Raw genomic sequence first — 72,089 nt, forward strand, 5'->3', positions numbered from 1 at the left:
TTTGGCTCTATGAAGAATAAGACCAAGTGTACCAAGTTCCTTTGGGGCAAGGGCCATGCTATTTGCCTATTGTGCCCACACACTGAACTCAGTGCCTTGTACATGGTAACACATTGAGCTCATATACTGACAATATTTAACACATGTTTCTTCCATTCACAATCTTCTATTCTGGGTTCTTGCAGGGCTTTAATCCTATCTGAATAATGCATTAATCCACTCACTTGTTTATCCAACTGAAACAGAATATTTTCTAGGTACAAAGCCCTACACTTTGGGGATAGATATGGGAATATGACAGAGTCTTGCCTTTTAGGAAGCTTACAGTCTAATTGGCAATTCAGAAAGGAGAGGGGATGATCAGACACTCCAGTGGAGTCATCTTAATCATCCCTAGACAGAAGGCTACTGGTAAACAGGGCCTCTCCAGTGTTACTTGTCTCTGAGCAAGAGAATAGAGCATAATTGCTGATTGTGCTAATAATTGGGCCTGTTCTTCCCAGATAACTAAACTATTGAACTGTTAGACATTTTCAGTTTTTAGAAACAAACAAACAAACAAAAAACTCTTCAGGTCAAAGAGTCTAATCCATTACCTACTGTTTTATTTCATTTTATAATTGGTTTTGAAGAGACAAGAATGAGGAGACAAGTACTTTTATATACAGAAGCAACACATGGAAAAGGATGATTTTAAAATTACTATTTAGATGTGGTAGAGATGGAGATTTAAAAGCTATGCATTCTAAGGAAGTCTATGTTCTGAATGCTGGCACATCTATTGTCATGGTGCCCATTCTGTACTACTACAGATAATGTGACACACAGGTCCCATCCTGCTTTAGCAAACATTATGAAAAACTGAAACTTTTGCCTGCTAAAACAATTCTCTAGTCTATAATTCCTTATCCACACAACAATACTAATAAGTGATTGTGGATAGTTTGTTGAAAGTCACCGTGGTCTTATATATCTCAGAATTAAAACTACTTTAATTGGGTGCATGTGACAATTCTTGCAAGTTCCTTTGGATTAGGTGGCCATGCAAGCTGGTAACAGATAAAAGGGAAATATTTAATGCATTCACTATGAATATGCTCAACTTCTAAAAGCTCTTCAGACCACTTTGACCACTATACTATTGAGAATAAGTTGCAAACATTCTAGATATAATGAATATCATCAATTTTTAAAACATTCATTAGTTTCTGTACTACTGCTCAATATCTTGTTCCCAACAGCAGAGTCAGCACAATAGATTATCATATGTGGTGTGGTTGAATTTTCAAATGGCAGAGGCCATTCTCTCACTACCTCTTATGTTAGTTTGAATGTAATTGGACCCCATAATCTCATATGTACCTCATAATTTCATAATCTCATGGCAAGAGGTGTGGCTTCATTGGAGTGGGTATGGCCTTGCTGGAGGAAGTGTGTCACTGTGGGTGCAGGCTTTGAGGTTTCCTATGCTTCGGATACTACCCAGTGTCTCAGTCAACTTCTTGTTGCCTGCAAGATGTAGGACTCTCAGCTACTTCAGCTCCACATCTGCCTGCATGCTGTCATGCTCACCATCATGATGATAATGGACTGAACCTCTGAGCTGTAAGCGACACACCCTGATTAAATGTTTCATTTGTAAGAGTAGCCATGCTCACAGTGTCTCTTCACAGCAATAGAAACCCTAACTACAACACCTCCTATTCAGCGATAAGTGAGACTCTGCAGCCCTGGCACCATGAGAGCCTGGAAATCTCTATGAACTTATGGAGTTTTTGTTTTAAATAACTACATGACAAAGGCACTCATTCTATTACTCTTGATAAGGACAAAGACAAATGACATGAATTAGGCTTTGAGTATTCAGAGAACACCAACTCATTTTATGCCCTTAAAACTAAGCTTGTCAACATCTGGTAAGGACAAGGATTGAATCTATAGAAGCCATGCTTATCATATTGATTAGGATGGGGAAGATTCATGTTGAAGCCCTGGAGACACAAATATAAGATGACACAGTGTGTCTCTTTTCCTTATGAGCTATGTCACCTCAGGCTGTAGGCTTCACCTTCCTTTCTGCATCCCAGGCAAACAAGCTGTGAAAAGGAAAGCATCACATCTGCCACTCAAGGGCACTGGAAGAGGTAAGATTGTGCATCTGAAGCAATCCAGGGAGCACCTGACACAGGCTCAGGAAATGGATCTTTCTTCCCCCTCGGGAGCACTCTGACCACATGCTCTTGTGAAGTCTAGGAAAGTCTGAGGGTTCTGTTCAGGGATCTGTAAAAGAAAGGAATCATCTGACTGGCTGGGGGAGTGACTGATCAGCTCAAAGCACTGTGATTCATTATGAAGGCCAGGAGAGAGATCGCTGTGATGAATTGTTTGACTTCTTTCTACCTTTACAGTTTGTTTTTTTTTTTTTTATTTGTCAGCACAGGAAGAAACAAACAGAGAAGCTCCTGTGTGAGAAGGGACCTCTCTTAAGTTTTGGTTCAGCAGGATGTTCTCCTTGAGAGAATGGAGAGAGATGATTTCAGTTTGGGTCTGAGTGTGAGGACAGTCTTGCCATAGTGAAAGAGGATAATGGCTACGGTAGCCTCAGGGTTTTGTCTCTCCGTCTTCAGACTCTTAATTCTTCCTTCTCTTAAAGCAGGGTGACAGGAAGAAAAGAGAGGAGGGGGGAAATAAATGAAATAATATTTCACTGTTGAACTGTGGTCTAGGTTGTGACTTGGTGTTGTCACTCAACACTCCTGCCCCTCCACTCCTGCGCTGTTAGGCACTTTCCTCACTCTCCTCTCACCAAGGAACCCTTTCTATCACCAAATCTCAGCAGCAAACTCTCTATGTTGCTCTCAGTAAGGTAACATTCTAAGCCCGTATTCATCACCGTCCTCTGAAATACTGTCATTTTTGTCAGCCCATTTTACAGGTGAGAAAGCAAAGGCTGAACTCACATATTGTGAGATTGGAGCCATCTGGGATTCCTACCAGGCCTTTGAGAATCAGAAGTCTTGTTTTTGTCTACTCTGCTTGCTTTATGGCTATTCAAATTTAATTCCAATTTGATTTCTGAGAGGCCAGGACAAAGTTTTCTTCCCATTTTAAAAAGCCATGCATGAATCTGGCAAAGGCTTTCAGGAATGATGTGTCTAGTCTGGAGAGGGTTTACTATGTACATTTATTGGTCACTCATTCACCCATTTTTTTTAAAAAAAATGCTAATTCTGTATTTCCTGTAGAAGATGGATTCCTTAAAGGCCCAGTGTCTTACCCTCAGTGACTAAAGCATAGTGATGTCTCTTACTTCCCCCAAGTTCATCCTTGTCATCTGTATCCCTGTCTGATCCAGAGTTCATTATCATAAGGTTCCCAGGGTGCTTTTCCTCTCTTCTCTGTTGGCCACAGGAAGATACTTCTCAGAGCTGCACAGAAATACCCTTGTGTTCAGAGATCTGAAGTCACATCATGGACAGCCAGACTTCAAAAGCCTCAGCACAGCTGTCTGTCATTGGTAACCAGGCTGTTCATGACAACGATGTATGTCAAAGGGATACACTTGCACTGCAGCTGCATGTCCTAGTAAGTACATGTCTATCCCACACACAGATGTACAGACACATTTATACACACATACACACATAGTCACTCATTTATTCACACTTCTCTTACAATGTTCTGACAGCTATACACTTACACACAAATTTATATGCAGTCAATATACGTGAAAAGAAACATACCCTAATGCACACGAACACACACTCACATACAGCCACATCTACTCACAAATATCTTACACAGAATTGTGCAGTTTCACTCATGGTTTTCAAATTCATGGGTAGAATCACTGACCATAGCGGGAGAAGAGAAACACATGGCTCCCTAACTCCCTAGGGAGGCGGTGTCCTGACCCCTCCCTCCACCTTCATGTCAAGGGAACAGAGTAGACAGACTTTGGGATCAGTAGATGCCATTCTGATTCCCTCCTAACTTCCTGGCTTTGAGATTTGGGCCAGCCTCTCCTCCTTTTCTGATTTCAAATTTCCTCACCTGTAAAATGAGCTCATTCCCATCTGAGGTTAGTAAACAATGAGGTAAGGGATGGAGGAATGCCAACTCCAAGACATAGGACTTCATCAGCTCTGAGCACACCCTCTCCTTTCCTTCTTCAGCCTTGTTAAGTCTTCCGTCCAGGTAGCCCGCTCCTGGGCCTGGGTCCCTCTCATCTGTCAATCAACCTCCCCTTCAAGACACAGGCTTTCTCTCGACAGGTTTGCACCCCTTGACCTAAAATTTGACTGTACTAAAACTTTACTTCTTAAGCCAGTCAATGGTGGCACACACCTTTAATCCCAGCACTTGGGAAGCAGAAGCAGGATGATCTCTGCGAGTTCGAGGCCAGCCTGGTCTACAGAGCGAGATCCAGGACAGGCACCAAAACTACACAGAGAACCCCTGTCTTGAAAAGAAAAAAAAAAAAAAAAAAACTTTACTTTTTTTTTTTTTTTTTTTTTTTTGGTTTTTCGAGACAGGGTTTCTCTGTGTAGCTTTGCACCTTTCCTGGAACTCACTCTTTAGCCCAGGCTGGAAAACTTTACTTCTTAAACATGCCTCCCTGACAACACTCCTCTCAGCTATTCACCCTCTTTCTTTCGTTTATAATATTCACACAGTGTTTACATTGTCACTCTTCATCTCCTCTCCCTAATTCCTCCTCCTTTGTCCTCTGAGACCAGACTTCCACATCCAGGACCTCCAGCACTGAGTGGCATTCACTCCTGACGTGTGTGGGGTCTTCATGCCCATTCCAGTGACAAGGTCTCAGTACTGCCACAGATCTGGCTCCACAGATCTGCCTGGTCCCTCAGGCAGTGGAATAACGGGTGTGGGGCCAGAGGCAGAGAGCCTGCTTCAAGACCTCAGCTACTCCCAGCCAGACAACCTTGGGCATCTCACTCTCTATAATATGAGACTAGGAGGAGTACTCACTTTTCCTGGGGTGGGTGAGGACTGAATGAGATAATGCACGTTAAGCTTTGCCATGTGTGTGGGGCTTAATAACCATGACTTCTCAGTTCAGTCCATATATTCTTCTCCCCTCCCTAATCCTGAGGACCCAACATTCTTTGCTATGCTTCCTGGCACTCACGCATGGTGTTTCTCCAGAGCTCTGTCCTCGGGCTTTAGAGATGCTCTAAAAAAATCTTACCAGTTGCCTAGCACAACGGCCTCTTGTACAAGACAACCCCACCTCCATGCCCTTCCCCAGTGCTTCCCCAAGGTCTTCATTTGTACTGTGGTGGGACTTCTGAGCATTTCTCTGTGGACAGGGATTCCCACTTCTGAGCATCTCTCTGTGGAGAGGTGTTGAATGGCCCAGATGTTCTCCAGTAAGAGGAGGCAGCAAGGGCGGCGAGCCACAAGCTAACAAGAAGACACCTACCAGCAGAGCAAAGGCTAGGGGAGCTGTCCCTGAGCATGTCTTGTTAGATCTAGAGGTCATTCTGTAAGGCATGAACCTGATGCCCAACAGAAGGGATGGAGAATAACCTGCCTGCACATCCTCAGTCCACCTGTCTCACCGCTCCTGAGATAGAATCTCTTCTCAGGAGGCTTCCCTGCAGACACTGTGCCAATTTCCTCACCATGTTAATCTTTCTAGTGACCTCAGCCTGGAGTCATTCCCATTTTACAGGTAAGTAAACTGATCTTCGATGAGCTTCTCCAAGTGTGGCTAAGTTTGATTCAGTTCAACAGATGACACGAAATACCTTGTCTGATGGCCGAGCTCTCTTTGCTTCCTTCCCCCCCTCCCTTTGTCCCTGACACATTTCCGACAGACACAAAATAACTGAGTTCTGAAGAGTCTGGTTTCTTGGAATAGGGAACAAGCCAGGGACAATCGCCCATTGGTAGTCCTGCTGAGAAACTGATGGAGAAACTAAGTCCACAAGAGGCACCTTTAACACCAAGGCTCCATGAGAAAACTAGATTTCCAGGCTACATTATTTTTAGGACTATCCCAAGAACTCTTCGGTCCAAAAGGCAGCTCCCAGTTTTATAAGCTAGTGTGAGGTGTCATGCTTTAGTGAAATCCTCCACAGATAATAAAAGATAGGTTCTGAAGAATGTTCTTTGTTTATGAATCACATACTGCCTGGATTCCTCTAAGCAACAAGGCTTCTGCTTCCATAGAAATAGCGGAAACAATGAAGAGGTTAACGCAGGGAGCTCAGGTTTGCTTCTGATAAATGTGAGTGACTTTCAGCATAAGCATTGCACCCAGAAACGTCAGATTTGGGTAAATTGGAAACAAATGGTTGAGAAGAAAAAATGCTATACCAGAAAAAAAAAAAAACAGCCTGAAAATAAAGCCCTTTTGCACACACTGAATGAACAATCCTCTGTAGAATAAGAGTGACACTAATTTTCCGTAGTTCCTGAGGACACATTAAAACACTCTGAATTTTTTCCTAATAATATTTTTGGGAGGACTACTTCACACAGTCACATAATTCAAACATGAAATTATATACAGTGAAAACATTTCTTGCCCCTTTATTTCCATGTATAATTCCCATCTTTCCAGTAAGATTAATCTCTCTGGTTTGTTCTTTTATAGATGTGCTATGTCTTCTGGTAACGAGGCACTGGTATACTAACACCATCCACCCCTTTGTCTTTATATAAACTGTAGCACACTAGACATGATTTCTGTACTTGGCTTTTTTTTTTTTTTTTAACAATAACACTGCTAAGTCCTTCAAGTGGTGCACAAATGGGAGAAACTATTCTACTGTTAAAAAGTTTCAATAATGTAGAATAGTAATTATGATGATTAAGTCTTTTTTTCTTAAAATTTATTTAAAAAAGAGGAAAGACTTTGATACAGAACACTTTGGTTGCTTTAATGAAAAAGATGCTATAGAATCCAAACTTTTCAAAGTTTAATTTAAACAATTCTTAAGTCATGAATAGTTAATTAGTGAATACAACTCATAAGCAAAGGCTACTTTTCCATTCCATCCTTCAGCTGAACAAAGCTGTCTTGAATCCACCATGTCTCTGGAACTACACACATATTCTTTTTTAAGCTTTCTTTTTATTTATTATTTGTGTCTTTTACATCATGCATCTTGATCCCATTTATCTCCCTCTCCTCCCATATCCACCTTCTACCCTTGCAACTCCCCCAAAATAAAATAAAAATTGAGAGAAAATAAGAAAGAAAGAAAGAAAGAAAGAAAGAAAGAAAAGAGAAAGAAAGAAGAAAGAAAGAAAGAAAGAAAGAAAGAAAGAAAGAAAGAAAGAAAGAAAGAAAGAAAGAAAGAAAGAAATATGGAAGGAAGGAAAAAAGGGAGGAAAGATCTCATCATGGAAAGCTGTAGTGGGACACAGTGTGTCACACAGTATATCCTTTTGTCTATGTATATCTTTACTTGCAAGTGTTAATTGCAAAGAGTCATTGGTCTGGTTTGAGGCCTTTGGTTTCTGCTGCACTATCAATACTGGGCCTTCACTGGGGCTTCTCTTGGATACCCTGTTGTTCTCTCCCTCTCCCTCTCCCTCTCCCTCTCCCTCTCCCTCTCCCTCTCCCTCTCCCTCTCCCTCTCCTCTCCCCCCCCCCCCCCCCCCCCCCCCCCCCCTCCCCCTCCCCTCCCCCCCTCTCTCTCTCTCTCTCTCTCTCTCTCTCTCTCTCTCTCATGCTACCCCATACTTTTGCTCACCATAATAGTGCTGGACTGCCCAGTGCCAATCTCCTCAGGTGCCTAGAGTGGACTGCTCCTTGTCCTGCTCAATCCATGATGGTGCTGAGCAGGGCCATTCTTTCTCCTTAATGCCTGAGTACACACACATTCTAATATGTACTTTCCTGACTCTTCTTTTGGGTGCCTTGATTATTTTCTTTTTGTATTTGATAACAATTGAGCCCTAAAGAAAAAACATAAAAACCTATCTCTTTTCCCCCTACATTTTAATTTCCATAGCAAATTGGCCCCAAGAATGCAATGCTAGTTTCATGTATGGATTTATTAAAAGAAGACACATCCATTTTCAAGCATTAGAATCAGCAAGTCCCAACATCTTCTGTGGTACCCAGAGCCCTCTTTCCAGCCTCTAGCCTGTTGGTTTTCAATCCCGAGTGTACATCGGCATGTTGGCAGGGAGGGTCTTGAAAAATACAGATTTTGTATAGGACCATAATCCCAGAACAGGGCAGAACACAGCTTAATACTTTGTATTTCAAATACATTTCCAAGTGAGGCTCACACAGTGTTAAGATTGTGAGTACTCAGGTGCCAGGAGCACAGGGGGCTGAATCGATGAGATGCTCCCTCAGAACTGCCCACAGCTAAGGACAGCATTCTCTTCCAAAGTCATGGCCCTCCTGAGGACAAACTGCTTCTGAAGACATTCCCTACAGAGGTATGAAGGCCCTCAAATCTTGCTTCAAAGCTGAACAAGGCCTCTTGGAATGGGGTGAAATGTGGCTGCCAATTATCTTGGTTCAAAACTCCACGTCTTGCCCAGTCTAACTTCTTTTCCTCTCTAGGTTGAATATCCTGAGAACTCCCCAGTAAAATCCTGTAAGCAAATGTCGATCCATTGTTTTGTTTTCTTGAGAACCTAGCCTAAGATATGTTCTCAGATTTAAACATTTACCCCTGAAAATACATAGAGAGCCTTGAAAACAGCCATGTAAGGTGGCTTTTAGATTTAGTGTTGTCCTTGTGTAAAGGACTATTTTAAATCGTGTTTGTGTCGTTTTTTTATGGCACACGGAAAAGGCCCTAGATAACACGCAGAAGTTTGTGCATTAGTCCATGGAGCAGTCTCATCTTACATTGATAGGCTTTCCTAGTGAGCAGCATTATCTTTTCAACAGTGACATTCATTTTCACCTTAAAAAAATTAAGTAACAGAAATTACCTTCCTTTCAATAGACATTCATTGAAGGTCACTGGCCCTAGTTGTATGCTGTGTGATGAAGTCATGAACCATACTTACAAATAAGCAAGAAAATTCGTATCAAAGTTTCTAAAAATTCACTAACACAAGTGATGGAATGTTAGGTGATGCCTGGGCTTGAACTGATTTTGATATCCAGGAATGTCCCTGAGGAGGTGACATGATGATGGCTCCATTTTAGATGAGTGTAGGCCAGGTGGTGGTGGCGTACACCTTTGATCCCAGTACTCGGGAGGCAGAACCAGGCAGATCTCTGTGAGTTTGAAGCCAGCCTGGTCTACAGAGCAAGATCCAGGACAGGCACCCAGGCACCAAAACTACCCAGGGAAACCCTGCCCTGAAAAACTAAAAAAAAAAAAAGAACAAGAGTGTGATATGTCAGATACCAACTATGGGAGTTCTAAAGGGTAACACATACACAGTACCCTAGAAATAGAAAGGTAAGGGATTAAGAGAGACATGAGAGAGCCTGGCTGGACTTGCAGACTTTAATATAATGGAATGGGGCCCATTATAGGGTGAGGTCATCAGGTGTCATCAGGGTAAGGTGAACCCTGATTTCTGGGTGAAAAATGAACTGTAGGGGTAATGGAAAAGCAGAGACATAGAGAGGTTGTTGCAGCAATTCTGGTGGAAGATTTTAGGTTTTCATTGTGAAATAGCAAGTTTGTTGCTTGTTTCTCCTTCTGACTATAAGCAAATATGGACTCATTTATATTATATAGTAACATATATCTGCTGTGGGATGTAGCTAGAGTTTTCCTGCCTTGCCCACAGTCAGGACAAATCTTTGTCACCCACCAGTCCCACAGCCACTCAGACCCAACCAAGTAAACACAGAGACTTATATTGCTTACAAACTGTATGGCTGTGGCAGGCTTCTTGCTAACTGTTCTTATAGCTTAAATTTATCCATTTCCATACATCTATACCTTGCCACATGGCTGGTGGCTTACTGGCGTCTTCACATGCTTCTTGTCATGGCGGCGGCTGGCAGTGTCTCCCTCCACCTTCTTGTTCTTTCTTTTCTCCTCTCTGTTAGTCCCGCCTATACTTCCTGCCTAGCCACTGGCCAATCAGTGTTTTATTTATTGACCAATCAGAGCAATTTGACATACAGACCATCCCACAACACTTCCTTTTCTTTTTTAAAAAAGGAAGGCTTTAACTTTTACACATCTCCAAAGGCAGCTTGGTATATTTGGGAATTTGGGCGTAGCTTCTCTTACTACTTCCTGCTGGAGAGGGGTGCTGTATCTTATGGGGACACAAAGAAAATTTTAGGATTATGGAGTAGTCCATGAGGGTGTATCATCTGAGCCAGTTGCCTTGAAACATTTCTGTATGTTGGATCATCTGGGCCATGGTGTCATCAGAGACCTTTCAGGTGGTCTTGGCTGGTCAAACCTGGTGTATCTTAATCTGGAATAAATCCATAGCCTCTGGCTTTCTGTGGAGACAAAAGCAGAGCCTCCTTTCCAAAGCAACATATCCTTACATCCAAATTTTGAAGTCAAGGAACCTTTAAAATATACATTTTGGCATAACTCAACAGCTTTTGCAATCAAATATTTTTCTTCAGTTACGAATATCAAAGAGAACATAATCCAGATTCTCTTTGTGGTAGCCATCTTTACGTGGCTTATTTTTTATATTACCTTGAGCCTATTGCTTTAAATTGTAGCTTTCTAAGCCTGAAACGGCCTTGTGGCTGCTGGCTCCACCCACTTCAGCTTCCCAACATGGCAGAGGTACATTTTCTGCCAGCTCTGGGAGCCATCAACTCTCAGAAATAGTGGGTCTATGCTTCTACCAAAGCAGCGTGTAGCCCAGAAACCTCTTTTTTTGTTTTGTACTAGCAAAGGCTAAATTCACGACACAGCTTAATGTGCCACTTGCAGAGGCCTCATTCCCGCCATACTGCAGGTCCAGCGCTGCTGTGGGATGGTCTGTATGTCAAATTGCTCTGATTGGTCAATAAATAAAACACTGATTGGCCAGTGGCCAGGCAGAAAGTAGGTGGGACAAGGAGAGAGGAGAATTCTGGGAAGCGGAAGGCTGAGGGAAGGAGACACTGCCAGCCGCTGCCATGACCAGCAGCATGTGAAGATGCCAGTAAGCCACAAGCCATGTGGCAAGGTATAGATTTATGGAAATGGATTAATTTAAGCTATAAGAACAGTTAGCAAGAAGCCTGCCATGGCCATACAGTTTATATGCAATATAAGTCTCTGTGTTTACTTGGTTGGGTCTGAGCAGCTGTGGGATTGGCGAGTGACAAAGATTTGTCCTGACTGTGGGCAAGGCAGGAAAACTCTAGCTACACAGCGCACACGCCAGGAACGCGCCATCGTAGCTTAAACATGCAGGCTGCCACTAGCTTGAAAGAGACAACTAGAAACTGTTTTTAGCTCTATTTTAGAATCTCTTTTCTCAGGTTTTAGGTGGAAACTCTTGCCAACACATTGGGCGCCAGATGTAGATGTAACCAACCATCTTATTAAATAAAAAACACAGAACCGATGTAAAAGAGAAAGCTGAGAGGTCGGAGCTCAGAGCTAAAATCTTACCCTTCCTCCTGCAGTGCTCCTAGCTTCCCGAAAGAGACCTACTTCCTGTGTGTATGTCTTTAAATAGTTTTTCTGTTTTGCCTTCTCATTGGTTATAAACCCAAATACATGACTGCCTCGTCACTGCCTGTAAGTACAGCCCTCCAAGTCTTAAAGGCGTATGTTTCCAATGCTGGCTGTATCCCTGAACACACAGAGACCTACCTAGCTCTTCTACCAAGTGCTGGGATTAAAGGCGTGTGCCACCACCGCCACACTCTTGCTATGGCTCTAATAGCTCTGACCCCCGGGCAACTTTATTTATTAACATACAATAAAAATCACATTTCAGTACAATTAGAATACCACCACAGTGGTACGTTCTGTATGCTGTGAATCTATGTTGCTCTGATTGGTTGATAAATAGAATGCTGATTAGCCAGTAGCCAGGCAGAAAGTATAGGTGGACTAAGCAGACAAGGAGAATTCTGGGAAGAAGAAGGGTGAGTCAGGAAATGCCAGCCCACTGTCTAGGGAGCAGCATGTAATGGCACACAGGTAAAATCACGGAACATGTGGCAATATATAGATTAACAGAAATGGGCTGAGTTTGAGTGTAGGAGCTAGTCAGCAGTAGGCCTGAGCTAATGGCTGAGCAGTTTTAATTAATATAAGTCTCTGTATGTTAACTTGGGTCTGAGCAGCTTTGGGACCAGGCAGGACACAGGAAAACTTACAGCTACATATATCAAATCTTTATTTATACTCTCCTTGGTGTCATGCTTAGGAAAGTCCCTTTTATTTGATTATATTTTTTTCTAGCACTATAAGTTTTCTATAGTCAACACTGAATTCTTTAGCCTGCCTAGAATTCATTTTGGTGTTACTGTAAGGCAATATTCCAGTTTTCACAAATGGTTAGTCAACTGTGTTAACAATTTACTAGATAATCCAACCTTTCCCGAGGCATAAAAGCCGACTTTATATACCTAAATTTAAATGTAATTATACCTATATTTTGGCTCTATTTTGTTCAAATAAATTGTCCAGGATAAGAAAATTACTCTGAGTCCCAAAATACTGACTTTCAAACTACTTGTTAAAGTAAATGTACTCAAATAGAAATAGTATGGGATTTAGAGGCAAAGAACATCAGAGAGCACGTGACATTCAACTACTCGTCTCAGTGTCTTCAGTAACAAAACAGAAAAAGTGGCATTTCACTATTGCTGACGTATCCTTCAAGCTCTCTACTCCAGGCTGTCTGAACTTCTTTGTACTTGGCTTTCTTATACAGCTGTTCATGTATTGGCATGTTTCCTTTGTGTTTTAGTCAGTTTCCTTTAGCTAAAGCAAACTACTTGAGATAATCATGTTTGAGAGAAGAAAGGTTTATTCTAGGTCATAGTTTCAAAAGTTTAAGTCTGTGATTGATTGGCCACCATTTGGGCCTGTTGCAAACACAGGGCAGGAGTACAGGGCAGGGTCCTTGCCAAAACTCATCACCTCATGACCAGGATGTGAAAGAGAGATGAAGAGTTCAGCAACCAATATCTGCTCCAAGGGCAATAGCCAGCTAACCTAACTTCCTCACACTGGGCCTTGCTTCTTAATGGTAATTACCACCTCCCAGTAGTGACCAAGACTTTGAGGGATACTTACCAAAACAAGAGCACTCAGCTTGGATAGTGTTTTCATTTTGACATTTTGGCAAACTCTTGTTCATTCTTCAGGACAGATACCAATGTCATTTCCTCTTAGTTGGGTCTCCCAGACTCACAGACTCTTCTCTTCCAATGGCCTGTGTTCATGTTTCATTGTGCTATAGTTATTCATTTGTGACTCTTTCTCTTGTGGTTGACTTTAAGCTTCCTGAAGATAAATCTTTTATTCCATTGTTTTTCTCCAATCACTTGCACCAGATGAGTGAACAGGCAGGTGAATGGCTAACCAGATGGAGGACTGAGTGAATTGTTCAGCAAGTTCAGCATTCCATCCTGCCCTGGGCAAGTATACCCCAAGATATGTTGCCCCTGTGGTCTAGTTACCTATATTCTTTTTGGGTCCCTGATATTGTGATCCCAATGTCAGAGCCTATCCATGTGGGATCCCTGACTCCTGTACCGGGTTCCTGGAAGGCTAGTTCAAGTTCTCCCAGTAACTGTCTACTTCTTTTTCAGTATTCTGCTCTCTGACTTCTCTGCAGACATGAGGTTTTTGTGCCCTCTGGACTTATACTTTCAGACATCAGGTGGGTCAGTCCATGGCCTTTCAGCTTTAAAGATCATGTTTTCTGGTGCTTCTTGCTGTTGGCTCCTAACTCGGCCTTTAGGCCCCACAACTGGGCTCTCAGTCTCCCTTCTGTCCATTCCAACCCTTCAAATTAGAGAAAGGCATCAACATTGGTTGATTAATTAAGAGTCAGGTGCTTTCTGTGTGACTGTATTTAATCCTCTCAACATCTTATGAGGACTGAGTTATTTCCATTTATAGAAACCCAGAGAGGATAAGACTTGTTCATATTTAGACAGAAAATGGCAGATGGCGGTAATCAACCTTGAACCTGTCTGATTCTAAGCACTACAAACCTTCTTCATCTTCCTATGAATGCTGGATTCAGTTTCCTGGTAACTATTGACAAACGCCATCCATCCATTCAGCTTTCCCTGACAGCCTCACACCCCACTGAGACTACAAAGGGCAGAACTAGCCTGGAGTCTGGCTGTCTGACCTGTGTATTTCTCATTTTCTTCTTTCTGAAGTTTTGCTACACAGGGTGTTCCAAGTCCTCCCAGAGACAGTCAGTTTCTAGGCATAGTAAATAATTTATCTATGAGTATAGTTTTCAAAAGTGAAAGTCATCCAGAGCCCAAATGCCCACCACCCCATTTATCAGTTTCTCATACTCTTAGTTATTCAACATGTATCTATAGCTAAGTACCACACTATAGAACATTTGAACTTGCCAATCCTAAGCCTTCCTACTCTTCCTTGCCATTCCTTCCCTTGGAGTTATGATAAAGCCTCTTGACCAAGGTTGTCTTTCTCGTCCTTCACCTGGGGCCAACTCCCCATGACCAGGTTCTTCACAGGACCTCCCTCCCCTCAAGCATAGCAAATCCCTTCTCTTGAACACTGTTTTCTAAGTGGCAATCACCTCCTTGACTGTTGGCCATACGGCTCAAACTGTCTAGTACATTTTAAGACAGGATCTGAATCCAAATTTCAAGTTACCAGTTATATAACCTTAGACACATCTTTGAGCTTCTGTCTACTAAACAATAAAGGTGGTGTTATTCTATGTAGACTGATTATAAGGATTAAGAAATAGAATTCCTGGATATATGCTTAGTGTTCAAAGACTAACTGCTGGTGTAATTGGCACTGCTGAGAATCCGTATTCATTAAGTTCCCACTGTGGTGGCACAAGTCACAGTGGACAGAAAATGATCTTGATTTGAACAATGACAATCAATTTTCAGTGACCCTGGGATTCTGAGATATAAATTTATTCAGGGAAGGCAAGAAGTAGATATTTGCCAATCTTAGGACCTGGAAACATAGTTGTACTAAATAGTTTGCGGTAACAAACCAATGCAGATGCAATGTTTAACCTTCACCAATCAGATTGAATAGATTGGAGAGACACTTAGAGGTTGGTGAAGCACAATGCCCAGCGTGTCTGTGAGGGTGTTTCAAGAAACAAATTATAAGGGCACAGACTTAACACTTTAATACACTGATTTGTTAAAAAACTAAAAATAAAAACAATCTGAATAGTGTTGCCTAACCACATATTGCTGGGCCTCCAAGTTTACTTCTAAAGATTTTAAAAATTAGTAGCTCTAGGGTGACATTAGCCAACCAGCACTGTACCCTCCTCTCTTTCTCCCTAAAGAAAACTGCTTCCCTTCCTATCAGGCTCATTCCCTGTGTTGTGTTCCTTGAATGGAGAATTTGTTTCCACACTGTAGACATCGGACTTGGCTCTATGATTTGGCTTTGCCATGAGATGTGAATACATGGACTGTGTGCCAAGAACCAGCATGTACTTCTGCCATCTTTTCTCCTCTGCTGTAATGAAGCCAGCATGTCCTAGACACGGGCTGTTTATTCAGCTTGGGTCCAGTATGAAGAGATGGAATTGAACTGTATTTGATCACAAAGAACATGCCAGCTTGGCATCCAATGTGGGGGCACATATTTCCACATAGAGCCTGAGAAAGTGGTCTCTTGGGTAGGCTTGGCATCCTGAGGCATGGCTCTTTTAGGAGGCCCTGCTGCTAAGAACTTTAATGGGGGTTATGAGCAGCAAGCTACTGGTAGGGTGAGACTAGGTAGAATGCCTACTGGAGCTGGGGCAGATAGACAGGCTTCAGGCCTGAAGCAGGCTCTGCTCTCACTGACCATAGGAGGGAGGAGCCAGCCTCAGACCATGCGCTCAATGGAGCCATGTGGCAGAGGGCCTAGCCACCACTTAGCAGTTTAAGATTTGTCTCGCACAGTCAGAGAAGACTGAAGACATGCCAAAAGTCAGGTCCAGGCAGAGAAAACCTCTAAACAGGTATAGCATGATTTAAAATGTGCTTAGATGCTGAAGAAAGAAAAGAAAATGGGTATAGACTATCATAGAAAAATGAGTAGTTTAAAAATAATAAAGTGAAGTCTTCAAAGAAATAGTAAAGTAATATTAAAAGGAAAAAGTTACCTAAGGATAGAAAATACTATAACACAGGGAGTTTGACCGTTACATAGTGTTTTTTTTTTTTTTGAATTTTTTGAATGCTAATGAACAGAAAAATGGCAACTGCATTTGGATACATTGGTTTATGGAAGGGGCTGCTGAATTAAACTAGCCTATATACTTTAAGAATGTCTTAACTTTAGCATGGAAGTCAAAAAATGTATTGCATTTGGGGAGAGGTTATGCTTTTGTTTCCACAGGAAACATAAAGTTATGGTTCTTTTCAAAATTAATAAAGAATAGACTTGATTGGGTAAGACCTCCTGAAAATCTTGGCTACAGACATTAAGAAAGAAGCCAAGAAAGACTACAGGACAGGTGACATATATACTAATTCCTCTACTATGGGAACATCTCTGAGACTGGATGAGACATGATAAATCTTGTTGGCTACAGAATTCTCATGATGTATTATCACATAAGACACTTTCATATGGCATGGACAGAAGTTTGATTATATAGTCCAATGGACTTAAAAAGTTGACAGATGACTTTTACCTGTTCAAACATAAAACAAAAAAAAATCATCTTTAGCTGACTTGCACATATTACACATTACATACTTGTGTTAATACAAATATATATTTTACCTTTAAAAGTTTATGTGTTTTCAGACAAAAAGAACCAGACACCAATAAAGACAAGGAGCCCAGGTGATCCAGCCTCTCAGAATGCCTCTTGTTACAGTTTCCTTAAAACTTTGCATCCAAAACAACATCAAAGCTGCTAGCTGAGATGGTCCAGCCTAACAGACTACTCCAGCCAGACTTAAGATAAGCCCTACATTTTCCAGCAACACTGAAACTAGACAACAACTAGCTCTCCCAGGACTTGACCATTGACCCAATTTTCTCAGGGTTCCTTAAAGATGTCATCACCCCCAGACAACAGGAAGTAGTCTAGAAAACATGACACCCACATTCCCAAGATGTAAAGTTGGTGGATTTTGGGCTTTTAGTGAATTATGGATGTTTGTATTTAGGGGGATTGGTTACAAATTGTTGTTGATCATGGTCATGGAGAAAGCTGAACAAAGGAGATTATATTCAGGGATCTCATTCATCAAAGAAAAAAGGGGATATAGGAATGATAGGATAAAAGGGTAGATTTATTGAATCTACTTTAAACTAAAAAGCAAGTATTAATTTCAAATACTTTACATTGGTATGGACTTCTGTATACTGATACAAATTTAAGGTTATTTTTGATAGATTATTGAATCTACTTTCAATCGAAAACAGCAACTACCAGTCTCAAATAGTTTACATTAGCATGAATTTTTGTATATTGATACAAATTTAAGGTTATTTTTGTTATACTGTATTATGTTTCTACTCTTGTTTAAGACATTTTTGCATATTGATGCAAGTTTAAGGTTATTTTATTATAATATGTGTGTGTGTATGTTTCTATTCTTGTTTAAGGTATTATATATATGAAGCTCATTTAAAAATGTAATGTAAAGTTTTAGCTCTTGAAAGCTATTTAGGATAATAAAGAAAGACAGGTTAATAGTCATGTATAACAATCAAACTTATAGTCATCTTAGGTATGTTTTCAAGGTCAAACTGAGATTATATTTTAAATAGATAAATGGTCTTCAAACACTTCAAAGACCTATGGAATGTTACATTTAAAATGTTTTAATAACATAAGGTTTTTCATGACAATGAGACACCTCTGCTCCTGGCAACACCAATTTACTTCAAAAAAGATGATGGGTATCAAAGAACCTCCATACAGAGTTTGCTTTCACTGTGGCAAAGCTAACCATTTGGTCAAGAAACTGCCCTTGCCTTGACTGCTGACAGTATGCTGTCCAAAGCTGGACAAGCAAGATACAAAAGAAGGTGAGTGCTGAACTTTGCCAAGACAAGGCAGAATAGTCCCTCAAAATTCCTGATTCACAGAAAAGTCTGTCAGATATTCTAGGCCTGTAGGCCAAAGATGGATGCTCCAACATTGTACAGGCGTCTAAGGTCTTTGTCATTTCTTAGTTTTGGAAGTTGCTTGCTCTGCACTTCCTGTAGACTCAGGTAGTATTATATCCTTCTTGGTCTCTGATGTGAACTGAAGACTAAATAGGTACCTCATTACCAAATTCAAAAAAAAAACAACCTCACAAAATGGGTGTAAAATACATAGGGTTGAGAGACATAAAAGTTTGTTATTTATCTAAAAAAATGTTTTGGGATCTGAAAAGATAACTTTGTATTGGTAATACAAGTTAAGATAAAAAATAAATTAGGTACAAAACACTGGACTCACCAAGTTATGATAGATAATGGAATATTTTCTCTGAATTGCCAAATGGATTAATGGAGTGGACATTGTGAATGTATTTCTTACTTGATAATTGTTCTTATTGTATATGGATTGTTCAAATGTGGAATATTTGAACACTGTATGAAGGTGCATTCTGTGACTGGTGTAATAAAAAGCTGAGCATCCAATAGCTAAGCAGGAGGTATTGGCAGGACTTCTGGGCAGAGAGAGAAAGGAGGAGGAAATGAATCTATGCATGCGAGAGACACCAGGAGGCACAGAAGAAGCTGGATGGGCAGTACATGACAGAATGTAGATTAGTAGAAATGGGTTAATTTAAGTTATAAGAGCTAATTAAAAACAAGGCTAAGCTAAGGCTAAGCTTTCATAATTAATAGTAAGTCTTTGTGTCATTATTTGTGAGCTGACGGCCCAAAGGCAAATTCAGCTACACCAGGTTAGTCATAAATACATCTTTATTGTAATAAGCAACTAAGATATTGTGACTGTGTGTGTGAGCAAGATAGAATGACTTTTCCATATAAGACTTCTCAAGGGAAGTGATACTGATGCTGAGGAGATTCTTAATGGCAAATACTGGGTACACACATGACAGTATACAGTATGATCAATGCACCAAAAACACCAAAATGAAGAGTTTGGAAGCTGCTGGTAGGAAACAATCACTGACTTACAGGATGAATAGAATTGACAATAATGTACTGTGTATCTCAAAATAGAGTGAAAGGATGATTTTGAATGTACTCACCATACAGAAACAATAAGGATTTAAGTAGTAGATATGCTAATTACCCTGATTTGATTATTACACTATATATACAAGTCAAAATATGTTATATTCCACAAATATGCACAGTTATTATAAATTAATAAAAGTACAAACACAGAAAGTCATCACGTAGGAGCCCAAAGAAAGAAAACTCAACATGACATGTCATAAAGCACTAGATGTTGCTTCTTCTAATGTCTTCATCAATAAATAAATCAATATTTGTCCATTCCTCAAATCCCAAACACCAGAGACATCCTTAATGGATTTTCATTTCCTTCCTACCCTCAAGTGTAGTTGGCTGTGTCTGCAAATATATGTTCAGATCCACTGCCTCACCCATGTCCCAGGTTACTGTAAATCTGCCTGTTGTTGCCCTGGATTCCGTCACTCCAGTCCTCATGCTGAAGGCAAGGTGATCTGCTAACAATATGTAAATGATGCCACATCCCTGCTAGCAACCTTCAAATTTTCCACTCACAATTAAAGTTACATTTGAACTCTAAGAATCTAACCCCCACATTCCTTAGTTTAATTCACTAAGTTCAAGCTACCCTGAGCTACCCCAGTCTTCCTGCTTATTTATGGACATTTGCACTGTAAATGCTCTTCTTTAGTTGTTCACACAACATTGCCTCTAGGAGGCTTTCCCTGGCCTCTCTAAATTGATTTCTCTCACATCATTTCATTTCTTTCATTTCATTGTACCTATTGATGATTGAAATTATGTAGCTTCATTGATTTATTGTTGTCTGAATACCCATTAGCACTAAAGTTATGAGAGGACAGATGAAAAACGCCATTCCTTATATCACTGGTATACTGAGTAAACTCTTACGAGGCATCTGGTATATACAAGACTGATGGATCTGAAAGCACCAGAGGCAACATTTCATCAACAAGCCATTGTTTTGAATATGCTGTTTGTTCAATAAAAGCAATTGATGAAGTTCATAAACGAACAAGTCAAATGTCAGGGGAAAGATTTGAACTAGAAAGAAGTATGTAGGTCCAGTGTACATTGTTAATGATGAAAGTGAGCTGTATTAAAAAAGCAACCAAATGCTAATTAAACTGGTAGAGACATGTAGATCAAACATGGTTGACAGAAAATGAGCTAGAAACAGCTCCTTCTTGGGACTCTTGAAATTATACAAGAATCTTTAAAATGTAGAACATGACTCTGAGTAACCAGCGTGAAAATGCCATGTCTACTTCTTTATTAGTGTAGTGACCACTCGGGCATATAGGCATAATTTATTAAGTGCTTTCCATGATAAATGGAAGGAAACTGTATTTGTAATAACCACACTTGCACTGCTGCTTCTAACGATAATTTTATGTGCAGGAGTTGATGAATCTTTTAGGAATTTTAATTAAACCACAATGAGCTAGAGCCCATGTTCAGATTCACAGAGGCTGTTTATCAGGGACATCCTTCCATGGGCTGAATGCAGGGCTCTGTTCTGTCCAGAAACTCACAGTCTTTCTGTTTTCGAGTTCTAATTTATTTTTCAACACTATAATGTTACTTTCTTACTTATTGTTTTGTGGGGAGGTTGATGCTGTTGTGATATGGTTTTACTTTTGGGTTTGGTTTGGTTTTGGATTGAAATAGGGTCTCAATTGTGGTTGGCTTGGCACTCACTTTATAGGACAGTACCTCCAACTCATGACAGTCATACTGCTCAGGGTTCTAAGTAGTGGAATTATAAACGTGTGCCAACATGCCATGCTATGTGTACCTTTTGTCCCTTCTTGACATCACAAGGACTAAGAAAGATATAAATAAAGTTCAAGTACAGCAATACCTCAATGATTCATGTTCATGTTAGAAAAACACCAGTGGGAGGTTACAAAGCCTGAATTCTAGAGAACTAGGAAGTGATATGTGCTTTTCCAAAAAGTACATTCAATAATGTAAAGTAAATTAACCAAGTATTGACTTTTGCTTGTACTTGGATAGAAGAAGCTAAATTAGTAATAGATTAAAATGCCTTACAGGAGCATATTGCATATTGATTTGTCTCTTAGAGAAGACAGACATTTATTTTCCTACAAGATACCTTACATATTTTTTAATTCACTTTTTCGGAGCACTTAGAAAAATATCAACCCAGATGCAGTCCAATTAAATGAGAACTTTGAGTTGATACATTTGATTTAATATTTTATTAATTTTTAGTATTTTATTGATTTTATTTAATAGTTTATTGAAAAACTAAAATGTATTCCTTACATGCCATTTTTCCTAGCTTTTCTTAGAGATTTCTGTTTAGATATGAAAATATTAATTACTTCTTCAAGTGTACTGTGACTCATACTTAAACTAATCACTCTTCTTTAATGACTCAAGCAGGGAAGCCAGTGACATTTGAGAACAATAGAGGGGGGAGAAAACGAACCAGATACATTTCCTCCCCATCCCCCAAAACATCATTTCACAAGTGAGACATGTGCTGAGGCTGCTGACCAAGTCAGGGGTCACTCACTTACTTCAGAGTTGAGGAATACTTTAAAGGTTGAAGTTGTGTTTACATGGGGAAAGAGTAAGCCAACAGAGCAGAATAAAAGTCCAGAAAGCCATATAATCAGTAGCTTTACATTAAGGAGGAAAGATAGTATTTCTAATAAGTGACTCCAGTTAATGGATAGTAAAATGTTTAAAAAAAAAAAAAAAAAACAACCAATTCTTAATCCCCCACCTCATATCAGTTACAAATAAGAATTACAAAGAAAACACAGATATAATACAAATTTGATAAACTATGAGGGGAAAATGAGTATGTGTGGTGATATATTGTGTACCCTAATAAAATTTACCTGAAGATCAGAGAGACAAAGGAACAAGCCGCCTCTTGCTTCTAGGACTCCTCAGCCTAAAAAACCTCAGCCTATAGGCCTCTAGCCAAATGAGCTTCTTCAACTGAAAAGGTTTCTAGTTCCTGTCTCCTCATGCCTTATATACCTTTCTCCACCCAACCATTAAAGGTGTGTGTGTGCTTCCCAAGTACTGGGATTAAAGGTATGTGCCAACACTGCCTGGCTCTGTTTCTCTCTTAGACTGAGTCAATCTAATGTAATCCAGGGTGGCTTTGAACTCACAGAGATCCAGACAGATCTCTACCTCACAAATGCTAGGATTAAAGGTGTATGCCACCACTGCCTAGCATCTATGTTTAATCTAGTGGCTTGTTCTGTTCTCTGATCTTCAGGCAAATTTTATCAAGGTACACAATATATCACCACATAATGTCTAAAATCATTGGGATACCCTGGAGAAAAATAAACCCAATAATCCATGAGTAGAAGAAGCTGAGATAAACACACAAAAAGAACTCAGAATCTATCCAATGAATTATAGATTAAACCTTTCCAAATCTAGTGATGGGAATATAGTTCAGTTAGTTACACTCTTGCCTAGAATACAGGAGGCTCTGGACTAGATCTCCAGACAAACTAGATGTAATTGTATAGTTTGGTGGTTGGAGACCAGAGAATCATAAATTCAAGGACATTATCAGAATACACAGCAAGTCAAAGGGCAGCCTCTGCTACACAAGACCCATCTCAAAAAAAAAAAAAAAAAAAAAAAAAAAGAAAGAAAGAAAGGCAAGAAGAAGGAAGAAGAGAGGGCACAGGAGGAAGCTCATGGATCATTGCAGGAGAGCAAAGGAAAGCTTTTAAGAGCCAGACATGAATATGATGAATGACTAAAAAGAAACTTTTTTCCAGACATTCATATGAACTCAGCAGTTATGACAGCATTCACAAGACCTGTACAAGCTCAAGCCAGACAGAATCCCAGGATGAAGTCCCAATTCTAGCTAAGGAGCTGTTAGCAATTGATAGCTGTTGAGAGAGGAAGTCAGTTTTCTTTAAGGGAGTGGTCCCTGGTAGATTAACCAAGCTCAATGGAAAGCCTCACATCTAAGAATGCATGGGCATCACAAATTGGACTTGATGGGATTTATAAAAAGGACAAAGCTGGGTGGGTAGGGAGGTAAGGGTGGGTCTAGGAGGAGTTGGGGAAGGGGATGAATTTTATGAAAATATAATGTATGAAATTATCAAAGAGCTAAAGACAGAAAAAGTAAAACCAGGATACACCAAGAAGATCATGCACTATGGAATGCTGTTTGATTCTACATGCACAAACCATTAAGTAAAATACTTCAGTACACTTAAAAATAGAAATCAAATGATCATCTCAATAAAGACAAAAGGCTTTTGATAAAGTTCAACATCCTTTCACAACAAAAGTCCTGAATAAACCAGGAATAGGAGCATGCATCAACATGACAATAAAGACTATGTATCACAAGCCTACAGCCAATATTATATTAAATGAAGAATTACTGAGAACATTTTATCTAAAATCTGGAATAGTACCCACTCTCACTACTTTCAGTCAATATCATTCTTTAAAAAAAATTTTTTTTTACAGGAAATTGGATGTAACTGAAGATCATTGCTTTAAGTGAATGAAGCCAGACTCAGACAAGTATGGCATTTTTTCTTACATGTGGACTCTTACTTAAAATCATATATATATGATATATGATATGTGTGTGTCATGAAATTAGAAAGGTGATCAAGAGAGGAGGAGAAGACCTTATGGGAGTGGGGGAGGAAGAGTTAATAGAATACATGTGACATGAAAGTAGAAGAGTGGACTAGATGGCAATATGCAAAACAGCCTGAGAGGAGCAAGGCACACCAAAGAGGATAATTGGAAAAGGAATAATGGGAACGCACTCCAATGACATCCAAGGATTAAAGTGTCATAGTGAAACCTACTGCTCTATATGCTATCATAAAAATTAATTTAATTCTTATATCATTAAAAAATATATGTAAAGGAACACTTCACAAGACAGGATATCCATTGGGCTAATAAACACAAAAATCAACAAATTCCATTATCAAACAGGAAAATGCTAATTTATTTCATTGTGTGCCCATGTACATGTGTGTCACAGTCCACATGCAAAGGTCAGAAGACAACCTCAGATGACAGTCTAATCTTCCACCTTGTATGAGGCAGGGTGTTTGTTGTTTACCACCGTGCTGTATCCACCAGGCTAGCTGACCTGTGAGCTTCCGGGGATTTACCTGTCTCTAGTCCCATCTCACCATAGGAGGAGTGGGACTGATTACATATGCTTTCTACCATGCACAGCTTTACATTAGTTCTGGGAAATTGAATTCATGTCCTCAGGTTTGGCAGCTAGTATTTTATCCACTGAACCATCTCTCCAGCCTGGAAATGATATTTTGAAAACAGTGCTACGTCACTGAACACTCAACACTAGGCCTTGTTCGGAAGGATGTGGAAATTGAGCCTTCATATACAAAAACAGGAACAGGGCATATTTGCAGAACTGTATTTAGAAAGCCTTCACCACTAACCTAGCATTTAAGCGTCTCTCATAACCCAGAAGTCATGTGTTACAGAAAGGGTACATCAAGAATATTCATAACCCCAAGCCCTTTCCCCCAGGAGCACCAATATGTATCTCTTTCCCCGAAATAAAATTTTCTGTAGTATAACACACAGCATGTATTGACTGGGCATTCCAATTGACCATAGTACTCTTGCAGGTTAGACCTAAATATCCGTTCATTAGTAGAAAGAATAAATGAATGGTGATGTATTCATGAGCTTGTGAAACAACAGGGAACTGTGGAGATAGTGCACAGCAACATAATCAAGTGATTGATGGTGCTTTTTCTGTAAGGTTTTAGTGGGACTAAGAGCAAGAAGGGGACTTGGTTGCTCACATATTTTGATTTTTACTTCGGAATCATTCAATTTGAGAAAAAAATCAAGATGGACAGTTTGTAACATGTTCATAAACCCGAACCCTATAATTTATGGATAAAATAAAATCTCATTACAAGTTACTGCATATTTTCCATTTATTTTGATTACATTTGGAGAGGCAGATTTTACATGATAGCTTCGAACCAACATTAACCAAATTTTACACGAGCCATTTGAAAAAAGATCTAAAAATGTGCTTAGTTATTGGTATTATATAACATTTATCAAGCACCAAGAGTGTGCTGAGAGCTGTACAGAACAAACATAGAAAGACACAATCCCTGCCTTCAAGGAAACCCACCCCTTTAGGGTCTTCACGTGAAACTTTGCCTTACATTTCACACTCTATTGTTCATAAGGCATAAATAAGGAAGGTTGCTCCATTTCTCACTGTTACTTAATAAATATCTCATACTCTTCAGTTATACCAACAGTTATTCAAATCTTTGCCTTAAAATACAAATTTCTGTAGTACAATATACAGTATATAATGATTTGGTATTCACACAATTAATTAATCACAATAGTCTTGTAGGTTGGTTATATTAATAATAGGAAGCATGTTGAATTCCAACATTTATAAATTCTCATACCATTAAACCATTAGCAGAGGGTTTTGTGCAATAATATAAACAAACAAATAAGGTGTCACAAGGAATTAAGACAATGGCAACAACAGTACAGATATTCAGAACACTGATTGTTTTTATCATATCTATTAAGCTAGCCTTGGAGGTATTATTCACATGGATGCATGCCCTAAAATAATAAATAATTTATGATTAGCTGACAGCAGATGATGTGTGATTGGCTTCATTGTATCAGTTGTTTAAACAAGGGAGTGCTAGAATAAAATTCCTGATAGCAGAGAGCTGAAAAGTTCTTCTGATTAGTGATTGCTTTTCTGCAAGGCTGTGTTCAAAACAAATTCAGATTAGTAAAAAGGATGAAATGATTCTAAATTTCATCACTGGATAGAGACATCTGATTGCAAAATAATCCCTTCAATGGTAAAGTCATCTGATTAATGCTATAATTTTTTTTTTAAAAAAAGAAAAGAAACAAAGAAAGAAACCCAACAAAAATGAAGTGAATTTGTAAAATGAAGTGACTTTAGATTTGGGTACAAAATATGTATTTTCTATAAAAATTATAGAGTGAAAGATGACACTCAGTACAGAAGGCCAGTCACCTTCACCTTGGGGTTGGGGGCAAAGCACTGCAATAGGAGATGAGGGGAACACATTGTACAAAGGGATGCATACTTTTCTGTCAAGTAAACTATCTTACTTCATTATAAAAACTGAGTAGTTGGGGAGCTAGGGTGAGTCTGGGATCTAAGAAAAGCAAGTTGGGGTCAAAGGGAAAGAGATCTAACTATAAACATAATCTTTTATGGATTCTGAGACTCCAGGCATCCATGAGCTCACAGACATGGCAAAGGTGTGGTCCTTCAACACCAGGCTTGGTACTCTCTGATCAAGGATGGCCATTATCCAAAGAAAGCCACCTTCCTTTCTTCCTTTGCCCTTCATGATCAGGCTCCTGGGTTATTACTAGGTCTAGATGCTTTCATTATGTGACAATGTCAAGCTAGACTTATACTGGACTTAGATCAATATTGGATTTCTTTGGTTACCTCCCCAGAAAGGAAAAAGGTATTAGAAAATTCTATAGGGTTCTTTTACTTCTATGCTTGAATTAGGTTTATAGTTATCCCCTCCCTAGGTAGCTAGGCACATACCCACGTAGGGCCTATTAGACATAGATTTACCCCAGGGCAGTGCCAATGGATAAAGTGTGTTTGGTTCATTATATCAGCAGTTTCATCAAGGGAGTGCCATCTGGCCCCCATAATCCCATCTGTCAAATGGTGCAGTTGGGTTGGGATTTGACAAGATTTTTATTATCCTAAGAGCATACATTTCTGTTGTTCTGAAAGTCACAAATCAAGAGGTTGAAAACTGCTATCTCTGACTCTCTGACAGCTTAATTTGTGGTGTGGGGCAAAATGGTGGCATCAGAATGTGGAACAGAGTCATTGTAAACAAGGGGGAGGTGGAACAGGGCCTCTGAGGGATGTAACCTAGTATCTTTCTTGGAGTGAAAGAAACAACCTTATTTGAAGTGCTCAATCCAAAACAGAGCACCAAAGGACTAAAATCTGACAACAAACATGAATGTATGCATGCATGCATGTATGTATGCATGTATGTATGTATGTATATATGTATTCATTTTCAATGACAAGTCCACCTTAAATAAGGCTTAAGTTTCAGTCACCTAATTGAAGATCCATTAGTAAACATAACATATCAACAGAAACAGATACCATGAAGACCTCTAAAAACAAAGGCTCCCTATAGGTGAGAGAATCCATCCCTCATGTGTTAGCATCATAAAATGCGCTGTCTAGTCTTCACTAGTGACAACAGGATCTGGTGCAGCAAGCTCAGCACAGTTTGGAATTATTTAGGATGGATGCTGGACTCCTATTGCTTTAGAAATGAAAGGGCTTCTCAGATTCCACTTGCAGAAAGTGTGCAAACTTTCCAAAGTGATTATTCTTACTACCACAATGTGTGTATGTGCCAGTTTGTTATTAAATAAATTTATGGTTTCTAAATCTGTTAATCATTTTCTTTAGTTTGTTGTAAGACATTAGACATAGATGTTGTTAAGAAGTCTTTCTGCCAATTATTGTCAAAGCACCAATCAGGTGGAAACAGAGATCAATCTCTAATAAAATTACAACAGCTTTTTGTACACTTGGAAAAATCTTGCTCTCAATTTATTTAGCAGTGAAGACACAAAACAAAAACCAGGTATTTAGACATGTAGATAGATAGATGATTAAATAGATACCATTTTTTGCACTGCTGACAAATATTCAAAACTCTGGAGTAGATGTTGTTGTAATTGAGGAGACCTTGGTGCCTTTACCACATTATTAAATAAACATTCTTTTAAAAGCCACTGAAAATGGTTGGTGCCAGTGGTGGACGGCAATCATGGTTTAGAGTTAGAATGTCAAAGTGTCACCATTGTCTCTGCTCTTCAAGGCACAAGGACAAGTTCCAAACTCTTCAGAGTAGAGCATCAGGTACCACCAAGAGTTAGAAAATCAAGGAACAGAGCCACATGCCAGAGCAAGAACAGGACATCCTTTGGGGTGTCTGTGACCTTCAGATGTTGAACATACCCCAATATGTTACTCACATATGTTGGGGACAACAGGAATGTGGCCTGTCCTGAGTATCTTGGCTCATTCTGCAAAAAGAGGACACTGGATATCATGCTTGGAAGTACAGCTCCTTCTTACCTGGGCCCAGGAAGAAGGTTCTTAATGCTGCTGTGAAGAACTGCAGGGATTCAGATGTCCTGCAGTGACAGTGACAGAGGGCAAGAAGGAAGTCAATAGCCCTTGACAAAAGTCCAAAGAGAAGCCACATTCATGGACACACATCCAGTTACTTCACCAGCAACAGTCGTAAATTGCCAAGGAAATGGATCCCACCCCCTTTGTGTCACCATCAGCTACTCCAAAGAGCAGGTATTGAATCTGTTCGGCATAACTTGATGCCAGCCATGAATCATCATCAAAGTGAAAGAATCCAATTAGTTTTCCTTTTTTTCCCTTTGCTTGGAATATTCAATTTTTATTTACTGATAATCCATGGCATTCCATATGTGGCAAAAGATACCATACTGTTGAAAATATATCAGAGTCTAACTATAACTAAGCTTAACAGCTAGGTAGATTTCTTTCTAGAGTATATACTCTCTGAAGACAACCTTCAGCACTGTAGAAAAGCATCTGAGATTTTTTTTTTCTCTATTTCAACAAACTGTAGCCACACTGGGGTGAGCTTTTGAAATCCAGAAGAAAGCGGCGGAAGTCGTGAAGGGCAGGTAACGCTGGGTCCACAGGTTCAGGACTTCATCGTGCAGATGGGCACTACAATGACTAGAATGACCGTACATGCAGCAGCTGTGATGAGAGCAGCGATCTTGCAGACCTTGGCTCGTCTGAATTCAGCTTCTTTCCGCTTTAGTAATGAATCATAGCCTGGAGTATAAATATCTTCCATCCAGTATTCTAAGTTGTTTGGGTTTAAAGATTCTTGAGTCTAAAAGTAAAGAGATGTTAGAAATACAGTTAATACTTGAAACCAAGTCTAAGTCATCCTGACAGTTTCCACTCTGGAACATTTAAAAGTTGTCTGCAGCTGGTGGCTAGCAATGAGAGCACCATAAGATGCTTCCCCACCAGGCCTGTGCTAGCAAATGGCTTCCAGGGACCCATCCATACATCATAGACTTGCACTGGCTTCTCCCTCACTAAAACTGACACAAAACCAAGGGTCATCTCTATATAAGTAAGCAAAATTGCGAAGACTCAACTTCAAGGGTATGTGATCAAGAGTAGGTTGGCTCCACTGTAAGCGAAGCAAGAAAAGTCATTGAAAAATATTCTCTACCAGAAGCCTCTAAGAAAAGATCTGCTTGAGCCAGGCAGTGGTGGCTTATGCCTTTAATCCCAGCTCTCAGGAGGCAGAGCTAGCCAGGCAGATCTCTGTGAGTTCAAGGCCAGCCTGGTCTACACAGTGAGATCCAGGACAGGCACCAAAACTACACAGAAAAACTGTCTCAAAAAAAAAGAAAAGAAAGAAAGAAAGAGAGAGAGAGAGAGAGAGAGAGAGAGAGAGAGAGAGAGAGAAAGAGAGAAAGAGAGAAAGAAAGAAAAGTTCTGCTAAAAACGAGACCATCTTATCATTTCTAGTCAGCTCATTTCTCAGAGCTTCTACTAAAAAAATCAAAGTTACCTCAAGCTCAATCAAAATGTAAAATATTTCCATTGTAAGCATTTGCATGAGCAGGTTATAACACTGTTCAAAGTAAAGGATTTCAGACCCATGGCAGACTGTCCTCACCCTGTGCCTGTGTTGCTGATGATTCTAGACTAAGTGGCACTTTCCCCCAAAGCCAGCTTCTACAGCAAATGACTACTCAAGATTAATGCATTATCTGCAGAGGAAGTATCGTATTTAACCTACATTTCCCATGAAGCCCATTGCACGTTGATGGCTATAATCTATTTCCATGAAGCAGAGCTATGCTCTTGTTTTATGGTAAGCATTTAATAACGTGTCACCAAAAAAAGCAACAACACATTACAGTCCCAAGTGAAGCCACCTAAATCTCTAAATCACAAATCAAATACCCATTGTGAGAAGGGTTCTTAGATTGTCTAAGTTTTATAAACACGAGTACATTAAAGTCACAGACACAGGACCAAAAACAAAAGTAAACCTCAGGCCTGTAGGACTGAGAAAGCTCAGCAGTGGCACATTTTTGGTGGAGTAACCACAACCCTAAGGCATGCTCAGCATTTCCCACCTGGCCTTCTAGATAGTTCCTTCTGCACCTTGCTCTGTGCCCACTGGAGCCACAGTGTGGACTTAGCCAAAAGGAACCAGAGGAGAGAAAGGTGGAGTGGGGGTCCTCCTTGTGTTCTTCCTGATGGGTTGCAGCTTGCCAACAGCTAGGCTCCCACCAGACTCTAACTTGCAGAGCTGTGGGCCGTGGTGAATTTCACAAACAGCTTTCTGCCCTGGGACCTTCAGACCCAAGAAAGGCAATAGCTCTTCTCTCTCTCCAGTCTGCTCTCTGGATGTTTCACTGGCTATTGCTGGCCCCTAACCTGCTCACAACACAGTGAACACTCCTCTTTACTAGCAGCCCTTCCCATCATCCCTTTGGGCATGCCATCTGCTTACTGCAGGGTGCTGACAACTCACTGCCATTCAGTCTCAAGATTTCATCCCTCCTGTTGATAACTACCATATATTTGAGAGGATGGGTCCACAGACTGTGGCCTGCAGGCCTGTTCCAGCTGGCCTCCTGTCTCTGTATAGTCCCCAATTCTGAATGAGTTTTCTATTTTTAAGTCATTTAAGTAAATCAAATGAAGATAACATTTGATGACATTAAAAACTATATGAAATGCTAAGTTTGATGTCTAAAAATAAGGCTATTAGAGTAGTCATTTACAAATCATCTGGAGCTACTCTGGTGCTACAGTGGGCAGATAGGCAGGCTGGACAACACTATATAGGGTCAGGAGAAAAGAACTTAGTGTGGCTGGTGTCAACACTGTTTATAAATTCTGTAAGCTATATAGAAGGGCAGAAGGCAGTGCTAGCCACCCACAATACTCTTTATATAAACCATAATGTTCTTGATGTGGGCAAAGCCTGTAAATGTCTTTGTAAGAAACTCCTGGGGCCTAGTGTCCACTGCTGGAGTCTAGGAGCCTCTCCCTAGAACTGATCTAAATAGCTTTGCAATGACTAAGCTCTACTATTTAGAATTATATCCCCCATACACATGCACGCGAATACACACACATGAAAACACAGGCTTACATATGTCCATGCATATGTGCAACATGTACACACAATTCATATGCATGTGTGTATATATACATATATATATATATATATGTATGTATGTATATAAACACACACGCACACGCACATAGACTGTGCTCTCCCGTCGCACCTATCCAGCATGGAGCAGACAGCATCTTGATTCAGCAGCTGGCTACAAGTGATCAAAACAAAGAAAAAAAAAAAAAAAAAAAAAAAAAAAAAAAAAAAAAAAAAAAAAAAAAAAAAGAACTGTGCTCTCCATAGACACCGGTGGGCCCCATTTGTTCTCCCTCACGTGAAAATCCTTCAACAGCTGAATACACATTCAGTAAGGAATAAAGGGATCCAAAGATAGACCTGTCTTGCTGGAGTACTGACCTATCATGTGAATGATGTCCCCACGAAGATTAGGTTTGGGTGGAAGGTTAGACAGCCTTCCCTGCCGTATAACCTTGAAGACAAACGCTGATCATTATGGCCAAAATAAGCTGCTCTTTCCCCCAAATTTCCAGGCCTGGCCTTGGAGAGACGCAGCACACAGAACACAGCAGATTTTGTGCTTTGTGCTCTCTATCTCGGACAGAAGGGAATCGGCCTCCTTTCACAGCTATCTATACTTTGTTATGGGTTAAGAGTCTGCCTGTGAAATAAACTATTTTAATTAGTTTTTTTTTTTCAATAACTTCAGGCTGTAATGGCACCACAGCACAGAGAGGTAATACCCAGGTTCCCAGGGACACCACACACATACTCACTTGTTAATTAGGCCTACCAAATGATGAAAATAAAGCCAGGCCTACACCAGTGCCTACCCCCTCAGTGGATATCACTAATGGATTTACATATGGACAAAAATGGGCCCCAAGAAACCTGTTCCAGTGCTAACCTGGAACAGCTCTTGAGTTTCTGCAAAGCAACACAAACAGATAAGCTGGTGCCTCACTGCCCCACCTGCCTCGGATGTCTGCTCTGCCTTTCTGCCAACACATCACCAGGCAATGAGCTCCCCATCCCTTCAGAACATGCAACTGGATACTCTGTTCCTCCATTGTTAAGCAGAGTTGCCTAAAGCTCTGTAACCCGAACGGCTGTTTTTATTTTATCCTTCCTAATTTTATCTTTACACTTTAAAACACTGGCACATTCAAACCGCATGTGTTTATACATATAAAATCACTCAGCTCCCTCTCCCTAAACTTTCAAAATCTGTTTTCAAGGTCACCTCCAGGGCATGGTGAAACATTGGTTATCATAACCTCTGGAGCTGTTTCTGAATGTTTTCTAGCTGGTAGGTTATGGTAACCTAAGGCACGCTGATCAAGAGGTGCCACGTGTAGCAAAGTGCACAGAGGTCTGCTTGTGGGAGACTCAAGTTATGATCTAGCCTGCTTGTCATCAGGAAGATGACAGGAAAGACAGCAGCAACCCACAGAGACAAGTGGCATGTGGTGTGTATGGGGATATTACTACACGGAGTAGGAGGGGCAAGGGGGAACTTAGGGTGCTCCTGCTGCCTCCACAGACCTCTTCCAGGATTGGGCCAGGGCTCCCTTCAATTGCTACCATTTAGGGTCCCAGATATCCAAGTGTGATTATAATTCTTTTGTCTGAGATTAAGTTCTGTTAAACTCCTAGAAATGGCAAAGGGCAATACTACAGAGGGAAGAGAAGAGAAAGAAGAGGAGATGTATTGTCCAGTGGTCCAGTATAGATCCAGACCTGTCTGACCTGGGCCAACTCACTGAGCTTCCTGCTTCCATTGTTTCCTGTTTTGTAAATTGGATATGGTCTCACAGGCAACTGTGCCTGGAACTAGGTGATGGATGTGAAAATTGTGCATTGCCTGACTGCAGCATCCTCTACCAACTCCTGAGTGCCATCCCTGTCAACGCCAACCAGTGCCAGGTTTCTTTTTTATGTATGTTATTTTCAGTTCTCACAACAATGCCATTAAGGTTGACATGTTTATGCTCATTTCACAAGTGAGAGGACCACAGCTAAAGCAGGTGAAATAAGTGCCCCAAGTCACAAAGTCTTAAGAAGCTTTGGATTAGGTCTTGGTGCTGCTCAAACCCATTGTCTTTTCTCTGCCACATGCTGTGCCTCCCACACCCTCTTTGTCTAGAGAAAGGCCATAGCAGAAGAGCCTTGTCACAGTGGGCCTGCAGACAGCCTCATCAACCATGCCTCAAGAGCACAGGCCACCTGGAGATAATGCATTCCTTGGGTGCTATGGCCTCTCTCTCCACACAGCTAAGCCCAGAGGTGGCCACGATGATTCCTTTGCAGTGATGTGAAAACATAGACAGACGTGCTGTGAATGGAACCACTCAGAGCTGCCCACCAAAATAAAAGTGCAGCCCAAACCCAGCCCTGTGGTGGGTGAACAAAAAAAAAGCATGCCCTCTAGCCATAATGGCATTCACAGACCTTCTAGGAATGGCTCTTACCTGGGGTGGCTCCATATGGAAACATAATCCATAGCTTGGCTCCCACAAACATGCTTATCCCACGTGCTACATATGGAAGGAGAGATCAGCTTGTGTTTCATTAAACAGTTTGGCTCAGGTCTTGTGAGCAAAGACTAGAATTTGCACTTGGTTTTAAACGCATCATTAGCAAATCAGATGGCCAACAAATATATAAATCAAGTACCCTCATTGCTAAATGCTTACAAACAAATAGGCAAGGTATAAATCCCCTTTTTTAAAACAACAACAACAAAAAGACCTCTCTGCTCTCTGATTTATTAAAGTTCAGAATTCTATGGCAAGGACCCAGGGAGTTTGAAGGTTGAGGGAGTGGCCAGATTTAAGTTATCCACACAGCACATGGCTGGGTCCTCCCACCCAGGAACAGTGAGACTCACCTGTAGGTCCAGGGCTGTCAGCTTGCCTTTGTCACCAGAGTTGCGAGCATACTCCTCTATGGTCCAAGAAGGCTGGCCCCGCTTGACCTCAGCTAGCTCAGTCAGCCGCATGTCTGTATACAGGGGGTTGCTCTTCATGTGCGCCTTGAGGGAGGTGGGGTAAGGATGTGGACTGAATACTTGCTCTACCAGGAAGCTCTCTTTGGGTTGCTTGGGCAGTCGGTGCTGTGGGGGAATGTCATACTGCCTGTCTGCCTGCAGAGGAGCACAGAAACATCCAGAAAAGCCACAGAGATGCCATCAGGTCTCATAGTGCATTTGAGCAGCCAGCCAGCTTTTTAATCAATGAGATCCCAGTAGACACCCAGGTATTAAGATGAATTTACTTATGAACCCATACAAAGTCTACCTATTTGGAGAGACATTCTCTAAAGAGAGCTTCTGATCCTGATAGTACTGATAAGAGCAAATGTCTCCACATTTAGAGGAAGGTCTTTATAACCCAATCCTTACACCATCTTTACCACAGTTGACTCCTCTTGTATACTCAGACAATGAAGTTCAGAAAGACTCAATTATTTGCCTGATAGCAGACAGTTGAGCAGGGTTTTAAACCTAATCAGCTAGTTTTGGGGTCTCTGGTTGATCTTGTATATTAATGCCCCTTCTTTTCTGTTCCATTTTATACCTAGACTCAATGAGAAAAAGACAGATCATTCTGTAGGGAATTACTTAAAAGCTCTGCGGAGAGCCTGCCTTGGAAGAGAGAAGCCAAGCTGGAAACCCCACATGGGGAGTCTCTAATAACTGTCCATGGTCGCAGGCGGCTCTTTCAAAGGTATCTGTAACAAAACTTAAGATAAAGGAATAACTTGGGCAGCATTGTGGAGGTAGGAGTATCTAAAAGGCTCGATGTCAATTATGTCCACAGGCCTTGAGACACATCACAGGCTACTCTATTCTCAGTGAACCTATAAGAACAGGGCCTCTGATCTTTCCTATATCCACCCAGAGGTCACTGGGTTTTCACAGAAATGACCCTCCAGTTAGTATTCTCTCACAAATGAGATGGATTTTATCTCTGTGATCTTGGGGGGTTGTGTACAGCCTCTTCAGCCAGAACTTGCCACACTAAACTATAACTGCTTATCTGCCAGCCTGCCTCCTCCACTGGACTTTGAGTTTCTCCAAGGCAGGGAAATAGTTTGTTTGTCTTTTAATCCTGGCTCCAGCAAAGTGGCACTAATAAATAGGGCAGTTCACCATGATTTGTCCAAGGGATAGAAACCAGTGATATGGCACTAGGTGTATGAGAAAGGGAGCAAAGCATTCTGTTTGAAAGTAATAAAAAAAGGAAAAGAAGAGTGTGAGTAGAGGTGATATGACAAGTGAACACATGATGAGCAGATGTGTGTGGCTGTGAGTGTGCCTATCGTACACCTGTACATGGGCTAAAAGCACATATCAGCACACCTGATCCACCAGCGCGTGCCCAAAAGTAATGTAGCTCAGCTATTTAAAACCATTGAGGCTACTGACAGAGGTATAGACTTAGGTAAATCAAGCAAGATGGGGTTCCTTCTTACTTTCCAACTCATTATTAAGGTCAGGGATTTTCTAAGAGGCTCTGCTGGTTTTATTTATTCTGCTTACTTATCATTCCTCAGTCCTAATGTAAGCAGGCCTTGCACAAAGCTGAGGATGGCGGAAATTCCCATGACAGTAACCTTGGTGGTAGCCATTGGGCTGCTGTTATATCCACCACTCTGCCTAGTGCAGGATGTGCAGCATTTCATATCATCTTCCCATTAACATTTCATCATCACAACTAAAACCATCCCCACTGGGAATGTGGAAGATCAGGTCAGAGAGACTAAGAGAGAGACTCAGTCTTGCCCAACTAGGAAATGACAGAGCCAGTATTTGAACCATTTCACACTTCTAAGAACATCTCATTGAGGCCCAGGCTTGTTCCTACTACTTAATAGTTCATACTCTAAGACAGTAGTCAGTATGTATATACATAATCTATATGTTTCAATAAATGGTTTTGACCAGCACATCTGAACAAAGAGAACTGAAAGCTAGAGTAAGGGATGGGCAACAATCCTTGTAGAAGTGTCCAGATATGTGTGAATGAGGAGGCCTTGAGGAGTGCACAGATCAGCACCAGCCAGTCTCACCTTATTCTAAGAACAGAGGAAGTAGATCAAACAATCTGGATGTAGGAATTATGTGAAGAAAAGTTTGATCACATAACAAGGTCTGTCTGTAAGAGTTACTGAAGTATTTACTAAGTAGGTGACTGAGTGAATGGTTATAGCAGTTTTGAGGAAATACAAGTGTATTCATCAAGGCAGAGCAGGCTTTGAGGTAAAATGCTGCATTCTGGTTAGAAAAAAGTGTGTGAAACTCAGGCTCAGTGGGTAAAAGCACTTGCCATCAAGCCTGGTGACCAAAGTTTGATCCTTAGGACCTACATGGTAGACAAAGAGAATTAACTCCTACAAACTGACCTCTGACCTCCATGTGCAAGAACACACACACACACACACACACACACACACACACACACACACACACACACAACCAAAAAATATGAAAGCCTGGGTTAGAACTTGGAGACTTTTTACTGAGGTGAAGAAAATCTCCAGGGGATTTGGGAATTAGAGGCACTGAACACCTAGAGATTGTAGTTTTAGGGAAATAAACACAGAAGTTGCCCAAGAGACAAGGTGGGAAATGGAGGGTGGGTCCCCAAGCCCCAAGTGGGATGTGAAAGCTGGACTAGAGGATACCAAAGGGCAAATGAGGCAGAGATGAAAGAGATATCACAAATGGTAAATACATAGAAGCTGGAAGCTAGACTGGGCATGTGTGAGCCATGGCTCCGGGGAGTTCATCACTGGGAAAACTACAGGGGTGGGGTCCGTCCCCCACAACAGAAACAAAGTGGAAACACTAGCTACAAGAGAACAGAACAGCTAATCTGAGACCAGAGGACTTTGACCTGGGCATGGTGGCAGGACATTGAAGGACTGGGTCTTCAGCAATTTCTGACACTGGACTGAAGCTGAGACAGTGACCAACGCTGGTTAGGTGGCAAATGCCAAGAAGAAAAGTCACAATGAAATAGCCACACAGTACAGAGGGCTTGCTTCAAACAGTAGCAGCTTGATGTGAGACTTTCCAAGAGGATTGTGTTGGCCGTTTGTCAAGGTTATATAAGACCCTGGGCTCCAGAAATCCAGCCTTAGCCTGGTGTCTCTGGCAAGCAGCTTAGGGAAAAGAGCACCATAGGATACAAGGGGCTCCTTTGGAGTCAGAAAAATAAATAAATAATGCCCCTTCAGTTTTCTCTTTCCCCTCATTCTGGACCCTGAACTCAAACCCATTTTTGCAAATTTGCCCTTCTTGACGTCACTTGGGAAATCTACACCTCTTCTTCAGCTCAGCACCCTTGAAGACTACCCTACTACTCCTTCCCTGCCATCCAATCTTCAGAGACCCTGGGAGGGAAACTCATGACCTGTCCAATGACCATAGAAGCAGAAAATGGCAGAAAGACAAGCTACAGACTGAAAGTGCATCAGCCAGGCATAGACACTGGAACCCATCTAGAGTAAAGGGATCGGATACATGTCCCCCGGAACAGTCCCCTTCACCACAGAACAGAAAAAGGAAGTGTTTGAATACATGCATGCTTGGATCCCAGCACTGGTGGAGTGAGGTCTGTGATAAACGGTCAAAAATAACACTCACATGAGAAGTATGGAGCGCCTATTTTGTAGGAAAAAAGAGACAACCAAAGAAGAAAAGGAGACTATTTATGATGGGCTCTTTTTTCCATGGTGGAACAATGAAAATGTTTCCTTATTCTTAGTAATCAGCTCTCCTATAGTGAAAAGGCTCACACTTTCAAAAGCAACATCATGCATGCAACGAAGTTCATACAAGAGACCTATCAGCAAGGACACTTGCAAAGGCCACTTCCCTTGCTTGCTTGGTGCAGATCCCACTACTTCAGCAAGGACAAGAAGATAACCTTGGTGATGCTTGCCTTCCTCCGTGCACTCCCCCTTTTGTGAAATCCTTCTCACACCACCTGTCCAATATCCCAACTGCACTGTCTACTGTCGGCACCATCACAGCATGAGCTCCACCCAACTGACTGGCACCTTGGCAGCACAAACAGCCTGCCCATGTTGCCCTCTCTGTTCTCATGGGCAGAGCCTGCCAATTCTAGAAGGGGAACCAGAAAGGCACAGTTACCAGCAAGAGGCAAGACTTCTCACGAACTGTCTGAGGCTGGGGCAATGCCGAAACCCATCCTGAGAACTTAAATTTCCATTACCTCCTTAGATTTCCGATGCCAGTCTTTGCTATCACCCGGGCCCGCATCTTTTATCTCCTCTTCGTTGAGGCTCATGCGGTTGGTGTAAGTAATGGTTCGCCAGTCTCTGGGAGAGTTGGAGATGCTGGCAATTTTGGACTCTGTGGCACTGTTCTCCTCGGTCAGGGACCTGGAAGACGGCCTGGTAAAGAGGCTTTTCTTTAAGGCCTTGACACGCAGGCTTTCACTATTGCTTCCACTGGCATCGGAGCAGCACCAGTCCGGGCTGTTCTCCAGCTTGGGTCCATGGGAGCCACTGTGTGCGCGGAAGACCCTCGGAGAGGCACTGTCATCAGAAGGTGCCTCACTGGTCAAGGAGTTCAGGTCAATCTGCACATTCACCTTCTCCGGCTGCTGTATTTTCTGATCTAACTTATTGAGTTTCCCAAGGACCTGGGAGATTTCCTCCCGGACCCCCGACAGTGACTCCAGCTTCCGCTCAATCTCGCCAATCCTGAGAACCAGTTTGCACACGCTGCTTTTCAACTCTTCTTCCGAGCGGTGGACATTTTCAGGCCGGCGACACTTGTCTCCCTTGCTGCTGGAGCCCCCGTTGGTGATTTTGGCGAGGTTGTGCTCTGGCGAGCTGTCGCAGTCTGACTTAGGAAGCTGAGACAAGGAGCCGGTGCTGTTGTAGCAGGAGGACTGTATCACTCCCGTGGAGCCGCTGATGCTCATGTCATCGAGAAACCGGAAGATGTCACTGATGTCGTCGCTGACAATTTCTGAGTCATCGTCCGAGTGCTTCATGGCATGCCTGTCACTGTACTTGGCCTGACCCAAGGTACACAAGTCCTTACATTTTGGGGGATCCAGCACATGCTGCTCTGTCTGGGTACCCACACTGCTGGTGTCCGAGCTGTGCTGTCCACTAGTGCAACTGATGCTCTTGTCTTTAAACTTTTTGACCGCTTCATGCTTCTCCAGGTCCACGGGGGATGAGATCTCTTTAGATTTGAGTCCATTTGGTTTCACTCCATAGCCGGCAGGGAGAACCTTCTGTTGATCCTTTGGCACCAGGTAAGTTTGATGCCTGTCTGGGCCTGAGAAATTGGGGGTCTGGCTGCCAGAATTTGGATAGCGTAGCTTCTCTTCAGAGGGATTTCTATTGAAAAAGGACCGTTCAAAGTCAGGCACTTCCTCCGTGTTTAGGCTCCAGCTTTTGGCCGGCCATGGAGTCTGTTTACTGGGCCTTCCTGGACAGCGCCTAGCATCTTGTGTTCCCATCACTGGGGTGGGTCCAAAATAGGTAGAGGCTTGAAGGTCATCTAAGCTTTCATGCTTTGCCCGCCTTTTGTCAGGGATTGGGGAATACACTGGATTCAGGTACTGGTTGTGGTAAGGCATCTCAAAGCTGTGGTTAAAGAAGGGGGGCTTGTGGAGCTCCTTCTGACTCTGGGTCTCCCCATGATCCTCCTCTGCTTTGTTAGTGGGACCAACCAAACTGGGGGACACAGTCATGAGATTGTGAAACTCTTCTTTGAAGATGTTCCTTTTCTGAACGCAAGACTGAACCACAAATGGTTCCTCACTGGAGATGAAGGTCTCCTTGATGCCTTGGCTGATGGACAGCGAGTCCTGATCTGAAATGGATTCATTCTCAATATTCATGGGGAAATAGGTCCTCTGCATCTCACAGGGCTGAGGACTGGCCACAGAATATGGGGACAGGGCTTGCAGCCTGTCCAGAGATGCTGCCCGGTTTTTCACCTCTTTGCTGACACCCAACAGGAAGTTGGGCTCAGAGGCAGGGACAAACTGTGGGCATTCCTTGCAGTCCCTCTTCCGGCATTTGGATGATTGCCTGGTGGGGTAGCCTCTGCTAAAGGGCCTCTCGCCTAGCTCACAGTTCAGAGGCTCACAGACTGTTGGGTTGCACACCTCAGTGTCTGACCTGCAAGATTCAAAGGACGCCTCCTTCTTGCGCACCTTGGGGCAACTTGTGGGTAGCTTCTCTTTGGCAGTGCCCCCATTCATTTGGATCAGGTTGAAGATTGTCACGATATCTGCTGCCACCATGATCTTCTTTGACTGCTGATTATTTACAGAGCATTTCATCTTGTCTTTGAATAAAGTGGCTGGAAAGTTGGGGTCGAGACATGCTGTGTAGAAAAGCACGCTTCTCAGTTTGGCAAGCTGAGACAGATCAAACTGGGCACATAGTGACTTGCATAGGTCTTGATAGGAAACAGTATTTTGCTTACTGTCCAATTCTTCTAAGATCTTCACCAAAAAGAGAGAAGCTTCCTGACTGGCCTCCATGATTTAGAATTTGCAAGCTCGCTGACTGCACTCGAGCATCAGTCAGTTCTACAGTAACAATAGTGGAAAAGAAAGGCAGGGAAGACAATTAGAAACAGTGGCAGAGTTCTAAGTCCAGACTTTTCTGAACCCCTTAAAGAAACTCACTTAAAGAAAAATTTAATGACTAAAAATGTCTCAGGGCTTTAAAATATTTACATTTGATTCAGCAATTCATTTCCTAGGAATCTACCTCAAAGAAACAATGAATGAAAATTAGACATGACAATGTTCACTATATGGTATTCATAGTAGCAAAAAATATTGTAAATATCCAAGTAATAAGAAATACATAAATAAAACAAGTTATAAGACACAATGAGCTTTACTGAACATGAATTTCATAAATGTACATCCTTATAATGCAACTTATCAGTTTAAAAAAAGACAGACTGCTAGGATATGCAATGTGAATAAAGCATGAAGCAAAAGAAGCCAGAGTCAAAACACTACACATTGTACTATATGATTTCATTTTATTCCAGTTCTGATCAGTAGTTGCCAGGGGTAACGTGTGAGGAACATGGAGAAGTCATTTAGAATGGTAGTCTATATCTTGATAGTTGTGTTTGCAAAATACATCCATCAAGTGCAAGGAATTATACCCTTAAAAGTGTAGATTTTACTGCATATAAATGCCTTAACTTAAAAATTACATAAAACTTTTATGATAAAAGTAAGACACACTACTGAGTAAAGAATATGAAAAGAAATCTGCATAAAGTAAGATCTTCATAATGTGAAATTATGTATTCCTAGAAACTAAAATGAAAGAAGATGATGTGCACTAAAATGTAAATAGTAGTTAAGTTTGGGCTTTAAATATGGATCTCTTTCTGAAACAGTACTCTCTTTAGCTCTATATCTTATCATGCAAATTTTCAGAGCTACCACCAAGTTGAAGGAATATTATCGCAAACACTCATGTATCCACCATCTGGATCCTATCATTAATGGTTTACTATATTTGGTTGATCACACATCTATCCATAATCAAGCCATCTGATTTTTTATACACTTCAAAGTAACTTGCAGGAATCCATACACTTCCCCCTACATAATGCATAATCCCTCTTGCAAGTTCAATGGTTATTTTGATTTTGATTTTCCTATAAATTTTACATACAATGAAGAACACAAATATTAAGAGTGCCTTGGCTGGTTTTGATAAATATGTAAGCATTCCTGTGTAGTAACCAATGCCTATATAAAGGTCTAGAATGCCCCCTCTTGCTTCCCCAACAAAGCCCCTAATGTTGCTCTTATCACTTTTCTTTTTTTATTTTATTTTTTATTTATTTTACAATACTATTCAGTTCTACATAATAGCCACAGATTCCCTTGTTCTCTCCCTTCCTGCCCCTCTCCCCTTCCCCTCAGCCCACCCCCCATTCCCACCTCCTCCAGATCAAGGTCTCCCCTGAGGACTGGGATCGACCTGATAGACTCAGAGAAGACCACATGAGAAAAGGAAGAAACAAAGTGCTAAAGAGGCCCACAGAAATCCACAAAGATACCCCCACAAAAGACTGCTAGCAATGGTCGAGAGACAGCCGGGACTGACCTACTCTGGCGATGGGAGGGCCAAACACCCTAATAGTTGTGCCATAAACCCATCCAAGGACTGAGGAATCTGGATGCAGACATTCACGGCTAGGCCCCTGGTGGAGCACTGGGAGTCTAATTAGTGAGAAAGAGGAGAGTTTATATGAGCGAGAATTGTTGAAACCAAGGTTGGATAAAGCACAGGGACAAATAACCAAATGAATGGAAACACATGAACTATGAACCAAAGGCTGAGGGGCCCCCAACTGGATCAGGCCCTCTGAATAGGTGAGACGGTCGATTGGCTTGATCTGTCTGGGAGGCATCTAGGCAGTAGTACCAGGTCCTGGGCTCATTGCATGAGTTAGCTGTTTGAAACCTGGGACTTATGCAGGGACGCTTGACTCAATCTGGGAGGAGGGGACTGGACCTGCCTGGACTGAGTTTATCACTTTTCTTAATAACTTTTCATCTTTTCTAAAATTCCTACAATGAGCAAATCTGGCTCTGACCAGCCAAGCCTGCAGAGGACTGCCCTGGACAGGTGCCACTGCAGTCTCTCTGCAGGCCGTTCAGGGAGATATGTAGAGCATCTTTCAGCCGCACTCTGGAGCTTGTCTCTAGCCCTGAACTCCAAGCAAAAATGGCCTGAAAACTTCCCCTGTGAAAAAAGCCACCCCTGAGCCTTAGCACTTGATGTCAGTTGCTAGGGAGGCCAAGGAGGTCATCCTACACAGCCTGCAAGACAAGACATTCTCTGTTGCCATTGTGTTGAGCATATTATTTGTTTTCTGTTGTTTCTGCTGTGTTTTTAATAGTTGTATTAGTGTGGACTGTTCCCTCTTTTTTCCCCCACACTGGCCACCTTGGTGGTTGCCCTGTAGAGACCTCAAGTGGATCCTGAGCCAGCCATGCTTCCCACACCAGCCATAGGCCACATCAGTCTTTTTCCAAGAGAGGGAATGAAAGCTTCAGGCTTTACACCCACGGGTCCACTGGCAGGTACAGGCCCTCCTCACCACGTGCAGCCACCCTGTGTATGCCTGCCATTGGTGCATTAAATTTAACCAGGAAGGAGGGTGAAATGGAAGAGAATCACAGCGTGAACTAATACAAAATAGGAAAATTAAAATTCAAATCAAATTTCTATAAGAAAACTACCCATTGGTAAGCATAGGCACAGCTTCTGAGATTTAAAATACATCAATGACACTCACCTTGTGTTCACTCCCTGAGCACATGCTGCTTGGAAAAGGCCCACAGAAGCCCTTTTTATCCCTTTGTGATCCCAACACCCATGAGGCAGAAGCAGGAGGATTGCTGCTAGTTTCAGACCATCCTGGTCTACATAGTGAGTTCCAGTCTAGCATAACTCCATCCCCTGAACACTAGACATGTTTTAATTGCCATTGACTTTTAAATTGACAAAGTCCTGGAAGGTCCAGCTCATTTTCAACAAAAGCAATTCATTTCCTCAGGCAATAATACTTCAATAGTGGAAGATCATGGACTTTTTTTTTTCCATCCTGAGGGCAGCTGTTCCTAATAGGCTTTTATAAATCTTAGCATGGTCTCTGCCATCAATGTCTGGAGACTCATGGCTAGCCCTTACTTTCCATGGTAAAAGAAAATAAAGTTTAACAGGTTCTGTTCCTGCCGGGAACAAGCCACCAGGAGACAGACTTCGCCCACACAGTGCCTCTGCCCTGCCCCAGCCCTCACTTCCTTCAGATGAAAACATTCTGTGTCAGGATGTTCTGGCTTGCTAGAGGCGAGGACAACCTGTCATGCTTGGTCTGGAAGTAAATAAATGGGTGTAGCTATCAGAGCATAGGACAAATGAATGTAATTTAGAGAGTAGCGTGCAGCAAATGCATATCGTATTTTATGGATTTGGTGGCACAAATCGCATTCATAGCAATTTTTTACTTTAATCCCTGTAACCACCTTAAGAGACCTCTTTTGCTTTCACAATTACTCTCTGACAGACGAGGAAATGGGACCAGGGAACGTAAAGGACTGCAGTAGCTGAGAGCAATAAGACCTAAACCCAGGGCTGCTGAGCTGAGCTTACTCTGTGCTATGTCTGCCATGTACCTCCCAGGAAAGCCCCAGGATGTGGCTCCCTAGAGAGGCCTTCTCAACTATCACTGTTGCTTTGCTTGACTAAAATGTATCCCTGAAATATCTGTTTGCAAAAATGTGTTTACAAAACCAAGACTCTTTGTCTCCTGATAGAAGTATAAATGCTATGGGTAAGCCTGCATCATTTAATTATTGTTATATCATCATCATCATCATCATTATTAAAACTGACAATGGAGGGTTAGGGAGATAGCTCAGTAGTAGTAAAGTGTTTGCTGTGAGAACATGACTATCTGAGTTTGGATCCCTAACACCCACGTTAAAAAAAAAAAAAAAAAAAAAAAAAAAAAAAAAAAAAAAAGCCAGGTACTGCAGTGTGCATCTGCATCCCAAGTGCTGGAGTTAGGACGTAGGAGATGGACAGATTCCTGGAGTTTCTTGGCCAGACAGCCTAACCCAGTCATTGAGATCAAGGTTCAGTGAGGGATCCTGTCTCAAAAAATAAGGTGGAGAGTAATAGAGGAAATCACCCAATGCCAACAATGTGTGCCTACATACTGTGCTGGCTAGTTTTATGTCACCTTGACACAAACTGGAGTCATCTGGCAGGAGAGAACCTTAATTGAGAGAAAGTGCCTCCATCAGACTCGGCTTTAGCCAAATCTCTGGGGCATTTTCTTAATTAATGATATATGAAGAATAATACAGTAAACAATATTCCTCCATAACCTCTGCTTCAGTTTTTGCCTCTAGATTCTTTCCTTAAACTATTTCCTAGCTTCCTTTCATGCTGGACTTTGCTATAAGATGAAATAAATGTTTTCCTCATTGAGTTGCTTTTGGTTGTGATATTTTATCACAGCAACAGAAAGCAAAGTAGAACACATGTACACATACCCACATGAACACATACCTACACCACACACACAACTGGCATTAGATATCTATGGATGAAAACAGGTGCACAGACTTAGGGGTGATCAAACATTAGAGAATCTGAAAGATTTGCTATGAAACTCCAAGTTACTCAGAGAGCAACAGGGGTGAAGGCGGAATGTGCTGAGCAGTAAGCTCCCAGACTCTTTGGGTGATAACAGGAGCCAGTGTGCAATATGCAGCCACTGGGAGGCTGCCTACCACACAGACAACTCTACAGAGTGCGAACAGCATCCTTAGTTTACAGATAAGGAAACTGAAGAACCGACTGACAAGTACTATACTAACAGAGAAAATGCCAAAGTTGCCTGATGTCCAATAATGAATAAGAGGCCCAAAGCCTTCTGACACTGCACCGGGTTCAACCTTGCATTAATGGTAGTAAACATGTCTATGTACAATGAAGTAGAAGGAAGAGGCTTCTACTGAATGGACTGACCTAGTATGTGACACTAACTTTGAAAATTGACTCCATTCTGTACAAAGAGCAAGACAAGCTTGCCTGAAGCTTGATTTTGGCCTCCCTATTTTTTCATTTCCAAGTTCTTTTAAAGCCTTCTAATTTCCCACTTTAGAAAACTCCATCCTCAATCACACATTTCCAGGGACCTTTATTAGTCCCATGAGTTACTGCCTCTGCCTAGATTACACATCTCCTTAGAGGGAAAATAACAAGCTGGTTGTGAGACTCATTATTCAACTCTTATTAAATAGGAAGAAAGATCATAAACTCATTCCATAGGGAAGTTCCGAAAACCAAGAGGGAAGTTTCTACACAGAGTCAGTGGAAACATCCTCTCAATTCTCAGCACATGCCACTCCCAGGCCAGCCTGCCCCCCCCCCAACATTGCCCACCTCATGCACCTGTCTCTTGTCTGCAATCATTCAGCCCTAGAGCCCCTTATTCTGGGACTGGAGTATGACTCAACTGATAAAGTACTTATAGCATAAACCTGAAGAGCCCAGTTCAATCTCCCAGGACCCATGTTTTTTAAGTGACAGTGGTACATGTCTATAATCCCCATGCTGAGGAAACAGAGACAGAGAGATCCCTGGGGCATGCTAGCCAGCCAGTCTTGCCAAAGAGGTGAGCTCCAAGCTTAGTGAGAGTCCCTATTTCAGAAAGTAAGGTTGAGAGCAATTGACAATCTATATCAACTCCTGGGTCTCCACATGAATGTGTATTACATACCCAAACACAAAGTTCTATTTCTGTAGTACCCAGCATGCGTACTACAGGATCAGCTCGAAGAGCTAACACCACTCTCTTCCTGGTGCCCGTGGTCTCAGGGAAGAAAACAGTCTTTAGGATCAGTGTTGCTTGGGGCTACAGTGATCATCAGCAAAGTTCCTCATTTTATAGATATGAAAATTGGGGCCCAGATGGTGACCTGACTGTTCAAAGGCACATGTGGAAGTAGTGGCAGATCTGGTCCTGGCAGCCACAGCTGACATCTATCCTATTTTCCATATAACATGCCAGTGGTAAATGTCAAGGGTCAGGGGAGTTTAATCAAGGTGCCTCAGTCAGTGGTGAGATGGAATCCAGCCAAAGGGGAGAGGAATAACAGTTTTGTAGAGTTACTACTATCTCCAGTGGCCTGGAAGACTGAAGAGATGGGTGTTTTGAATTCAGGGGGAAGGGACAAGAAGTGTTCCAGGCAAAGGGCAGATGGCCAAAAGGTGCAGGACAACAGAGTAGAGTCTATGAGATTGATCAGGATGAGGAGAGAGGGAAGGAACAGACAAGCAGGTGGGATTTAGTTAGGTTGTCCCATGCTTTGGATAGATGCCTCCAACATTCAGGTACAATCAAGAGTTGGACTTCTAAAAAATGATTAGCCATGGGGTACCTAATAGGTGGGATTATGGTCCCTTTGAAAGATACTTCACATAGCCTGGCACATGCCAGACTGAGGTTGTAACAAGAAAGCCCTCACCAGACATTAGATGCTGTTGCCTTCATATGAACCACCTAGCTTTCGGGGCCATGAATGATAAATCAACATTCTCTCTAAGTTACCAGTTCCAGGTACTCTGTGACAGTAGAACAGTTCCCTGAGACAGGCAGAATGCTTACTCTAGGGAAGGAGGCCACAGGAAACAGGAGTTGGGACAGTACCAAAGGTAGGTGGTGTGGGGGCAGCACTAGGGTGAAGCTGATCATGGCACATATAGGATGCCCAGACTGGGATCCACATTCTCAGACGAACATTCTTTACTACCTTTCAGAAGCTCTGATGTGCCTGGACAAGGGGAGAATTCCAGGCTCTTCTGTTTCCCAGCCCATGGCTATTCTCACTATAGAGCAGTCTGTGGCTTTGGAAAGGGCAGGAACCAGATGCCTGGCTTTTCCCCCCACTACACTGTGGCATCTTGTTACCCCTCAAGCCACATTCCAGCAGTGATAAAGGCTGGTGTGCAGGCTACAAGGCTAAAGTGAATGTCCGCCCCCTTCTCCACCCACGACATAAGTGCTCACATGGCTGACATTTGATCTTAATCAAAATAGAGCAGAAGAGAGATGTGACTTATGCTAACAGTCTCTAGGAGCGCTGTGTGAGATCTCTGGACAGATGATAAGCTTCTCTGAATATCATTCCTACTCACTCCTTTAAAGGTTTAATCATCCCTCTGTCACTAAAGCTCAGAAATCTGATGAGAGTGAAGAACACAAGCTTTGAACTGGATTAACAAAAGTCAGCAGTATTCATATTAAGTCATTCCCATATACTTTTCAAAACACAAAATGAAGTAGCCACAATGTTCTCACTTCACTCACACTCATAAAAAGCACACCTCAAGAGACTTCATCTGCAGAGTTGCTTGAAATCCTGGCTCATTATTTTGTTGTTTCTTTTTTTCCCCCCAGGTTGATGGTTGTTCTTGTGATTTAGTGAAAGTATGGATTGAGGACTTAAAAAAAAAAAAAGGTCTCAGTCTAGAGATCTAAAATCTGTGATCTGGAGCTTCTTCATTCCTCATGTTTCCCTTAATTTAAATTTCAAATTAAAGGAAAGAGAGCCCGTTTTTTTCCTTAAGATCTGCTGAAGAGGGTATTAAGGAACTGGGAAGGGAACTGCGATGCTACTTGTCTAGTGTGTTCCTGGGAAGCTTGACCCAGGCTTAAAGCCCTTAGTTTAGAATTCAAAGTTATAAAGCTATCCCCAGATCTGAAAAGAAGGTACATTCTGAACATGGTGGTGGAGGGAGAGCTCCCTTTTTGATATCCTAGAAATTCTGGAAGGGCATGTTTTTTTGTTTGTTTGTTTGTTTTTAACATGCAATGCTACACATGCAAGAGAGCAAGATAAATGCTCAGAAAACCAAAGCAGAGATAATGCTGGAAATCATAGAAGGAGGCAGGGAAGTACTTAAGCTGTCCTGGAGGGCAGGGCAAGTCCTACTGTGGGGAAGTAGAAGAGGCATCACAGGGCAGAGAGTAGGAACTTGGAGTGTGCATTGAACTGTTCTCTATCTAACTAACCCAAAGTACAGAATGAAAAGGGGTGAAGGTGTCTGCTAGCCAAAACAGGACACAAAGGCATTGTCACCCTCTGCCTAGGTTCTGTATTAAATAAAGCAATCTATATCTCAGACCCAATGGTCTTTAAGATGTTGACTTTGTTTTATGTTTCTAAGATATATAAGTATATATACCTTATATATGTGTTTTGTAAGGTGTATATATATGCATGTGTGTATATAAAGGTGTATATATAGGTGTATATAAAGGTGTATATATCTTATGTGTATATATAAAACCATGGAAACATTTTAAAGACTTTTGGATCTGAAGTTGTTGCCCCAGGGTACAAAGATTCTTAATCTAAGAAATCAAAACCTGTTTCATGTTGACAATCTCCCTGATAGTAGTGGGAATATGTGTAAAGCTGCCTTGGACAATCACGGGATTTTGTGTGGGATCACTGTCTTAGAGGAGAAATCGTAGTAATGATTTTACAAATGAAACACAAAAGAAAAAAAAATGGTCAATGAGTCAAAAGACATAAAATGACTAGCAGGATTTGAAGCCCAAGAATTTCACAAAAGGGAACTACAATTTTAAAAGGTATAAACATATTTAAAATGAATACAACACACAAATGTATTATACATACATATATAGTATATGCAGTCTAACTACAACACTAAGAACATAGTATATAATGTAGAAAATAACTAAATAGTATGTGTAGAAACATAATCATTCCTTACAAAACAATGAACAGATGTAGTAACATACCATTTAAGTGAAGTAAAAATTCGTGACCTGAAAGATCTAGGAGAATAGAGCAGAGGCAGGGCTAAGATAAACACAAATAAAAGGTGTGGGATTGGGGCTAAAAGACATACTCAAAGAAGGAGAAGTTTCAGAAAATGTCTAATAGATATTCCAGGGGAAAAGTAAGAGAATAGCAGAAAAAAATGATAATGTCTAGAGATGTTCCAGAGTTTACAACATGAACTTTCAAGGAGAAAAAAAAACTTACATAAGTGCTAATGAATACATCAAAAGGTGCTTATCCTTGGATGCCCAGACACATCATGTTGAAACTCAAGTATGCCAGAAACAAAAAGAAAACCTCAACTTAAAAAGTTGAATTCTAAAATTCTTAGGTTTTTAAAAATAAAAACAAAGAACAATAAGCTGAAATAAAATGTTTAAGATCTAAAGAAAATAAAAATGTTTATAATTCTATTAAAAGAAACTATTATTTAGGAATAAAAAGTTAAAAAATAACCTCACAGTTTATCACTCACATTCCTCAGAAAGAAACTGGATTCAGATAAACAAAATAAACATACTGTAATACTGTACAAATGTATGCAATAATTGATGACTAATTGTATAAGTGAAATGGAAAGGGGCCAGATGAGAATTTAAACTTCTTGTGAGTTTCCATATGTTATCTGAAGTAGGAAAGAGAAGTCAAATAAGTCTGCTAGATGGTAAGCTGTGGTTATTTAAAAGGCAGAAATAAACTATCACGTTTAATGCAGGGTTTCTGAACCAGACGAAGGAATTATTTCTAAACACATATCACAATAAATGTAAAGAGTATGAACTTGCCAGTTAAAAGACAATGACTGGAGCTGTATTTTTAAAAAGTGAAATAAAACAGCCAAATATTGCCTGTAAGAGAAATATCCACAAATACAATCACATAGATAGTGAAAATACAAAGAAAATCAGATATATCAGTGCAAAAAATCAGAATGTGGTTCATATGCACTACAGGCAAATGTCACAGACTCTGGAAAAAGCTGCCCAAGTTTTCACTAAGCTACTCTGTCCTCTAGATACGTGACTCACATAACCTACAAGTCTCTGTGTGTGTCTCCTTAGCTTTAACAATAGGACAACATAGCACCTACCTCATATGACCAAGTTATTTTTATAGCAGTACTTGGCAAATACTAAGTATGTAGTACAACTATTTTTATTATATTGACGTAGAAGGGAAGACTTTCAATTGAAAAAAGTGTTTTGGATTCAGAAAACTACAAAAAAAATAATGAAACAACTCACCAAAACAATATAACCTTAAAAATTAATGCAGCAAAATTCACAAAATTATAGGAAATGTGCCAAACTCAGTAGCTCATCTTGAAATTTCTATATCAGAGAGAGAGAGAGAGAGAGAGAGAGAGAGAGAGAGAGAGAGAGAGAGAGAGAGAGAGATCCTAAGGAAAGAAAATTAGCCTCTTAGTAAAATACTAGAAGAATGTTATAAGCACATCACTGGCGCTAAGAATAACATTCTTAATTTAAAATAAATTACTTTGTAGTAAAACTCTAAAGAACAAAAGCTATTTCTTTTAAGATAAGATATTTAACTTAAGCACTAACATGGGCTCACAAGTCAATAAATCTGTTACCAACTACTCTTTTAATAGAAGATGAGTACAGTGGAGGGATTGACTTGGGATTACTCAAAATATTAATCCATGTGTTTTTAGTAAATTTGAGAATAAATCTCAAAAAGTAAAGAATGCATGGAAAAATAAGCTTCCACATGGATCTACCACATCATCCATGTAGCAAAAACAGAACCCAAATATATTGTGGGAGTGTCATATTGAAAGACTATATAAAAGCACATGTGGAAATGAAAACAACAGGTTTGGGACAGTGCGGACAGAAAGATGTAGTGAAAGTATTAAAATTTAGGTTCTGTTATGGACTACCTCGACATCGGTGAAATCGGGAGAACTTCAAATAGCCTAACCACAAGTTCCTACTCTGCTCCAATGGTAAGGTCCCTTATACAATCTTTCTTATTAGGGGACATGGTACAGTTTCCACCTATCCCCCAGTAGCAGGGTTTGCCTGCCTTCAGCCCATGTAATTATTCAACCAAGCCAATCATGTCCTCCTCTGAGAACCTTCTGACATCACAGACCCTGTCCCCCTAGCTCATTTGTTCACACTGCTCCCAAAGTCTAGCCCATGCAGTCCTGGGAAGCATGCAGTATTCGCCAGGCTCCGTCATAGGTGTTTGTCAATCCCTGTGTCACGTGACACATATTCAGTTATTTGGGGATGGGCATCTTCCCCACCAAGGAGAAGAACAGCAGGTGACTGCAGCGAAGAGGTAATAAACTATAACAGCCCTTTCTTTAAACAAACAAAAACCAAGCCCTGAAGCAAAAATGACAGTTGTTACCACCTTTGAAATCTCAGTTGCACATGAGCATCTGTTAGATTGCCTTCTGCCCTTGTCTTAATTTTTAGAAAATACACACTATTTTTTTTTTTAATGAAGTCTGGCATGATGTGGCACACTTGGGATACTAAAGCAAGGTGGTCAGGAGCTCAGGGCTAACGTGGGCTCAAGTAAGTTGCAGAAGAGCCTGCTTCACATGAGACCCGTGCCAATAAATAAATAAGAATATAAAACTAGAAGGATAAGTTCCCACTTGCCCCCTCGTGACTGAGACATGCTAAATGTGGAGTTAGTGTAAAGACTTTCATAGAAGGCTCCACAAAGGCAAGAGCCGCTACAAAAACTGACCACAGGCATTTGTTTCTTTCCTACCATTTGTGTTTTGCCAGCTTAGTTTCCTTTTTTGTTGTTGTTGCTGTGTTTTTTTGCTTTGTTTTTGTTGTTGTTATTGTTTTCAAGACAGGGTTTCTTTGTGTAGTTTTGATGCCTTTCCTGGATCTCACTCTATAGACCAGGCTGGCCTCCAACTCACAAAGATCCGCCTAGCTCTGCCTCCCAAGTGCTGGGATTAAAGGTGTGCACCACCACTGCCCAGCTCCTTGTTTTATTTTCTGAGGAAAGCCCTTCATGTTAGAGGAAACGAAATGATTATTTACTCAAGGTGACGAATTAAGAATCCTGGTCAGCGGAGCTGGAGAGGAGGCTCACTGGTTAGGAGCCGGAGCTGCTGTTCCAGAGGACCCGAGTTCCTTTCCCAGCACCCACACTGAGGACCCATGATTGTTTGTAACTCCATCTCCTGATGGGATGCTCTAACGTCCTCTTCCGGCCTCCTGGGGAGTGTGGCATACATTCACACAGACACAAACACACAGACACATAGATCAAAGTAAACTGTAAAAGATAGAAGAATTCTGGTCCAAATAGAGAACAGTTTGGGTAGCTAAATAGTAAAAACTAAATAAATCAGTGGAACAGAGTGACAAGAAATGGATGGAGGTGTAGTTCAGGATGCAGCAAATGGTAGAGGCAGCCTTTCAAGGCAATGACAAGACATCGGTTTATTCTATAGAAATAAATGTGTCACTCACTGGTTTATTGGTTAGTATTACTGGAATAGTCAGTAAACCAACTGGTTAAAAAAAATTTTGAGTTCACCTTTACTCATGGCCTGTACATTAAAGATGAAACAAAAGGACAAAAGTTTGAGTCAAGGATTAGATAATCTGGGATTCTGAAAGGATATTCTACAAGATCCCAAATGCTCAGATCAGTGAGAAAGGTGCAGATTCATTTAGATAAATGAAAAGTGCTTGGTCATCATGTCCCTAGACATTATAAAATTTGGAAAAGGCAGGAAGAAGATGCGTGTTGTATTTTATTGAGAGCTCTTAAAAATTAATAAGGAATAAATAACTCAAAACAAAAATTGCCAATTTACAAAGGAAGGAAGGCAAAGAAAAACCATACACTACCACAACAAATGAAGCAGAACAGAACAGCAATTCACTTGATGATTTTATTATTTATAAACATAAGAAGCATAGAGACATTTTCTTTGTGAAGTGGAAAAGCACCAAGTACTGTGAGGTATTTACCTCCTGATACAGTCCGGGAAGTTTTCTCCCAAAACTTTGGGCTGAAGACTTGGTCACCAGCCTATGGTGCTATTGTACAGAGGTAGAACCTTTAGACAATGGGGTAGAAACCACATACCTAACACTCCATACAATACCTCCCTATAGCCATAGCCCACACTGCACACATACTACCACCCAAACCCCATGTATACCAACTGCCCATATCCAACACACAGTACCTACCCAAAACCAAATACCACCATCTACCTACACATAGTCCACCCATACCCAACACATACCACTTACCTTATCAACATATACCACCTACCCACATTCCACACCCATACTTCCTATCTATGACCCACACCACTACCTACACACACCCCACAATTCACACATACTACCACTTCTACCCCAACGCACTATCTATCCAAACACAACACATTCTACCTACCCACATCCTACACCTACAACCTCCCCATACCCGAATACCCTACACCTCTCCCTACCCTCAATCTTCATGCCACACTCACTACCTACCAACAGCCTACATACCATCTACCCATACCTTTCATACACACTACCTACCCATACCCTACACATTACCTACCCATGCTCTGTACCCACACTCCCCACACATGGTGTACTCCTCCACCCCTGCTACTTATCTATATCCCAGACACACATACATAGTCAAGAGAATTCAGTTTCAACAGCTCTGATGAATCCTCCAACAACCTTTCCATCATTTCTGATGGTGGCCTCTCACACTACTGGTCACTTAAGCTGCCCTGACATTCTAAAAATTTCCAGTCCCTCTAAGTTTGTTGAACTTTTATGTTGGTTTCTTTTCTCAGCTATTTGTTTTAGGCTTCCTCAGATACCCAGACAGCTACATGGTTAGCATCCTGCTTAAGCGGTCCTTTCTGGAAGTCTCAGAGTTATCCCAGATGCTGCATTGTGGCCATTATACCACAGTGGTCACTGTGGGTTAAAATTACCAAACACAAAAGTAAATGGCAGGGAGTAAGGCACAGAGAATGGACCTCACTAAGGAAGACTCTCAAGTCAGAGGGCAGTGGATTGCTCACTGGCAAGCCCTGCCAAGGCAAGAGAATAGTCTCCCATGTAAGCTCTCATTAGCAGAGGGCATGGAAAAATACTCCAGGCACCAGAAAAACCACACCGTGCTCGCTGGAATCATGGCATCAAATCACACACACACACACACACACACACACACACACACACACACACACACGAATGTATGCAACCCACAGTCCATTCTGAAGGTCATTCTCTAACTTGAATAAAGAATTAGAAAATTAATCAGTTTGCCATAACTCTACAACATGGCCCATTCATCCCATGAATTCATCCCATCCCCATGGCACTTAATGAGAAAGGATTTCATGGGAGTCATGGTTGCAGTATAAATACCACACTGAGGTATGTACTTGTCGTTGGGTTAGGAAGGACTCAGTGCAGGTGAAAGGTGCATGACACACTGACGACACTGAACTGAAGACCACAACATTCCATTGGGAAAGCTCAAAGAAGGTGGTGTGCCACATTCCTGAGAGCGCCTTCCAGTGACTCACTGTGTTCTGAGGAGACCTTCAGCGCTCCAAAGGGAGCCAGACACCACGCTGAGAATGAACAGGCTGCCATGGCTCTCCCCTGATTTTTAATCAGTTTCATCCACTTAAATTTTATGTAAGCTTAACATAAAGGGTTCTATTTTCAGAAAGAGGAAAAAGACATGATTCAATAATCTGGTTTGATACTCTCTCTATATACACAACATGTATATATATGCCCCCAAAACATGCAAAAAGTTAAGCATTAGCCAAGATCACACAATGAATTAGAAGCATACATTTGCCTCTGCCTGCCTTACGTTCAATATCCCTCTCTTTTTCTTTTCCTTTTAATTTACACTGAGCCTGCAGGGTAAGCTCCAAAAACAAACATTTGAATGTCAGCGGGAAAAGCTAATCAGTGAGCATTAGCACCATATTCACAGAGGAATCTGGAACCTTTTCCCAGCTAGACTGAGAACATGCATTGCCACTTGGCTGCTGCACCAAGTAAGGCCTTCCCTTCCAGCTCTTGGCCTTCACATCCCACCTCCCCAGGCACAGGCCATGGCCATAGCCCTGTTTTCTTTTTCAGTTGTCCAAGGTTTCCAAAGAGCTTGCTTGAGGGAATAGCAAAGAAAAGAATCCCATACTCATGTGTGCTATGAACAGAGACAGAACAGACAAATTGCTAAAAGCACAAATCTTTCCAAGGGAACATTAGACTTTTTAGATGCTGGAAAGACACATTAATTTTGCCTCTAGTATTGGCCAAGAAAATAATGACATTATATATCGAAAATTCCAAAGGAATACAACACTGACAATGAAACCTTTGTCTCTCTTCCAACTATTAAGAGCTATGCAACACTTTCACACACCAAATTAATCAGAAATGCAAATGAACTGTTTGATCTGCTCTTTCTCTGGCAACTGATGTTTATTTTTACATAGTTACAGATCTGTACACATCACTATTCCACACAATAAGAACCAGACTTTCCTAACCAGACAGTTAAGGTTTTCCCTGCAAGCTCCAGTACCTAAGAAAATCTCTAAACTGGCTGCTTTTGCAGACATGCCAGTCTTTCCCATTCTGCCCTTATCCTCTGTCACACAAAAAAAGAAAGCCTATTCAAAGGGGTTGTACAAGGCCAGCCACCCAACTCTCTCCCACTACTCTTATTTGAGCAGTCCCTGAAATGGCCCCCTCCCCAGGCTGTCAATGAGCTGCTGGCTTGGAGCTCATTTCAGAAGGCTCCTATACCCAGAGCTAGCTAGCTCTATTTGCAGAAGACTTCATCAGGAGAGGTGGTAAAGGAAGCTTGTTTGCAGGGAGATTGGGGTAAAAAAAAAAAAAAACCCAAAAAACAAAAACAAACAAACAAACAAACAAAAAACAGAACAGTCAAGTGCACTGCCCCTCAACTACTCCTGGAAATTCTTCATGTCATGCTGCATAACATCACTGTAGAGCCAAACAGTCAAACCCCCAATCACTATCACAAGGGCAGCTGCCGTGGTCCCACCAGCTCCCAATTAAATCACCCCATCCACAAAAGAAAATGTAAGTTCTACAAAACAGACCTGTGTCGTTTATAGCACAGACGATGTCTGTCCTCTTGGTCTTGGCAAAGGTTACTTAATTCCCACTGACAAGACTATCCAACCAAAACACACACACACACACACACCCCACCGCCCCCGTGTGTGTACAACCTTTGAATATAGTCACTACTTGGCAAACAATGCTATCTCAAAGGCTGTTAGAGCAAGCTACTCGAATGCCTCCCCCAGAAGCTCCATCACTCCTGCGGGGAGGACCAATGATTACTTTGCTGGTTTGGTGGCCCCAGAGAGTACCAGACTTGGCAGGGATGGTGGCAGAGCAGGTGGGAAGGCTGCAGAGCGGTGAGCTAGTGTGTGAATGAACTGAAGCCCTGCTGCCAGCCAGGCCTGGCTTTGGTGTTTTCTGGCAGGTGAAGTTGAACGTCTCCGGGAGAAAAGACGCCCCTTTTCCGTATTAACGTGACTGGAAATTTCAATTTAAGAATGGGATACAGTGATCTGTTCTTCTAGGGTTTATCCAGTTCTCCACCTTACTTTGCGCCTCTGGTATGTCGGGGTTTTTCACACAGACAGCTCATCTACTTAACCCCCAAAACACCGTTGTCTGAAACCAATTCTCAACCAGGAAAACTTGCCCCAGAACTACATGGTCTTTGGCCTTGTCTCTCTTCCTTCATCTCTTTTCCCTCCACCAGATAAAGTCAAGCCTAGCACCTGCCACATGCGCGCGCACACATGCATACCACACACTCACGCGCACACATGCACACCACTCACGAACACAAATACACCACAGGCGAGCGCACTCGCACACCCCTTTCCCACTACAGTACCTAGCTCAACGAAAAGGGTCCCTGCTCCCAGGAGGCCAGCAGTCGGGAACCCAGTGGACCCTGGGAGGAGCGCCCGCAGCTCAGGACTTTACACAGTGCTCCAGTGAATCTAGCAGCCGGCACATAGCGATCACACCTTGTACACACACACTTGTACACACGTGCGTGCGCTCGGGTCCCTACCGGTCTCCTGCTCCGGCTCTCCGAAGTTACCTCTGAGACTGCTCCGGCTCTGGGCTCCTGGCCCTCCGCACGTCTCTCGTGGCTCTAGGGTGGTGGTCCACACGGCCTCCAACGCGGGCTTCCCGAAGGATCTCTAGCCAAAAGAGTCCTAGGCTCCAAGGCAGCCCAAGCTCTGTACTTGGGGTGACACCCCTGGCGTAGGGCGACTTCAGTCCCCACAGCGCAGGATCCGGATCTGAAGCCCGGGCTAGGGTTGCGCCCAGACTCCCCTGGGCAGTCGGTAGCCAGTACCCGCGTGCATGATGCTGGGGCTCTCAGCGGCGGGGAGATGCGGCCTCGGCGTCCAGATACGCCCCAACCTCGGTTTCTGAGGCTCGTCCAGTGCCGCCACGTCACGAGCTTGGATATAGTGGGCAGCTCGGGCCGAGAACCCAATGGCCTGAGACCCAGTTTGGCTTCTCCATCCTCTCCCGCCTAGGAAGGTGAGGCAGGCAGGACTCTCCAGCAGCGGGTGCGCGCTCCCCGGGGCGGGAGGGGCGGACCCAGGAGGGGCGCGGCAATAGCGCCGAGGGCGTGCCTTGCCAGAGGCTGCAGCCACCTAGAGAGTGAATGCTCTCGCACTCCTAGAGTCCTGAGAAGGCCCCTGTTCTTCTCTGGGTCATGCCTGCTGTGCCAGGGCAAAAGCAAGCAGAAACTGTAGCTGGAGGGAGCTTAGCGGCCAGATCCACCCTCGGGGTTCGTTTCTCCCTAGTTCCTGATGCTGAAGGTGACTGCGGCCCCCAGTGGCGAAGCAGAAGCTAACGGTGTCCAACCGCTCTCCTATTCTCCCAGTGCACTCTGCTAGCTAGCCCTTCCAGGGCCTCGGACTCTGCAGAGCTTCGCGAGGCCAGGGCAAAGTGGCCGCTTCGCTCATTGATTTTTCCCTCTTGGCCGGTGTCTGCTTCGTTGGTATCCAGATTGGAGAGACTGGCGACCACGTGACCAGCCCTCCCCAAACACGCACGCACACACACAACCGAGTAGATTTCCAAAAGTCCAATTGGGTACATCTACATCGATCAGGACCAGGACTGGAGGCTTTTCCCAAGTCACCCTGTGCGCTGCAGAGGGACTGCCACGCAGCAGTCTGCCTGTGGTGCCACCATCTCTGCAGATCATCTCCCTCCGCTGGGAAAGTCACACCAACGGCGCTGTAAAGCGCCAAAACGGAGTCATAGTTTCAAACTCAGGGAATCTAAAGAAAAGAAAAACCCTGCTGATTGGGGGAACAAATAGCTAAGGGATAGCGCCCTCTCCCCGGGTCACAGTAGTCTGCTTTTCCAAGAGTGCAGCCAAATGGGGGCTCCTGGCTAGTTTTGTGACCCATGCTCTGTATTCTGGCCTTGGGAGGTGGTGGGGGCTAGAGGGATGCAGGTCTCCATGGCAGCTTCCTTGCGTGAGTTTCCTGCTATGACTGGAAGCAACTGCATTCTAAAAGTGAACCTGCTAATACATGGATACTTTAAATAAAGCCTCATCAGGATAAATGAGTTGTTATCTAGATTTTCCCAGAACTCTGCCCTTATTACTTTAGGGCCAGGCAAGACCAGACCCATCTTAGGAGGATAAAAGCATCTGAAGGGGTAAAACAAAGGTGAAGCTTTTTTTATCCATTGTACCTCGCTTGCCTGGGGAGTCTAAATTTGTAAACAGTAGTGTCTTGGTTCAAACATTCTGTGGGGCTAGTCAGCTTTCTATCAGTATAACAAGGATCCGTTCAGTTACAGAGAAGGCAAAGGTGGGCAGCAGGAGAAGAAACCCCAAGGGATAATGGGTGGCCATGATGAGGAAGTAGTCCATTTAGCTTTGGATGCTGGAGCAGCCTCGTTGCCCTCCCAGCTCAGAGGCTACATTGTTTAAGATCTAAGCAGATACTTCTCCCAAAGTTAAGACTGGTAAAAGCCCGTGAAGTAAAGCAATTGTAATGGAAACTTGGCTAGCATCTGCCTGCTTCTTGACTCTTTTACTTTAAATGTATCCCCCTCTCATTTATTCCTAAAAGACCACCTCATAGACCAAACTCCAGAAGGAAAACACTCTAAAGCTTAGTTAGAATGGGTAAAAGGTTCTCACTTGGTTCAACTGAGGAAGACCATTGGGGAGGGGGTATTGTTTTATTTCATCTTGTTTCCCTGTAAAGAAAAAAAAAAAAACCTTTTGGGAAATTTGAAACAGTATGAGCTTTTAAAATTTAAACAGTTTAAAGGAATGTGTCGAATACATGTCTCCAACCCTAAACTTCCTCAGCTCTAGCCAGATTCTGTGGATCTACCCTGGAAGTGACTTCAGGAAAATGCTGGAAATTTCCCCTGAGAAATTCTGCTCCTGTTCTATTCGGCACCATATTTTTCCCCAAGGCAGACAGAGTAAATGGTAACTGTCCCCCACCCTCCAGAGGTCTATGTGTTAAACACCCAGGTGGGGGCTACCCAGTGGGAGGTGGTTGAGTCTTTAGGAGGAAGGGCCTAATAGGAGCTCCTTAGGTCACTGGAGCCATGCCCTTGAGAGAGCTCATGGCATCTGACCTTCCTTAAGATGCACCCCACCGCCATTGCTATCCAGGAACCAGAACAATGTTGTGTTTGTTGTTGTTGTTGTTGTTGTTTTCCTGAGATTAGACCGAAGCACCCAGAACTGTGAACTAAAACAAACTCTTTCTAAGTTAATTATCTCCATGTTCTGTACAGTGGCAGGAAATTGACTGATGTACACAGGTGCTGGAACGCTGAAGCCAGAGGAGCTCACTGGGGAAATCTCTCCTTGGAAACAGCCTGGGGTTTTGTCTTTGCCTACCTCTTTATGAACTGCACACATCTTTGTGCCTCTCGGAAGAGATCTGTACCCAGATCATAATAAATTATTTATAAATGTTTTACTTGGATTTAATATTTGAGTTGAGAAACATGGGTATTTCCTGTCATGTAGAACCTGAAGTTGTTTTTGTCTCAAAAAAACAAAAAAACAAACAAACAAAAAAAAGAACCTGAAGTTGTATATGAAAGTGATAAATCTGATAAATCTACGGAGTCCATGAAATGTCATCATAGATATCCTAGCTGGAGAAACACACAAACACACACACACACACACACACACACACACACACACACACACAAGATATGCATCAATAATCACATTCTTTATTCGGATTTCTCAGGGATTAACATCTCCCTGCCCCTCCAGCTCCTTCTCACTTCAGTTCTTTCAAAATCTTTCTCTCTAATATGTATTCTAAATATGTATGTATGTGTATATATATATATATATATATATATATATATATATATATATATATTTCTCTCTTTACTTCAGAGGAAAGATGGGGACAGAGAAAAATGAGAAAAATCAGAATTCTCTTTAGGGACAGGCAAAGGCTACCCCTAGTTCACACATGAATACATTTTTGTCCATCACTATGAAATCTCCTTTGGGTGTGCTATAAACATACCACAGTATTAGAAAGGACATAGAGTGTAGCATCATTAAGCAAAGGCATTTTCTCTTCTTGCCTGATAACTATATAAGCACTTGAGACTATTTCTCATTCAATCTCTTTCGAGCTTTGCTTTCTGCAACTATAGAAGTGAAATCGGAAGCCTCATAGGATTGCCAGGAAGACTAAATAAATGCATGTGTAAGCTTCATCATAGACATTCAGTCAATGTGCATGGCAAGAGAGAAGAAGGAAGGAAGAGAAAAAGAGGGCAGAAGAGAAATGAGAGGAGAGGGAGGGAGGATGAGAAAGGAAGAGATGGGAGAGAGCAAGAAATGAAGGGAAGGAAAGGAAAAAGGGAAGGAGGGAAGAGGAGACAGAGAGGAAGAGGAGAAGGAGAGGAGAAAGAAGAAGAAAGAAAAGAAAGCTCTTGCATCTTGGGGAATCTAGGAAAAAGCTTGACTGTACTGGTAAACAAGGGAAACCTTTCCCTCCTCTGGGCTGAAAGAATGAAGTGTAGCTTCCTTTTGCCTCTTGAGAGATGGTGCCTTGCTGATTTAAAAGGTCAGGTAGCACAATCCTAAGAACGGCTTTGGCACAAAGGTCAGTGATCAACAGTACCCTCTACTGCTCTTCTGGGCAGCCCAAGAATCCTGAGTCCTCACAACTCCTGTGGGCTCCAGGATTGTCACCTGTCAGTACAGTGCTTACCTGGAGCTTCCTAGGTCCCATCCCATTAAACCTCAGTAGTCCTTGTATTATGTCTAAGAACTTAATATGCATTAAGCAGAACGAAATCTCAGAGATTGACACTGGTTTCAAATAATAGAAAAGTAGCCTCTAGCTCTAACATAGCCTCCTGCTGAAAGTGTTTTGCTATAATACCTGTTCTCAGAGGATTTTCATCACTGTCGGGAATGCCCAGCAATAGGGCTTATGAGACATATGTATTGAATTCAGTGAACAGAGTGGTTTCCCAGCCCTGGACCTTTGGCTGTGAGTCCACTGGGTAGAGACTGGTATTAGCAGTTTGCTGATGATGCAAATGAAGCCCAGTAGGAGCTATAAACTTCTGAACCATACTCTGCAGATCTGAAAATAGAACAGAGTTCTTTCCGGTGCAGCACACAGTTCACAGTGGACTCCTCCCTGAATCTTCTCAACTGTATTCAGGTGCACATCCAGGGCATCTCCACACTGTCCAGGAGCTTCCCCACACCCAGCTGGAAACTGGTGGTGTGTTTGCAAGGTCAGAGGATATTTTTTATTATTAATATTATTACTGTTGCTATTTAAGACTGTCCAGATTTTTTTATTTGCTTATTTTGGAAGAAGCTGACATTGCAAAGTGTTGATGTTTGCACTTCTGAACTTTGGCGGCAAGACCATGGGCAGGTGGCCTCAGTTGGCCATTCCCATTCTCTCTCTTGAGGTTGTGAATTTGAAGCCAGCAACAATGTCTAAGTTTAGACACTGTTCCACACCCTTGTAGTGTCATTGGTACAGTAACCTGGAGAGTTGTGAAGTAACAGAGTCTTAACAGGCCTTTGTTGTAGAATAGCATTGCATGGGATTTCAGCCATCCTTCCTCTCCCTCCAGGTTCCTCAGTCTCTGTGCATTTTTCAAGCTGCATCTTCAGCCTGACTACTGATTTGTTGGCTTCTAATTTCTTCAAACAAGTTCCTTTGCTGCCCAAGCAGGCAGAGCCAGTGTCTGATGGTGGTAACTCAGAGTCCTGACAGGAAACATTGACTTGGCATTCTTGGACATTCTCATACTCTGGAAATGAGGGTTCTGAGCTGTAATGGAATGCGGAGTGTTAGAACTTCATTCATAGGGCCATAACGGCGCCCACTACTTCCTTCTCCACAAACACAGAACTATGTTAGATGGTACATGGCACATGCATCATAGTGTGGACCACTCTACAAAGAGGCAGGTTTTCCAGGCCCAGCTCTATCATCTCTGACTCCTTGGGCCAGGTGCTTCCGTTTCCTTACTTGTTCCATGAAGAGGTTGCACTAGATGTTCCTAGACACCTGTGCTGCTCTGAGGGTTAAGAATCCTGGGATGTACAAAGAGTCCCCAAACATTCCAGCTTCTAGCTTTTTACAATCAAAGAACATAAGTAAGGCCTCTTGATGAGGCATCATAATGGAGAGATAAAAGAGGGAGGGAAGCAGAAAATGGAAAAGGAGGTCTTCCCACAACATCCAACATATTTAATTCCATCATGTGAGAAGGGAGTGTGAGGGATATTTGTTGTCCCAGTACAGGATACGTGGGGAAGAGTTCGGTAATGAACTTTGGGGAACAAGCCATTCTCATTACCTGTTAATTTGCAGCATCCAAATGGGACCAGAGCCATATAGCATGCTAAGGGGAAGCCACAGTTCCTCCTTTCACTGGCATATCATTCACAGATAAAGTTTTTGTTAAGTTGAAACTTAAATCTTTGAAAGAAGTAGCTAGGACTTCCTTCTATTTATTCCCAACAACACCCAAATATTCAAGAATATCCAAGGGATTTGGGAAGCCAAATCAACGATGGTGTATGGATTTGGGTCAACGTATACCAAGCAGGAAAACCGCCTGAAGCCTAGGCACTCTGTAAATATTTACCTCATGACTTCAGTGTCCTTCCTTGTAAAAATTACTCAAAACAAATCTCATCTGCTCATAAATTCCCAAAATAAAGTGCAAGGACCAAGGTGTAAGAGGTGCTCTGCATATGTTTGCAGACTCATCTCTGTATTGCCAAGGCATTCCATCTAGGTAGTTCCCCATGAGTCTAGTATTAACCTCACAATATCCCCCCTGAAGGAGAAGAGGTTCTGTTTGTTTGTTTCCTTATCGTGACATGACAGATGGGTGAACAGAACCACACACTGAATGAAAGGACTTCACCAAGGTCGTTTTGAAAAGGGGAAATTGTCAAATGCTGATCTGACATTTTCTCCACTAGGCTGCACTTCAAAAGGAATTAGATCTCAATTCAGCACACTAAATATTATTGTCTTCACAGGAGAAGTCAATGAAAGGAAACTCGATCCAGAAGAATGGTTATGAAAACTCCCTTGATGCTGTGCATGGATAGGTGGTGCTGTGAATGGTGTTTTTTTTTTTTTTTTTTTTTTTTGGTCTTTCGAGACAGGGTTTCTCTGTGTAGCTTTGCCCCTTTCCTGGGACTCACTTGGTAGCCCAGGCTGGCCTCGAACTCACAGAGATCCGCCTGGCTCTGCCTCCCGAGTGCTGGGATTAAAGGCGTGCGCCACCACCGCCCGGCTGTGAGTGGTGTTTTGTGATCACACAGAGCCCAGCATCTCCACCAGACAGGCTGGAAACCAAGCTGAAAACCAACCTGCCCTCTGAGATTCCCACTATTTCCATGAAGTTCTCTGGATCCTTGAGACAAACAAAACTATTTTTAAGGTTGACACAAATGGACGTGTCTCCGGGTTTCTGCTGAAATGACCATTTACTTTATCATTTCAGGGTGTTGAGGTTGCTGTATATCCTGTACTGCCCAGAACCATCTCTGAGTTAAAAAAAATAAAAAATAAAAATAAAAAATAAGGCAGCTTTGTTAGCATAGACCATAGGGTAGAATGCATCTATTCATACCATAAACACTGATTTCACCTGAATGCAGTGATGTCACCAATGGCTAACAGTTATTTAGAACGTACTATATATGAAGCATCTGTCCCATGACTTTTCTCACAAAAATCCTATAAAGCAGGCCATGTCTTTGTTCCCATGTCACAAATGGAATGTTGAAGCAATGAGAGATTTTGTTCTTTCTCCAGGGTCACATTGTTCATAATGGACCAGAGAGTTGAGTCCAGGAAGTTTGCCTCTAGGACTTGTCTTATATCTTGTATTGTGTGTCTTGTATTTTCACAGGACAGTAGATAAGTGACACATGGCTTCTGCTTTAAATGTCTTACTCTCCACTGGGAGAAATAGATACCAGGAAAGTTCCTAGAACTCAGGGTCATTAGTTAAGTAGAGAATGGTGTAGAGACTGAAATGTCATAAGGATGAAAGGAATGTCACTTTGATGATAAATTGATTTATTGTTCTGCATAGGTAATAGATACAATGCTATAAAATTTTACAGTAACTATTAGTTACCAAAAGAGCTATCCTCTCCTGGAAAAACTGCTTTGCCAACTTCTTTTATACCCTTCCATACACAGACAATGAAATTAAAAGTCAATTTATATAGTGTTATTTTATCCAATGGTAATTATCCCCTACACATTATTTACATATTAATGTCTAATTTTTACTACCACAAAAATATTTTGGGGACTACTATATATTGTTACACACACACTCACACACACACACACACTCTAAAGTTGTCTTATTCTTTTCTTAAACTTTATTTTGAGATAATACAGATTCACGTGCATTTGTCTTATTGTTTTCGTAGTTGTTCAATGTTTCAGTGCATAGGTTACATCATTTATCTAATGACTTCCTCAGTGGATATCCAGATCGTCCCCCAGATTTTTACTGCTGTAGATTTTGATGTAACCAATGTCCTCATGCACACCATTTCACACATTAGTGATTAAATACCTGTAGGACAAATCCTTGCAAGTATAACTGCTGAGCCAAAGGGCATATGAAATTTTAATGTATCAATATTGAAATTTTACCCTTCTTCGAGGTTCTATCAACACACACTGTCCTTCACTTGGGGCTCCGCTGTTTCATTTCTCCTCCACTCCTTTCTGGGTTCTGCTGGTTCATGTTTATCTTCTTTGGCTCCTTAAACACGTTTTCTCTCTCCTTTCTCTTCTGTCCTTTGAGCTTTGCTTATATGTAAGATGCTGATTTGTTACGTTTATTTTGGAAAACATGGCATATACTCAGCCCAATTTTGTGACAGTATTTTTCCATTAAATTTCTTCGATTGTCATTTATGTGTTTGGCTGGGTGGTTGGTTGGATGGGTTTTGTTTTGTTTTTCTGTTCCATACTGTATTTTCTTACTTTGGTCCCCAACGGTGATTTTTATTTTTTATTCATTTCTGAATGAAATTCGTCTTGCAATATCTGAATCTTCTAACTGGGAAAGGACATTTCCAAGTGGTGTTACCTGGTTGTGGAGAAAGGGGAAGTTTCTGCTTGAGGAATGTGGCTGTTGACAAGATGGTGTGAGAGTTGGAAAGTGTTTCAGCTTCAACCTGTTTTCTTGCAGAGATCAGCTCCTGCCAGCCTGCTGTGGCACTGCTCAGGCTCCTCCTTCCCTCTGGTGACAAGCTGTTTACTGAGCTAAGGTTTGTCCCCATCTGCCCAGACTTCCACTGTTTCTCAACATCAAAGCAAGATTAAATAAGATCTCACCACCAGGTGACCCGCTCTTTCCTGCTTTCTTCCAAACACAGGACTGTCAGCTTTTGCACTGGGATGTGCTGTCTTGCTTGGGGAAGTGCTAGTTTTGCATGGGACATGCAAAGGGCAGGTATGTCTCCAGGTCTTCTTCACGCCACACAGTCATATGTCCGTCACAGCACTTAGGAGTCCTCCTCTTTTCCTCTGTTCTTTTCCTCATCAAAGATGGAGTCTGCATTATTTTTGTCGATTTGGAGGCCATTTCTGAAAATACAAGGAGGTTCTTTACTCAAAATTTTAACACCACTGGTATCTCTGCCTCAGAGAATTTCTCCTGTACTGACTAAAGAGAGACAGGTGGATGCTGTGACAGGCTTGAAGGAGGAACAAAAGTAAACCAAAACAAAACAACAACAACAAAAACCTTCCTGGATGTGGAAGGACAAGGCGTGTGTTTGAAACTGTCCTTTGCTGATCACTCAGTGTATTGTCAGACAGGTTGCTGCAGCTTCTGTTGCTTAAAATGTGACTCTCAGGCTACTGTAACCCCTGGACTGCCACTTTCCCACCCCAGGGGAAAGGAACCGGATCAAACCTCTGGAAATGTCTTAACACCTCAACAGATGTGTGCTGATTTTTTCGTTTGATTTATTCTTCTCTCAAAGTGTTCATTTTCATAAGCAACTCTGTCTTATTTTTGCATGCCTCTTTTGGCTTTATTGTAATTTTTTTACTGCATTAACTTTCATGATAATTTATAACTGCTGTAATTACTGTTCTACTAATGCGCTTTTATTTTAATATGTGAATGTGTTGGCTTGAGCAAATTAGAAATTAAAAAAAAAATCATCCAGTAGTCTTTCACAGGGGACAATGTGTGCATTGCTGCTGCATAAAATTCTCCCCATCTCAGAGGATGTGAGCATCTGTGCATCGGAACGTTCTGTGGGGTGGGTGGAGGATGACAGGGGGTCCTCTGATACTGGGGGAGTGAGCAAAGGCAAACGGGAGTGGTAAACTTGCTGCACATCACACAGAAGAGAATGAGCCAATCTGTAAAACTGAAGCATTCCAAACTCAACAGCAGTGAACAGTTAATAGAATGATCAGGGCCAGGCCAGGTACTACATGTGGTGTTCCAAAGTGGTGTGTGGTTTTTTTCTTTCTTTCTTTTTTTCCCCATTGGCCTATTTGTGTGCATCAGGAAAGGGGATCCTAACCAAATAAAAGAAAGCAGCTTAAGGGTTTGTTTTGGCTCAAAGGCACTACAAATCACTACAACAGGGAAAGCAAGGCATGAGGAGCAGGAGGTGGCTGGTCACACTGCAATGGGGAAGTGGAGAGAGATGAAGCAGGTCACGCAGTTTGCTTTATACTCATCCTGGGTCCCCAGCCCTTAGGATGGTACTACCCACCACATTCAGGGTGAGTCTTCTGTTCTCATTTAATCCTCGCTGGAAAACAGAGACATGGCTAACAGTGTGTCTCCTGGCTTACTGTTTGACTTTTCTTGTGGCTATATTGAAGGGACACTAGCCCACTCGAGCATGTGGCTCTGGCAGGCCTTGCCTTTCTCTCCCATTCCCTCTGCCTTGCTAAAAGCCATTAGATTACATTCCTAGAGCTACCCACCAAGTTCTATTCCCTTATTTTGTTACTTCCTCCTTCGGAGGCTGAGTACCAAAGTCCAGCAATCAAAAGCCCCCTTTGGTTCACCTAATTAACATGCCCAATTAAAATTAAACACCTCATCATAACATGGGGTCTCCCATTCACCTTTATAAACCACCATTTGCCTATGTGGCACGTCTGTCTCCTCTCTATCCAGAGGCAGTTCTTTGTCCCTCCAGGACAAATACTCCTGCCCCCTTTCTTTTGTCCCCTTCTCCTCCTCCCTCATCCCCTATCTCCTTTACCACCGCATCCTAGCCCATTCTAACATAGACCTCCCCTTCTCCTCTTAAAAATTATACCTACAAGGTCATTTGCTCCTGTTTTCTGCCTGAATCAGAAAGCAGCCACTTTAACTTCTCTTCCCTACTTAATAAAGGATCTCTCTGTAAACACAGGTGTTTAGGTGTGGTTCATATCTAATCCTGGGTCTGAGAGGAAGCTCCCCACTGTTGGGGGTCTCCTTCAGATATGAACAAATATCTGTTCATCTCAGAACACTTGTGATAGAACAATGAAACAATTCCACCTGAGTCCATCTTAGGGACTATGAATTTCTTGTAGTTGCTTAGGGAATCATAGATGACTTGAAAAGCAGCCGTATCCCCAGGAAGCCCACCCATGAATAGGTGAGGACTCATGAGAGCTGCCTCCCTGGGGTCCCTGCATGATTGCAGGCAACTGGCCCATCAGAGATCCTCCTCTGCCTAGTACTTGTTACTGCCTGGGTAGCCTTGGAGAAAGGTCTTGTGAATCCTATAGTCTCTGCTCTCTGAGACTTGTACCTTTTGGTGACTTCATGAGTCTTAGTGGACTCTTGGAGGAAGTGTTTCCATTTGAAAAAAAATTACTACAAACACAGGGATTCTGAATCCAGGCAAATTGACAATGACCATCATCTACCACAGATCCCTGCAGAAGTAATCAAACATGTCTACATCCAAAGCTCTTCTAAATATCAGGTGAAGAAACTGAAAAGGAAAAACATATCTCACAACTAAAAGGTATGATGGTATTTTAATATAACTATTGCTATTAGTCTTAGCCAGTATCATCATCTTAGAGGCCTCCTGTGAATCAAGTGCTTACATAGCTGCCAGTTCTTTTATGGGGCTCTCAAGCAATGCCTATCAAATTGTTCCCATAAACATCTCTTAGCCTAGCTGTACTTTATCTCCAAGGAGAATTGTAGGATGTACCTCTTTCCAGTTGCTATACTTGTTCTTGGCATTACAGAACTAACTCATCAAGGTGGATAACATGAATCTAAAATATGTGATTAAGTCTGTGGCTAGACCAAAGTTTATCTTTGTTTATACAGCATAACTCCATGTAGTATGCAGATAAATTGTGCCAATAGAACCAAGAACCCAGTATTCAGAATCCTTCAGAAACAGTTTTGCTGCAAGGCCCTGCAAACCATTTCAATGCATGAGTTTGTGTCTTTTGGGGCTAGGCTTTTAACCTACCCCAAACTACCTGATGATCAGGATTCTGTCTGCTAGAAACCTGGACTCTTGCCCTTTGGACTTTTTGTGTGCTTGCTCCACATTTTCAGAAATGGATAAAGAAGAATTCTGTACCACCTACAAGATTTAGTAACCACAGGGCAGAGGAAATTACAAACAGGGACCGCTGAGCATGCAGCATCAAATAGAGACTTTTAACCCCCTTGCCCCTGCTTAAGGAAAAGATCATGGGAAGCTGAGAGTAGACACTGGAAATAGGACAAGGAGAGGTCTAGTGATGAAGGAAGAGAGCCTTCCAGAGAGCACTGGCCATCTGAACTCGACACTAAAGCCTTGTAGCTTTAGAGGGGAGGAAGCTTGTCTGCAGGATCCATACATTATAAGTACCATGGATGGTTTCTGAGGCCAGCCTTAGTGGAGAACTACAGTGCTGATTAGAGTCATTCACTATACTAAATAAGACATGCCTGCAGGGATGCCAGGAGTTTGATAGACAGGTGCTTAAGTCAACAGTTTTCTAACTTGTATTCTACATACTTGTGGCTGTTTAGGACTGAACTGTGTGGACCGCACAATATTTGAAACTCAAATCCTCACATCTGCAGTACAAATGAAAGAAAAGTATCCCCCATCAAGAAATGAACTTGATGGGGCAACTGCCCAATTGGAGCATGCTAGCTCTTTCTTGGGATGAACAAGTCCAGCTCAGCTCACTCAAAGCTACTTATCCTGCAGGCAGTGCCTGCCAATTGCTTGCCAAAAGGCAAATACTGTTACTTTTCCAAGGGAGATGTAAGCAAACATCTACTCACCACAGATTCGGCATTGATGAGAGACCAAAGAAACAATTCCACTCAAGACCAGCTTAACCAATAAGCTCATTGGGTTTATTTGTAGGAGTATGGATGACCCCAGAATGGCTGCAATGTGAAAAAGTCCCACTCCAGCATGGGTGACAACCTTCTGAAAGCTTCATAAACAGAATTCCCTTGTCAGCTAATCTTACAACTAGTGATGTGTGGGTGATCAGTTGTGGCTGCTTCATTTTCAAGATGGCCACATCATATCCAGAGGACAGTACTCCACAACAGAAACTTTGAAGTTCCCCAAGAAGGTACAGATTTCCTCAATCCCATGGCAGAAAGGTTCATTGGTAGTTACCATTGGTAGAGAGTGGCAAGGACAGACAGGGGCACTTTTGGATTCTGTATTACAAGGGTACACTTGTACTCCATATTGTAGAAAAGAATATGCACATACAGATTATGAGTAGCTCAGCAAGCATACACTTTTGATGCCTTTGTTGTTCTGAGTTAAACCTCACCCAAGTAGAGAGTAAGACAGACTACAGACACTAATCCAGCTCAGCATGCTTGTGTGTCTCTGAACCTAGCTGCCCAGACAGATGATAATGAAGGATACATATATGAGATGAGGAGGAGAAGGTTGCCAAGGCCATAAATCTCAGGGACAATGCTGACCACTTAACTTGTGCAGCAAGACTGAGATTTTGGATAATTGACTGTCTTTCCCATCTACATATGATCTACTGGCTTATCATGGTGAAATAGCTTTAAGACCTACTGCCTTCTCAAATCACTGTCTTCTTGGGTAAACCAAAGCTTGAAAGTTCAATTCTTGTCTTTATTCATTGGCATCTGTGGTAACAGTAATATAAACTCTGGTGTTCTAGATACAGTCCATTACTGTGTTTAGATGAGTAGGAGGGATGCTGAGAATAGAAGATCATACTGGGTACTGAGGGCTTCTCTAACTGTCAGTAGATTGTAATACATGTCCTTGGAGACTTAGGTATCTGTTCTTGTGTGGTCTTCATTAGCCAACTGCCATGTTCTTAGCCTGTCTTGCAGACTATTGTGAGTTTGTGAGTTTGTGATAGTCAGAGGTAGATTGTCAGACTTCCGTCACCTTTCCACTTCATATTCTTACTTCCTTTAGTGTCACAAGCTATTTCCACAATGGGTTTCCCCCTTACAACT

The 72,089-nt window shown here is 42.0% G+C and overlaps 1 protein-coding gene across 3 annotated transcripts; it reads right to left on the minus strand.

Moving 5' to 3' along the window:
• Positions 1 to 24,287: 24,287 nt before the first annotated feature.
• Minar1 (membrane integral NOTCH2 associated receptor 1) lies at positions 24,288 to 59,051 on the minus strand. Of its 3 annotated transcripts, XR_003734155.2 has the most exons (5): positions 58,129 to 59,051; positions 38,806 to 41,154; positions 34,452 to 34,706; positions 34,033 to 34,098; positions 29,194 to 29,278 (listed from the first exon to the last, which is right to left on the minus strand). XR_003734155.2 is itself a non-coding variant. In XM_028865951.2 (4 exons), exons 2-4 carry the CDS (start codon positions 41,104 to 41,106, stop codon positions 29,081 to 29,083), a joined length of 2,754 nt encoding a protein of 917 aa, XP_028721784.1. In that variant the 5' UTR covers positions 41,107 to 41,154; positions 58,159 to 59,051; the 3' UTR covers positions 24,288 to 29,080. The 3 variants fall into 3 exon arrangements, 2 of the variants coding, with proteins under 2 accessions (XP_028721784.1, XP_028721783.1); XM_028865951.2 differs by lacking the exon at positions 34,033 to 34,098 and having other exon boundaries at positions 24,288 to 29,278; positions 58,159 to 59,051; XM_028865950.2 differs by lacking the exon at positions 34,033 to 34,098 and having other exon boundaries at positions 24,288 to 29,278.
• Between the last annotated feature and the right edge of the window lie 13,038 nt (positions 59,052 to 72,089).

Source organism: Peromyscus leucopus, chromosome 7 (genome assembly GCF_004664715.2).
Source record: "Peromyscus leucopus breed LL Stock chromosome 7, UCI_PerLeu_2.1, whole genome shotgun sequence".
Taxonomy (NCBI): domain Eukaryota; kingdom Metazoa; phylum Chordata; class Mammalia; order Rodentia; family Cricetidae; genus Peromyscus; species Peromyscus leucopus.

Coding starts and splice junctions, on each gene's coding strand:
- Minar1 (XM_028865951.2), bottom strand. CDS start 41,106: ATGGAGGCCAGTCAGGAAGCTTCTCTCTTTTTGGTGAAGATCTTAGAA. Junction 34,707..38,805: donor GGCATCGGAAATCTAAGGAG/GTAATGGAAATT, acceptor GCTCCTCTGCAG/GCAGACAGGCAGTATGACAT. Junction 29,279..34,451: donor TGACAGCCCTGGACCTACAG/GTGAGTCTCACT, acceptor CTTTACTTTTAG/ACTCAAGAATCTTTAAACCC.